Raw genomic sequence first — 58,707 nt, 5'->3', positions numbered from 1 at the left:
GAATAATCTTAACATTTTAAAATACACATGTACAAATATGACCATTTTTTAATAGTGTGTGTGTGTTATCGGAAGACGCAATATAGAAGGAGAAATGACACAATGAGATCTCGACGCGGTTGCTGTCTCCCCGGCTGTGTCGGGGTGGTTGCGCCGGAGGTCTCCCCTTCCCCCAGGCAGCGTAGGATACTGACCGCGGGCTGAGCCTTGGACAGCCGCCGCTGTGGAGGAGTGGACGAGCGGGCCGCCTGTGTGTGCGTGAGAGAGAGGGGGAAAAGTGGAGATATTGGAAAAGAGGCGTTTGTTTCCTGTGCTATATGCTTTTATTCATTTTAATCTACTTTAACATATATAATCTCAAGGGGGCTGTCCACACAGGAGTGGTTTAATACAACACAGTACGAAGCAACACGCAGTGCCCTAGTAAAATAACCTTATTTTAATAGCCAGCAGGCTCATAAAAACAAAAATGAAAAAAGGTTGCTCATAACTTAACAGAAGTTTCATAAATAGGCTTTAAAAACAACTTTCAGGTTTTTAAGCGAAGTTATGTCATCTGCTCAATTCATATTTAGTTATATATCTTGAACTCATAATTACATGCTCTGTATTTCACCTAATTAATTTGTGATGGTCGTTCAACAATTATTCAATTATATTTCACATAATCTATGGAATCTGCTGGATAGATTTCAATAGATGTATTTTTATGGTGAGCGCTTATAAACATAAATACTATAATCTTCTAAAATATTGGAAAATATATATATGCAAATGAATATGAATAATATAGTAGATAAAAGAAGATGCCTTGCAAGTCATTTTTGCTTGATATATTATTGCATATGTATTATTAGTCTATGCAGGTTCATATCAGTGATATTTTGTAATGCATAAATAGTATGATGTAGGTTTGGAGCAGTATGCATCAATAATCTGATGTCAGAGTAAGTTGGTTAGCTGTAGTGTAATATCAGGTATGCTCATATTTATGAGAGTATGTAAGTTAGTAGTATACTGTTTTTTTGTGGTCATTATTATTAATGAAAAGTCATAGAATGTGTTGTATTGGAGGAACAGTTTTTAATTGGGCCTTGCATTCATGCATTGTAGTACAAGTGCAGACATTATACAGTTACATCCCAGGTATGTGCTAAGGGGTGGGATAGGCATGGGATAAGTTAGAGTAACATGATAGAAGTGCTTTCAATACATTATTATTTATGATCCAGGGCAACTTACAGTTTACATAAGATTACATAAGTCATCAGGAGCATAGTTTAATAAGAGCAAGAGTGCTGAATCGTCCAGCAGATTAGACTGTGGTATTACAGGTACAATCTGGACAGTTGTGTCTTGAGCACACGCCAGAGGGTGGGCAGGGACTGTGCCGTCCTGCTTGGTAGGTAGGTCGTTCCACCACTTAGGGGCGAGGATAGAAAAGCAGCGTACTCTATAACTGATCTTACATGGAAATAGCCCTCAAGAGTAATTAAGCTTTTTTAATATAACTTCTTTATTATATGCAAATATGAGCCCAATAAGGAAAAGGCAGATGGATAATTGTATATAAGACCAAAACCTGTCATAGGGGAACAAGGAATGTCACAATGTTATATGGAATAGTATCAAGATCAAGAAAATGTCATAAAGGAGCATATATTACATTCCTGTATACAATTCGACCTTGTGTTCTTGTGGACCATGTTAAATCACAGACCACATTTTCTGTACCAGTCTATATTTACAAAATATATTCAATCAGGGCAACTTACTATACAACAGTTATACTTGGGATACATTTAATGAAGAAAAATAGCAATAATACAGTTATAGCAGTAATTGCCTTTGCAGTAGCATTACTGGAAGTTATAGTACCAGTATTATGTTTCATTTGCTTGATTTCTCTTATTATTGTTATTATTGTGTACAGTTTTATAACATTGTTCCATGTGTTCTATGTATTATTAATACTGTGAGGGCAAATGATGGGTAATAACAGCAGTTCAGTCAGCAGCAACAGAGGAGCAGTAATACTAATTGCAATGGTAGCAGGAGATAAGAACATAAAGTTTATATCCATTCGACCCCTCGTGCTTCATTAGGTAGCTACATTACTTCAATGATCTGAGAAGCACTACTCAGGAGTCTATTTTATTTGAACCGAAAACCACAGACACTTTTTTTACCCAGAGTGTGACGGGCGGTGTGGATCAAACTCCCCAGCGCTGTTGCTGAAGCTGCCTGTCTATTAGGGATGGTTCAGAACCTGACGGGCTCCGATTCTCAGGTCCTTAAGTTAGTGTAACTGCCAAAAAAGCACAGTGGATCGAGTGGCACTCCTCTTGTTTGTAAACTTTTTAGATTTGTGATGTTCTTTCAGAGGAGATAATTCTGTCTATGGAAAAGAAAATTAAAACATGATGAAAGTGCCAGCTTACCATTCTAAGTTGCTACAGTAAACTTTTATGCCAGGGCTGCTTCGGGGCTCGGCGTGTCTGGGGATTGTCAGGCGGAGGGTGGGGCTGCTGGAGGGGCTGTGAGGAGGGGAGGGGGAACGGCAGGGCTGGTATCCCATCAAAGAGTCATTGCAGCCCCCACTGCAGCCTTTCTCCAGCTTCAGGCCAGCGGGGGCCCACTGGGACTGCACAGCACAGCATCAAAGAAACACCCGCCCAGCCCCCCCACTCCCCACGACCATAAACAAGGGCACAAAATTTAATGAGACTCTGCAGCATAACCACACTAGCATAACCGACTAACACACACTGTCACACACCGACACACACACACACACTTCTGCAGACTGATTCAAGCATGTACACATACTGATACTCACTGACTCACAGTGATACCAACATACATGCTGACATGATCTCACAGACACAAACTGCCACACACTGATACACACGCAGACAACACGCTACTACATTGGCAAGTCCTGGAACACAGCTACTCCCGTGTCGTTTGTTATGACAGCCCTCACTGACAGACACACAAGCACTGACACACATGCACACATTCACTCACAAACTGACATACACTCACACATTAACACACACACTGACTATACATACACCTCACATTGTCACGCACACACAACACATCGACACACCTGACACAGGGTCCTATCAAAATCAGCTCCTCCAATACAACAGACTACAAAATTGTTATCCTTCTACTGCTACAGCTTCAATAGCCTCTGCTATTTGAGTTGATCATGCTATAACGGCCCTGCACTTAGGAAGGAGCCCCCTGTGACACTTAATTGGACACTTGATTGAAATTAAATTTGCTTAATTGGATGTTCATATAATTATGGGCACCTTTTAAACAGCTGGAGAAGGAGCAGTTAAAGGTTTGATTGAGTAGCTAAGAGCTCAGCTGGGACGCAGCCCAAGAGACAGAGGGAGGCTGCAGGAACGGGGCAGTAATACGGTGAACACAGACAGACAGGCAGACACACTGCCACAGACGCACAGACGTGCGACACGCTGACAGACAGAAGCAACAGCACACTACCCTGGACTGACCTGTCCTGTGCCAGAAGACTCTCTGTACCTCCTCTCCACTCCCCTTCCTCAGAGCTGCTCCTTTACCACCCTCACCCCTAAGTGTGGAACGACCTTCCCACTGAGCTCAGGACCGCACAGTCCCTGACCACCTTCTGGTGATTTCTCAAGACACATCTGTTCAAACTGTACCTGTAAAACTGTTTAGCACTCCTATTATTTTTGCACTTTATATAACAGTGCTCCTGCTTACTTATACATTGTTGACTCTGTTGTTTGACTGTGATTTGTCCTATGCCCCCTCCCTTGAGCACATTCCGAGGACTGATGTCTGCCCCTCATTGAACTCGGATATGTAAGTATTGTGACTTTGTTTTGATTGTACATCTGCACTTTTGTAATGCTTAAATTGCTTATTGTGTAACCTGTAATTCACCCTGGATAAGTATGTCTGCCAATACATTAAAAATAATAATAATAATAATAATAATAATAAAAAAGCAGTCATGCTCACGGACACATGCTGCGGTCTTGGCAACCAATTTCCCTGCTTAATGGTGCAGACAAACACATGTATTAGAGGCCTGTATATATATATATATATATATATATATATATATATATATATATATATAATATAGCAAAGAATAATATACTTACACACTGAACTGTCAGTCAGGGTGGGTCTGGAGCTCTGTGACTGGACAGTGGCCCCCTGACTAGCTCCTCTCTGACAGCTGGCACAGGCAGTACCTCAGCAGCAACACCACCAGGCGGCGCTGTTTCTCCACTGCTGGCCCTTGTCCTAGGGCCCCAGGCCATCACTGCATCAGGTCAGTCAGTGTGTGTACAGTAAGACTACCAGTGTGTCAGCCAGGCAGTGAGACTGTCAGGGGGCCACTGTGTCAGGTAGACAGTCACTGTGTCAGGGAGTAAGTGTGCCAGTCAGAGACTCAGTATGTCTGGTCAATCAGTAGGTTAGTGGCTGGTTACCGTACTATATTGTTCTGATATTGTTTTATTAAGGAAAGTGCTGGGGCCTGTGTGTGTCTCTGCCTGTGTCTCAATGTGTCTCTCTGTGCCTGCCCGAGTCTGTGTATGTCTGTATCTGTATGCTGGCAGATCCTCAGCCCTGACCCCCACAGTTACCCCACTACACACCAACCCACCCGCCCCCCACTGAAATCCCCCACGGATCAAAGTATTCCTAAAGTAGGGGAAACTACAGGAGGCCATGTGAGGACATCACAAAGTGCACAATTAGCTCCAAAATGAAGAGCAGCTGTACTTCTCTGGCACTCTGGGAGAAACGCTAATCTCTAATGAGAAATGCGGAGACTGAGGAAGGCAGATTTGACTGTAGGTGATCAGAGCCAGAGCTGGATGTTTGCAGGAACAGTGTAACAGTAACAGTATGGTGGCGGCTGTACACTGAGCAGGAGGGATCAAAGAGAATACTTAACACATGCTGCTTCTGGGCAACCGAGAGAGGGAGAGAGAGAAGGGAGAATGATGGGGATGGAGAAAAGGGAAAGTAGAGACATAAAGTAGAGTTTATTTTTTATTTTATCTCTGTTGGCCCTTTGCACTGTTTGCTTGGCACTGGACCCACTCCTGACAGTGTATTTGGCAACTGTTATGCAAAGCTGTCATGATGATGAAGCTCACTTCATCTGAATTTGATATGAAGGGGGACAGGAAAGAGGAAGAGAAATGGGAAGGGTGGTGAAGAGAAAGAGGGAGAGGGGAAGAGAGATGGAGAATGGGGAAGGGGTGAAAAGAGTGGGTGTAGGAGAGAGAGAAAGAAGAGGTAGGGAGAGGGTGATTGAGAGAAACAAAAAGAGAACGAGAGGAGTTGTTTGCGGTTTACGAGCGTGTCCAGCATACAGTCCAGTAGACACATACATGGTTATAACTGAAACATATGGGAGTTGTTTCCGATTGATTGGATTTATTTTTAAAACAAATCAATACATCAATTAATCAATATTATCAGTTTTCATTTAGTTCTGCTCTTCTTCCTGCAGAGCCTCCCAACCTCTCAATGCACAGCCCAGCTGGGTCATGTGGAATGAATGAGGGGGGGTGGAGAAGTATCTGCCGTCGAAATTGCGTAATCAATACGAACCCCAAAGTAAATTACACACAGCCAACAAGCCATAGATACAGAACTCGATACAAAACAATTTAAAGTTCAGGCATTTACAGGAAGCTTATTTACTGGAAGGGAAAACATTTCCAAACAAGGTTACACATCAGAGCGATGCTCAGAGGGGCTGTACCGAGCAGAGCGGTCAGCAGGCAGGGGGCAGGGAACTGGGAGCAGTGGTTTTGTGGGGGAGAGAGTGAGGGAGGGAGGGATTATTTTGCAACTGCAGTGCAACCATAGGTGAAAGTTTCAACTGAGAGAGGCACCAATCATCCAATTCATCCCATCATAGTTTTCTGAGTCAAAACACAATTATTATTAAAAGCCAATATCTTCAGGAAATGCGAACCCCTGGCTCAAACCCTAATTCATACAAAATCTTATTGAACTATATCACTCAACTATAATTGATATGGAATTTGTCTGATTGTGTTTAATTAAGGAGTTCCGTGGAATGTCACCAGAGTTCTGATGCCGAAGTTCTGTGGAATGCCATCAGACTTCCTTGTAATGTTTCAAAACTTTTGCAGAATGTTACCGAAGTTTGGTGTAATATCAACAGAGTTCTGTGGGGTGTCGCTAGATTTCACTGGATGGTCTGCAATGGTCCATTATAACCGTGGCTGTAACACTTTGCTGTTGTTATATGTGCTGCTCAATGGCAGTGTTCCGTTGCTCCTTGTTGCGTCATGTTAGCTTTTGATGTTCTTGTATCATCTATATATAAACAGCAGTGGGTACTGAACACCTTTCTACACCTCCACTGCTCCTGCCATGGACTGTGTAATGTTATAGCAATGCTGACCTATTACCCTGAGATAAACACACCCCTTTACACACCGACCACTGTATACCCCCCACCTAATCACTCACACACACACCTCTAACAATAGAACTGGTGCAGGGTTTAGCAATTCCACAGGTAACAGGAACATAGGGTGGTTGGATGTGTGTCTGTCTGAAAGGTGCTGGAGGTTTATCTGGATGGCAGTAACAGAAAGCTCCAATTGTCCAGGTAGCCACAAGAATTCAGAGGAGGAGCTGTTGGCCCAGACCAACCCAGATCTCCATTGCTCTCCTAATCAAGAGGACAAAAAAAAAAACTCCCACTAACATCACATGAGAAGCCCTTCAGTGAACCCCTGAGGTGCAGAGAAGGGGCAAGACCACAAACTACCTGGCACAGAAGTATAGAGCATCAAGACACAGAGGCCGACCTCACCTGGGGCCAACTAGAAAGAATAGCCAGACACAGGACACGTTGGAGCAACACAGCAAAGTACCGGTACACCAGAGGAGTCAATGTGGATTAAGAAGGCAGAGGAAGATTCTGCAGTTACATCAGCGCAGCCTCAGGGATGCTTCTCTATAATCCAATGATACAGGCGGGATGCCAAGGACTGGACCAGGGGCTCCGTTTCGTTCGGCAGTGCAATAACAGAGCGCTTTCCCAGACAGCCCTGTGTAATGCAGTCGGCTGTTAACAGGTGATTAGATTTTCGGGAGGCCTAATGATTTAAAACACAGGAGTGTAATTTCATCTGCAGTGACTCGTGTTGCGTAGCGCTCACTTAGGGGGGAAATGAAGTAATGGGGTGTGATTGATAAAGTGAGCGCATCCCAGTGAGCAAACAGGGCAGCCACACCAGAGCAGACATGCTGCTCTCACACACACACACACACACACACTAACAGTAACACTCATCCACCCTAGCTCACACACACTACACACAACCCCCAGCCTCACACTCCCCCCTGAAAGTTCATTACATTTTCTTTCCCTTTGTCCACTTTTACTTGAACTTCAACAAGAGCCTGTGAGCCCATTGCTACTGGACAGAAGTGCTTACATCAGTTGTTGCAAAGTGTTTTGGGTTTTACAAAAATATGGGTGAATGGTGTGGAGGTGTGCCACTGCTGTAACCACAGGAAAATCATCTTATAGGCCAACCAGGACTATACAGGATGTGACCTCCCTATTCACTACAAAAATCAGGCACACTTATACAGAAAAACCTGTATAATGATTAAAGATTCATACTGTATTCTAAATATATCCCAGATATGAAATCATACATACAATATACATAGTGAGCTGGAACCCAGGAGTAGTTTCATTAATTCAGTGTCTAAACTCTAAACCAATGGTATCAGACAGTGTGCTGTTTTTTGTTCCAACAGGCACTCCCAATTACTTAATCATTATTTACCCACACATGCTCACATCCACTGCCTCACAATGTGTCTGGAGAGAGCCATCTTCCACCAGTAGAGGCTCCTTAAAAAGGGTGTGCAGCTGGCCCAGGGGGATAATTGACTAATTGGCCAACCATACATGAGGCAGTGATGTGCTGCATTCTCATGCTGGCCAATCAGTCAATTAAGCTTCCCAGACCAGCTCACCTCAAGCTCAAGTTTATGTATATATATATACTGTATATGTACATATATGTATGTAAATGTATGCATTTCCCATGGGGGGCAGGCACTGTTTAATTGTACACTAAAAACTCTAGTGATAGGAAAGCCCACTGTCCATATATCCCCATTATAATACCCTCCCTGCCTGTCCCAGGCTGGATGCTGTATTGAAGGAGGATGGCTGTGTATGAAGTTCAATGCCATGTAAGCCTATACGTGCTCCCTAGGCACCACCTCTCAATATTCTCTGTGTCGCTTGGGGTCCAGGGAGGTTGGAGTCCAGGTGTGGCTCTGCGCTGGCTGATGTGGGCCTGCTGCTGACATCTGGTTGACCCAGAGATGCTATTGATTGGTGCATTTCCGCAGCGCTCTTGTTGATCCCTCGTATTGATTTCTGTTATTGAAATTGGTTGTTTCGAGCTCTGAGGACGGCCAGCGCTGCAGCCTGGCTCGTTAGTGCGCGGGAGTGATGGCCCGGGCGTGCTTTGTCACTGCACTGAGCACAGATGAATTTGCAGAAATCTAAGTCTCAGCCTTGCTTCGGCAGCTGGGCCACAGTGCCGGCGTGCTGCTGGGTGGAAGATGCAGGTGGGGCTTTCAGGGAGAAAAAAATAACTTCTGCTGACAAATCAAGTCAGGCTTTATTTGTTTTCAGCAAAGTTAGAGTCTGAATATGATGTGTATGTGTGTGTGCGTGTGTGTGTGTGTGTGTGTGTGTGGTCCCTAGGTTATAACACAATGCTACCTTGTTTCAGATGTCAAGATAGGGGAGCTTTTCAGTAACTCCTCTCTCCTTCTTTTGTCTCTCATCTCTCTCTACCCAACTATCCCTCTCTTTTCTCTGTCCCCTTTCACGCTCTCTCCTCTCTCCCCTCCCATCTCCTTCTACCACCACATCCCTTTCCTCTCTCCCTGTCTTCTCTCCTTCCTCTCTCTCCCTCTTTCATCTTCCACCTTCCAGTGCATTCCAAACAGTGCAATGTATAATTCAAATGGTGTGCGTGTCAGTGTCCATGAGGAGGATTTCTTTCTTCCCTGTCTGGTCTTCCTGTTCTCCACTCCTGTGTCTTTGTATATGGTACATTATTATTATTATTATTTTTATTTCTTGGCAGACGCCCTTATCCAGGGCGACTTACAACATAAGTGCAAAAATACAGAGAAGTACAAGGCATCAATCATTACAAAAAATGAGAGAGACTGACGCCCAAACACACAAAGACGACAGCCACATCTCTTCACAGATTCTTCACCTTTTTATTTTTCTTCCTCCTGTGCACAGAGATGCCCCCCCCTCTCCCCTACCTTGTCGGCCACGGCCCCTGATTTATTTTCTAATTTATTCGGAGGCCCGAGAGCGGTAACGATGTAATCAGGGCAGATGCAGGGGCTGCCTGTCCCCTCTCTCTCGCCTGGCAGCTGCTCCTCTCCTCCCTTATCCCTCCCCTTCTGTCCTCTCTCCGCTCTCATCCCACTCTCCAATGTCCTATCCTCTCCTCTGTCCTCACTACTCATCCCCTCACTCTCTCTGCCCTTTCTTTCCTCTCCTTTCCCCTCTCCTCTCCTCTTTTCTTTTCTTTTCTCCTATTTTTGCTCTACTCTTTCTCCAATCTCCCCTCTCCTTGCTCCTCTCCCCTCACTCCCTTCTCCCCGAGAGCAGACAGCGGATGGTGGGACGGGGGGACAGAGATGTGTGCTGGGGGTGCAGACCTCTCGGTGCGCCCGGGCTCGTCTGTCAGGAATCAGTGACAACACAATTTCTCAGGCGCGCAGGATTCCATTACCAGCCAGTGATAAAATTTCCTAATGACATCCTCCGCTATCACATCTCCGAGAGGTGACGATGGAAAGACATAAATTCCCGGTGGCCATTCCTAATTGCTAATTGCTGTAATCTCACATCACAGACACAGAATCAGGGTCTCTAAGCAATAACTGCATAGTGGGGAGGGAGGATGCAGAGAAGAGGAAGGGGAAGTAATACTGTCCTAGTAATACTACTGATAATAATCCATTCACACCTGCTGAATTATCACCTGTGTCAGACACACATGCAGCCTAGTCCTCCCTGACCTCCACTGTGCTACTGTTCCTGATTGGCTACTTCATGAATGACATCCCGCCCCCCCCACCTGCTCACACTACCTAACAGACACACACACACACACACACACAAACTACATCGACAAAGATTTACACACCCTCATAACCACACACACTCTCACGTAGAAAAAATAATTGTTCACGTCCTGCAAATACTGTTTGTAACAATTTGTAGTTTGGCTTTTTGAAAGTAGGGAACTACATTAAAAAGAATATATATTTTAAATATAAAAGTAAAACAACCCCCCCACACACATTTTCACTCTGGCCCCACACTGAGCTGGAATGCTGGGGCTCTTTGATTTGTCACATTCGGTGAAAAAAGGAAACCATTTTTTAAAAGAAGAAAACAGCTGGAACAACTCAAATCCACCTTCTTGAGCCCCTGAGAGAAACAGAACAGAGAGGATTTATACTGCTGCTGCTGTTTCCTCTGCATTACCTGAGCCTGCGGTGAGTCTGCCAGACAATAGAAAGAGAGAGGAGAGACGAGAGAAAGTGGAGAAAAGTGGGACAGAGAGGGGGAGGGAGAGGGAGAGAGGAGAGAGAGGATGCACCCCCCGCCCTCCAACAATGGCAGATACAGGTTCTGAAAGGAAAGTTACCTAAACTTTGAAAAATGCATTTCGAAAAGCAGAAAAATCTAATCAAATAAAAGTAGATTTGTGTCTTTGTCCCAGAATGCACTGTGCAGGTTCCAAAAACAACAACAACAATGACAACAAAAGCAGTCCACTCCAGTCCAATGCGAAAGTCCTGGGAAAGGATTTGGAATTAATTGGCAGTGAGTGGAGTGTGCGTGGTGGAGGGGGCTCTGCGAGAGACCCCCAAAGACAACAGCAACACCGAGACGCCACAGAGTGAAAGCCAGTATAGTTGCTGGGCAAAGTGAGACATCCTAAAAAGAAAAGAAGAACAGAACAGAAAAAAATAAAAGTAAACAAAGCAAAACTAAACTAAAACCTATGCTACCCTAACCATCTGTGAAGTAGGAGACACTGTCTGTATGACTGTCTGTCTGTTTGTCTGCTTGGTTATCATCTGTCTGTCTATTCTTTTGCTGTTTGTCTTGCTGTCTGTCTTTCAGTCCAGACATTACATTAGAGTTCCCAATGTGATTTTCTGGAGAGTAGGGGACTTAACCCTGGGGTCAGATCCAACAAGGAGGTTATAGTCTGGTCTGTATGAATCCCCAACCACCCTCTACCCCTACAGCAGCACCTCAGCATCGGTGGCAGTCCGATTCCTGGGGATGTCAACTCAGGACTCAGGAATTCTGCTCTTTTGATCTGGCCTCCCTCTCTCTCTCTCTCTCTCTCTCTGTGTGTATGTGTGATTGATTTCAGTGTGGGGATCTTTTCCTGCCTTTCGCAGTTATTTCCCTATGATTTGCTGATTATTCGGTTCATCATTTTGCCTCTCTTCGAAGTATCTAATAACAGCGCAGAGTTTCACCTGCTGCAACTCCGACATGACAGATGCTATAATTACGGCGCAACACCTCCCCCCCCCACCCCCATTGCCGCCAAAATGAGGAGTCGAGCTCTCTGAAATCTACCTGCAACATCAGACATTCTGATTGTGATTGTGTGTCCCGAGCTGAGCGATGGAGCCACAGAGAGATACGTCACCTGCCTGAGCCAAGCAGAGGAAGAACCAAAGTGGATGGGGCAGTGTCACATAGGAATCTCAGAGCACCTTTAAGAGTTGACAGTGAATGACATTTTCTTTAAAAAAATAATTTTCTATCAGAGTGAAAATGCAGCCATGTTGGTTCCCATGATGGCAGACAGGGGACTGCAGTTTCCACTATACCCAACTCTGTGGTGGCGCCCAACTGTCTCTGACTTTTCCTGAGGCAGACAAACTTTTAAGTGCATGACTTGTTCAGACACCTCCAGCAGGACAGAATTGAGAATATATTTATATTGTCACGGTCTGTTAAATTAGATGGCTAAGTATATCCTGATATAGGATAATAGAATGATATGCATTAGTAGGTGAGAGGAAGAGAAAGGGAGTGAGAGAGGAAGAGAAAGAGAGAAAGAGAGTGAAGATTTGCAGATATAGGCACTGATTTGTTGCTTAGAAACCTCGCTACATAAATAAAAATGCATTAAAAAAGAATCATGCAACACGGACACTCTCCCCTCCAAAGTCATTAACTAGCCTGCTCCTGCTCTCAGTCTCGGAACAATACAGAACTTCGCACACAAAGAGCGGCAGCCGGCACTCCACGTCTCTCAGTCCCTGGCGAAGAGAGCACTTTGTTAATGGCGGGCAGAACAGTACGCATGGGGACACTGTGCAGAAATGGGTAGGGACACATGCTCCCAGCTGGGGGACAGAACTGGGGTTTACCCTGCTGCTGTGGGTTTATTCGTCTCCCACACCCTGGCTTCCTTCTGCTTTCCAAAATGAAGATGTTGCGCTTCTCAGCCACTGGATGTTCAGTTGGGTCCAGTTGTGAAGTTCTGGGGAGCAATGCATAGATATTTGAGTCCAGTACCTGACTCTGGGCTGTGCCAGAGATCAAATCAATAGGTGTGCGACTTTATTGCTGGTGACTTGTTGGTAGAAGCACTGTGCAGCACCAAGTGTCCACAGATCTGTTCACTCAAATACCTGATTAGATTTACTGTAAGTTAAACAAGTGAAATGACAGCCTTTCATTTGCTCATAAAGCAAAGAAAAGGAGTTCCATCTTATCTCCATTATTAAAAGCAAACAGCTTAATCCGTGTCTCAGCCTCTAGCCAGCATGAGTCAAACTCCAGCCACGAGCAGCAGAGAAATTAACACGGAGAGTTCGGCTCCTCAGACTGTCAGGAGGGACTCTAACTGTACTTGATCAATGCTTGAATTTGAACCACCGTCTCAGACAGAGCAACAAACCCACTCTGCCAACAGACTGGTCTGCTGACCCGGGGGGTTTGAACACTCCACCAGGCTCAGAGAGGGATGATGTCACTATAATGAGCTCATACACTCTGAGCCCAGTTACATCTCAGCAGCCTGTAATAGTCTAACTAAGAGTTCTTCAGTCTGCACAACCATGTTACAATGTGCCGGAATAGAAAATGACCTTGATCAAAAATTGACTACTACAATTTGGCATACTGGCATAAAATCCTATAATATTACAACTTATTTCAACTCACTGGACCGATACAGCTTTACAATGATCTCAGAAAACAAATAAGAGAGGTTACAAAAAAAGCAGAGTTCTTGCTGATTTTGTTGCTGCAGGGAGGATGTGTGGAGGACACAGAGACAGCAGGAAGAGGAGAGAGAGAGAGAGAGAGAGATAATGAAGAGGCAGCTGTTTGAAATTCCCTTTGAACACAGACAAAGAGGGGCAGGAGTGAGTTAGTGAGTGTAGGGCAGCATTTTCTCATGCAGTGGAGAAGCAGCCGGACGACTTTAACAAATCATGTCCATAAACAACACACAGCCTGCGACCAACCACAGTCAAGACGACTGTGCAACAGCAGAGTGGAAAATGGCTTTGTGGTTTATTAAACGTTGAGGAGTTTTTCCCTGCCAGTCTGGGGAGTGTTACGGAAGCTGCTGGTTGGTGTCAGAGTGGGATTCCAACAATGGTCAGCCGGAGATCAAGGCACCTGCTCTTCCACTGTGCTAAAAGAGCTGGATAAGATGTATTTTATAGGGCTTCACCCGTGGAGGGCATCTCGCTAAACTACACTTGCTCCATAGTTCCCTGTTAGCTATAATGGACCAGCGCCCATATCAAAAAAATACTTTCACATGCTTTGCTTCACAGTCAGGGACTGTATTGTGTAGTTATGTCACACACACACATGCAGACATGTGTAACTGCACAGTTGCTTATGTTCATGAACAACTATTGATTGGAAGAAGTTAGGTAGTGAACTGGAGTCACAGCATTTTTCATCTCTCCGTCTCCCTGACCATGTTGCGAGTTTTAGATTTTTTGCTGCCTGTGAAAAGAGCCGTGCCATCTCCCACAGAAACAGGCACGCCAGCAGGCTTGGACCATCGCTGGGCTTGAACTCTGCACTCACCACCAGAGACATGCACAGGAAATTGACCCGCTGTGTGCTGGTTGGAGTTATGTGGGGGAATGAAGATGCAGATGGCTAGATTTCAAAAAGTATGCAGGCGCAAAAACCCCATTGACTTCCTATTGATTTACTCCTATTGATTTACTCCAGCATTTTCAACCAAGCCATGGGTGTGGGGAAGGTCTTCTCCCTGTCTTATCTGCTGGAGGAAGGCTCTGCTGGAATCTCAAGTGATATTATGGAATGGAAACAAAAGAAAGGAAAATTCCCCTTATGTATTATATAGATATACATTGTCTGTTTATTGTTAAGTTTATATTTCTAGTGTATCTTTTTGTAGACTTGCAATTACTCTCTTTGTGAAAGAAACACACACACACACACACACACATATATAATATACTGCAATATACAGAGAACAAACCCAGGTGTCCTTGTGCTGTACAAGCCAATATGTTTGCCATATATGTTCAGCATATAGGTGATATTGCTATTTAATATTGTGGACAAACATTAGAGAATGTTCGATTCTGTGGTTTTCTCAGTTTACTGTGATCCCAAATCCTGCTGTTGAAAAAATATAGCACAAGAGGGACAGTTCTGTGTCAGCGAGAGGGAAAGAGGGAAGAGAGAAGGGTGAGACAGAGAGAGAGGGACTGGCAGCGCAAGGGGAAGGAGAGGAAGACAGAGATTACACGTCCTTAAAATGAATAAAGACACAGTGCGATTTTGTGAGAAGGGCTAGAGAGTGATAAGGGAGGGGTGGTGAAAGAGGGAAATGGAGAGAGAGACAGACAGAGATTACACAGCTTACCAGAGTAATGACGCACTGTGGGATTGGTCTGGCAGTACTTCTAATTTTAGTCCTGTCAATAAAGCACCTTTGAATTGAATTAAAATCACAGAGAAAGAGATAGACAGTGTGAGAGAGGGAGAGAGAGAGGATGAGTGTGCGTGCGTGTGTGTGTGTGTGTCACATATGTGAGGGGGAGAGAGAGAGAGAGAGAGAGAGAGAGAGAGAGAGAGAGAGAGAGAGAGAGAGAGAGACAGAGAGAGAGAGAGAAAGAAAACAGCCTCACATGTAACATCAATATAAACTTTACAGCTTCAATATACCTCTATATATATCACAGCATAATCGCCGCACAAATAAAACTGCAGCATGCATGGTCTTGGTAGCCCACCTAAGGGGTACACGCCCATTGAATTCAACTCTGCCAGTCTGGATCAGTTGCTGAGGAGGCAATGTGCTGGGCTGAGGTGGAGCAGATTATGGTTTGACTCCTTGTGTGGAGTTAAAAAATATATATTTGAAATATATCCCATGCATTTTAAATAGACAGAGGGGGGGTGGGGGGTATTTATATATGCAAGATATAAGGATCATACATCATCTACCAATTATTAACAATATACATTTGTTTCATATAGGGATCCTGTACCCTTGAGCAAGACTCTTCAGACAGATTGGTCCAGTGAAAGCCCAGTTGTACCCATGCAAGTCACCACAGATTAAAGGGATGAATAAGTTAATAATTCCCTGTGCCTGTCTGATCAGGTGTGGGTTTTCCTCAGACCACCAATGGAGCACTTTTGAGCTCTGTTCTGTGGTTCTGTGTCCAGTTGCATAAAGACAAAGTTTCCACTTAGTTTTCTTGTTAATTTTCAGCACAGTGAAGTCAGTTTGTTAATTAGGGAAAAGTCACTGCATTTAAGTGCTTCAGTTTGATCCATGTGCTGATGCCACCTGACACTAATCTTGTCCTGTTCTTAAACGTGTGTGAATCAGTAAAATACAGACCCGCTGTCAGCACTTTAGAAGAGAGAAGACCACTCCCCTACAGCCTGATGTTATAGGTTAGCCTGTTGTTGTTAGCAACAGGTTGTGAGATAGAGAGAGAGAAGGGAAAAAGTGAAGGAGAGGGCGTTCAGTCACCAACATTCAGAAACGCTCTCTCTCAAGGCACAGACACAAAGCTGTAAGTGCTGCATCCAGCAGTTTCTCCCTCCACTTGCCTTTCAGCGCTTTTGTGTGGCTGTACTCAGAAACAGATGATCCAGCAGCGTGTTAAGAGCGTGCCTCAACACTCTGCCTCCTCTCATTGTCTGGAGGTGTTCCCTGTAGGAGCTGTGTCTGGATCCCAGAGAGCTGAGTCGCCGAGCCTGTAATTAGCAGGGCCCAGTTGGTACATGAACCCGTAGCATTGACGTCAATTTACTAGACTTGAGACTTAGTGCTCAAAAGCCACGCTTTTTGAGAGCAGTCATTTACTGTAGTATTGTAGTGCAGTGTGATGTTGTGTGGTGAGTTTGTCACTAATTTGGGACTGTGTGCCTCTGACTGCGTGCATAGAGAGACTCACCTCCAAGTTGGGTTAAATTAACTTATAAATCGCCCCAACCCAAACTCTCCTCCATCTGTCTCCACTCCTCCTGCTGCCCTCTCTCTCTATCTCCCACCTCCCTCTGTCTCCAGCTTTGCTTTTGTAAAGCGTGCGGTTTTCCTGCAGCACTTAATTCAATCAACCACCAACCAGACACTAAAACAGCCAATCAATCTATCAGAGTTTATTTCAGAGACAAAGAGAGAAGGCGAGAGAGATGCATTTCCCTGGCGATCCCCCTCTCTGTGCAAGGTCACAGGTGTCGGCCAGGTTCTCTGTTCGTGCCAGACGTTAACGACGATGATTTACCAAGGTAAAGGGAGCTTAACAAGGGCAGCCTTGCACAGCTGCTGTACGCCTTCAGGGCAGTAAATCACAGTATCACCCTTCACTTGGGTGGTACAGAGGTATAAAACTGGAGGGAACCACAGCAAAAGTAAAGCAAATCAGTTTAAGTGCAATATAACTGGGCTAGTTTATCACGGCGGACAGTCTTGAGAGGGGCCTCAGGGGAGGGTCTGAGTTCAGTTCTAGCACAACCCTCCCAGAAAGTGAGTTTAAAGGCATTGGGAACGGAACACGGGAGACACTTGTTCACACAGACAGTGGTGGAGGTCTGGAACAGACTCCTCTGCTTGTTGTAGAGGCCATGGTCTTATTTATGGACCCTTGAGCCCTTGCTTCCCCTTCTCACTGGAACCTGTTGAAAAGCTCACTGCCTCAACGTCACAGGGCTGAATTAGAAACATAACTGCCCAACCCACACACTTGCTCCAATGAGACACAATTAATGAAAGAAAACAAACTCAATACGTTGCACTTAACCACCAGTTTCCAGTTGCGGACAATGCTCCTTCTGCCCAGCTATTTTCACTGACACTAATCGATAATTCAACCAGTTCAATATATAATCTTTAATAAGGAATGAAAAGAATTTTGAATCTGCCTTCTATTGACAGCTGAATGCATTACATTCCTGTGACCATTACTCTTGCTGTTATTACCACAAATACTATTATTATTATTTGTAAAAACTTTATAGATCTTCCCCATTCATCTATATGAATTGATTTTAGTCGATTTAGCTTTTCTTACGTGGAAGCCAAAGTCATTTTTTAAGGCTTGTATCGCAATGTCTATATGATTGTAATGATCATTTGCTACAGTCTTATTATTACTTGTGTGACTGATGCCTCTGTCCAGGGCTACAACATGGCATACACAGACAGGGCCTATACTGAGTTACACAGTGCAGAAAAGCACAATACACTTTACAATGCGAGGAAAAGATGTAATCAGAGCTACATGATGTTAATGTATTTATAGAGACCCCATTCTATGTTGTGTGTTTGCCTTAACAGGTTTGCCTGTATTTTATTAATAAAGAATCCTTGAGGGGCTTTGCTGAGACAAGGCAGTGTACACACGAAAGACACTATTGTTATTTGTGTGTCTGTCGTTGCTGTTGCTGATGCCATAGGAACTCCATAGAAGAGGAGAGAGTGACAGTGGGAAATGAGGAGAGCCGGCGTGCCGAGCCTGTTATTCCACACTGCACTACTGTAGAAGATGGGCTGAGCTGAGGGACAGACAGAGAGAGAGAGAGAGAGAGAGAGAGAGAGAGAGAGAGAGAGAGGGAGCAGAGATGGACAAGGAGAAAAGAGTGAAGGATAGAGTGTGGACAAGCAAGAGAGGTGAAGGGAGGAGGAGAGGCTGAGAAGGGGGGAGATGGCTTAATAGGGGAAAGAGGGAGAGAGGCAGATGGAGAGGACCAGAGGTAGAGAAGGACAGAAAGAATGCTTTATGGTGTGACAACGGTAGAGGCAGAGGCAGAGAAGATGGGAGAGAGAGAAAGAGAAATAAAGACATGGAGAGCAAAGCAAAAAGGAGATAGAAAACTGAAATTCTGTTCTTACCCCACCTCCTGCTCGCTCTCCTCCTCCACTCCCCAGCAGGAGTCTGATCCCTCTCAGCTCCCATCTCTAAATGGTTTCATTAAGACTAAACTCCTTAATTTAGCTCTGTCCCTGTGGTGTGTGTGAGGCCCTCACCCCCCACCCCCCCAACTCCATTCCCCCCTCTCTCTCTCTCTCTCTCTCTCTCTCTCTCTCTCTGCTCAGCTTTAATGAGGATCAGTGTTGTTTTAAATAGGAAATTGGCAGTCCCTGGTTGGGGGGGGGACAGGCTGCAGTGATCAATACAGCCCATTACCTCCCGCTCCTAACGACGCTCCGCCAGTGTAGATTCCTGGCTCGGGCCTTTGTGCAGCCTCTGATATGCGGCCCTGTGCAGGTTATGAAATATCGAATGCTGGGACATTATGCTGGGCACCAATTACTGGATGAAAAATTGCCTCCGTTCACAACATCTCTCTGCAATTATTATTATCGCAGGAGACAACGCGGCTGTCCTTTGCCAGTAACCCCCCTCCATGTGTGTGTGTGCGTGAGTGTGTGTGTGGGTGGGGTACAGATTATTGGCTGTAGAACGGTGCTGTGTCTGTGTGTCTGTCTGTGCCTCAGCCCCCTGCTTTGTGTCTTAGTGTAGGTACTGTACCTCTGAGTTTGAGTCAATTTGCACAATAATTGAGTCGTTTTCCTCGGGTGTATCCCATAGTTGTACCACACATGTACTTAGGTGTCCTACCAGGACAGAACAGTACACACACACACACACACACACACACACACACACACACACTGCACCACACCACCCCTCTGTCTCAGATGGCAGATGGTTCACCTTTGAACCGACCACAACCTCAAACCTCAAACCGGCCTGTGTCCATCTCCCAAGGCCACGCCATGAACATCTTCCCAGTTCCTTCTCTGGCCTGAATCTGTGTCCCGCAAACTCCAAAGATCTCATCATGGATGGATAAGTGTTCAGGGATTTTTAATGAACAGCATTTAGTAATGTCAATGCATCACCGGATACCATTCCAATTACAACTGCGTATCAGTATAGGTCGCCGGCCCCCACAGCCAGGCAGTCAGGACAGCACTCAATAAATCAGCGCTGTGCCAGACTGACACCGATGCACTGCTGCTTGAAACATGACTTCTTAAAAGCCTTAAAAGCTTGGTAAATGATCCCCCCCTCAAATTACACTCGTTATGACTGCGGAGGTAAAGGAGACAGACTTTCATCCACGCTGATAGGAGCTGGACGGGTTAAGCAGGGGGCTCTCCATTTCCCATCAGTAGCCGGTCTGAAGAAGTGGACACGTGCCACCTGTCCCAGCCATTATCACTACAGTGGCTCCTGAGTGATGTGTGGGAAGCAGCCATTGCCATTGTTGGGGGAGTCTGTGATCCTGATTGTAATTAACCTGCTATACAGATTAAAACTGGAAATCCCATTCCTGTAGTTGTTGCCTGTTCTTGCCTGACTCTACATGTTATAAAGTCTCAGGTCAAAAACTTCTCCATTGGAGCTGGCATTTGGATTCTGATACACTGTGTGGAGTTCAGTCCCGGACTATAAGATCTATATAAATGTATATTGTATTGGTAATGTAAATGTTATTAGCTACATCCACACGAGAATCTGAATAAGCCACAGTCCGATTTGCAAAGCCATTAATCAGCATGCTCCACTGAAACTGATCAAAAGAATAATGCAGTAATCAACACATCAATTACTGGCTTATTATAAAACATCCCTTTCCAATGAGGGACAATTACAGCCATTCTCTCGCTGATGCCTCTTGAGGTAGTGCTTAACAACCGCAGATTGACATTGAATAATAATAGATTTCTTTTCAAAATCACCCCCCAAAACAATAAAACAAACCTCAATTAAAAACGAAACAGAAACAGTGCGTTGCCTGGCACAGAGCTGTTCGCCTGAGCTCATACCCACAGTAGATCGAGGATGTCAATAGCCTGGCAGTACCTGACTTCTGCTGATGATTAATTACTTGTTATTAAATGCGAGGTCCATTATTCTCTTTAATAAAGGCTTCGTATACAAGTGACTCTGAGTTTCAGTGTTAATTACTGTTTCCGTACCAAGCAGTACAGGTCTTGTCCACAGTGCCATTCTCTAACCAGCCGTACTGAGCTGGAGGAGGGCGGGAGGCTCTGCTGTTACAGGAGATACTTAAGACCTGTTTGTCTTCAGTTTTTTCAGTCTGTGTGTGTGTGTGTGTGTGTGTGTGTGTGTGTGTGTGTGTGCGTGTGCGTGTATGGGTGTGTGTTTATCTACCTGCCTTGAGCTGATGCAGCCTCTTAATTAAAACGTCGGAGAAAGCTATTAATTGTAATCAAGATCAATTGCTTTCGCTGTTGAGCAGGAGCGGGAGGGTCTGGTGATAATGATGCGCCAGGAAAAACAGTCGTCCGCTGCAGGAGCTGTCGAGATAACGGGGCCCTGCTTTAACCAGAGCCAGACGTGCGCTCCTGGAGACTCCAGCTTCACCTCTTGCTTGGGCTCTCAGGCCGACCCAGAGATGCTGTGCCTGGCTGCTGGATTCTATGAGACAGGGGCAGTAGATTCATCTCAGGCAGGGTCACAGACCTGGTTTCTACAGTGTGTCGCAGCATACTCACTTAGATTACATCTCTCTGAACACTGACACCGACTGGGACACTGAACACGGACACTAGCCATGACACTGGCCATACATTTCTCATGCTGAACACTGACACTGTCATTGAACACACTCACATAGTTTAATCTTTAATTCTGAACATTAATATTGAACCCTCCCACCTGCGACCTATCCCTGACACTCAGCACTGGACACTGACACTAATCTAGATCTCTCACACTGAGCACGTTCAAACCCTGCCCCCCCCCCCACCACACACACTGTCTCCACACACTTCCATATGCATCAGCCGTTTCCACCATTCTTCTACCTAATAAGGCAAGATTGAAGGTTCAGGATGTCACTTAAATCCTTAAAAGTCCTTGCAGGCAATTTTTTAAAAGGCCTCCTTCTGATTCTGCATCATTAAGAACTGTGTGCGCGTCTGCGTGTGTTTTTCTTTTGAATTTTTAGACAGTCCAGTGAATATACAACCGCAGGGCAGCGGTGCTTTATGATTCTGGCCCAGAGAGAGGATTCTAGCTCCACTTCAGCAAGGACACACTGATTCAAGGCTCCACAAAATACTGCTCTGTTCTGTAGGAGGCAGGAGCATCAGAGACACAACAGGGCCAGGCACTGGCCTTGGTCTGTCTGGCACAGAACAGCACAGCACTGTACAGAGCTCTCTGCCACGGCCCAGCAGAGCTCTGTAACACAGCACTCAATAGCACAGCTTGACCTCGAACCCTGCCCGCCTTTCAGACTCATCCCAGGCTATGAGTGTGTCTGAATCCCTGAGTCATGGGCTAGGATCACAGCTGATTCAATTGTAGGGCTTCATTAGTTAACACCACTCATGACTTTTTGGGGTTGTGTTACAGGAGGCTGTAAAGGTGAGTTACAAACCAGCACACTCACATAGTGTACATCTCTCCCTCTCTCTCACTGTCAGACCAAACACTGGCACCGACTGTGACACTGAACACTGACTAATGACACGGACCGTGACACTCAACACTGAACACTGAATGCTGAACACATGCACCTGGAGCCCACCTCTTACACTGATCACTGGCGCTGGCTCTGAGCCGACTCACCTAGAGTAATCTCTAATGTTGAACTTGCTCCGTGTTCGCTAATGAAAATTACTCTCGGATTTCGAGGTGCTGAGTGACTGATGATTCACAGAGATATAAACCCTGCTGGACTGGCCCCGCAGCCGTGCTGTGAACAGATGCTTAGACATGCTGACTGGAGGTGAGCTCCCTCAATGATGCTAGTGCGGCGCTGTCCAGGGTGCTGGAGTCCAGCCCAGCCCCAGTCCAGCATGGTGTATAGCACTGATCCTCATCTGTACTCCTCCCAAAGCAGTTACGTGTAGTTTACTGTACCATGGTAAAAACACAGTTAAGTGTAGTTTACTGTACCATGGTAAAAACACAGTTAAGTGTAGTTTACTGTACCATGGTAAAAACACAGTTAAGTGTAGTTTACTGTACCATGGTAAAAACACAGTTAAGTGTAGTTTACTGTACCATGGTAAAAACACAGTTAAGTGTAGTGTGGCGTATCATGACAGGCCCCTATGACACACTGTTGTCCTCTATTACTCTTGTGATTGTCAGAGTGACTAATACACTGACTTGCGCAGAAAAGAATCTTCAGATACTCTGAATTCCAACTATTCTTGTTCTTTTTCTTTTTCTTCTTGTCTGAAAATAACTTAGGCTACTCCTCTCACAGCTTTTGAGCTAGACATAAAAAACGTTGGAAAGTGAAGCTGTCTCATACAACAAAGTTTGCTTGATTTTGTGCACACACTAGATGTCACCCCAAATTATTGTATTTGTAAACTATTTAAAATTAATTCGGTATACTCGTAAAGCAGAAGCTAGCACACACAGAGACTGACCAACACATAGACATTGACAAACACATACACGGAGACCAGTGGTGTAGTGGTAAAATGATTGTATATGGGCCAGATACACATTACCGTTGTCCCGTTCCACACATTGGTAAGCAGGTGTTGTATTCGTATTAGAATTAAATATTCATATTTTCAGCGTAGCTAATGAAATTCTGTCTACCTAGATTGATAAACAGACGGACCTGACTGAGACAGACAGACAGATATAAATATAGATAGATAGATAAACAGACAGACAGATAGACAGACAGACAGACAGATAGATAGATACTGCAGATTTTAAAGTGGCTAAAACATGCCGCCTTGTGGTGAAAATCAGTAGTTAAAAAGAAAAAAAGATTCCTGGAGCCGGAGCTTAGGGGATAGAAAGAGTGTGTGTATGAGAGAGGCAGGGAGGCAGTGTGTGTGTCTGTGAGATTGTGATTTTTCTTTGCTATCCCGGCCTCTTTCTTGTTTAATTGGTCCTCGGGGAGACGGGGCGAGCGCTCTGTAGGCTGGCCCGCGTACAGCTGCACTCGTTTAATTGGCTGTCTCAACCGGAGGAGTCGCAGCAGAACACACCGACCAGAGAAAACAATTAAAAAAAACCTAAAGCGTTCTCTCTCTCCCTCAACCCCCTCTCCCCCTCTCCCTCCCTCTCTCCCTCTCTCTCTCTCTCTCACACACACACACACCGCTCGCAACAGTAGGGACCAGCTAAGTTGAGTTGAGCCAGCGAGTCGGACGCGCAGTTGCTCAGTGGAGGCAGAGGGGACCGACAGCGCCTCTGGAAACCTGTTTCTGAAGAGCACCAGAGCGCACCAAGCGGCCCCCAAAACACCCTCTGCACCCGGGGACAGGGGGCGACGGGACCGCACGGCGCAGGAGACCGCTCTGTTCCGCAGGGAGAGAAAGACACCCGGCTGGAGTTGCGTGGCGCTGGTGGATGTTGTTTCGCATCACTGAGAGCAGGAGCGCGACTGGAAGTGGCACCAGAAGTATCAGAAATATCAGTGGACAGACAGAGACAGAGCCGGAGAGGGAGAGGGGACAGTGGAGGAAGTTGTCCGTCGCTGGCGGCGAGAGTGCCAGTCACTCAGGCTGCCAGTCAAAGGTGGGCACCCGGCGGCTCCGACTTGGTGCATGGTTCGGCGAGCTGGATTATTCACAGCCAAAACTGATCCCTACACGTCTATATAAACGGGCGCAGAGAAGTCTTTCCTGGGAAAGGGAGCGGAGACGGTGGTCGCTCAGTGGGAACTGAATGGGATTAATTCTCCGGGAGCGATAAGGAGATTTGAAGAGAAGGATACCTGATTTGCCATGTTTTTTGGACTGCTTCTGCGGAGTTTTTCTCTGAAGTGAGGGGAGTGAGAAAACAGCGGCAGGGTCGCCCAGTCTGGGCAGCACTGGGATACTTCAGTTGAGGTGTCCCGCCGACTACCTCTGGACAAGGTAACTTTTTACTACAAACTACCTTTCGCCACATTCCCCCCCCCACCCCCCCAACACAGACATGTATAACTCTGTCCAGATTGGGAGTTATGTATGTATCTGTCTGTCTATTTATCTATCTGTTTATCTGTCGATTTGTCTATCTGTCTTTCTCTCTATTTATTGTACTGTAACGAATAATTAAATATTAAATTAGAATCAACATGAAAACAAAGTTAACTAAACAGTACGAAACTAAAACTGAGACGGGATGCTGTATGCTTATACACACACATATACACATATACACACTATATATATGTGTGTGTGTGTGTGTGTGTGTGTGTGTGTGTGTGTGTGTGTGTGCCCGCACACTAGATGTCACCCTGGCTATTTTAATAAAGGAGGACAGTCAGTGAAAGTTTCAGCAGACCCGTGGAGACGAGCTTCCCTGTAGCTGCCGGCCCAAAAGTGGCACTCAGCCGCTTAGCCCGACACCCTGGCCGGCCGGAAACTGTGCCCTGTTTCCGAAATGTGCGCTGGCGGAGAGAGGGCGCAGAGGGGCAGCGCGGCGGCTCTGTGCCGTCATCCCTGGCATTGTACACGTCCTTCGCTTTCTCCCTGTGAGTGGGTTAGTGCCGCGCAGTCACAGGCTCTGTCTATCTTTAGATACGCATCTGTCTATGTATAGTTCGCCAGTAGTATCTCCGTATCGCTACCCCCCGGGCTCGTCTATATCTATATATCAGTTCACCTTAAAATAAAATGCTATCTTAGTTTTACATTTGTTACTGACATACTATCTATACAGCATTTCGATCCAATTGTATTGACATTTTATTGAAATGTGATCTATCTTCCTGATCTATCTGTAGATCTAAACTGTTACTTTACATTAGCCTAAATACAATTGATGTAGAGCTGTGGTTAATATATAGCCTATATATATGTGTATAAAGCTCTGTAAAAAAAAAAAAAAAGACCACTGCAAAATTATCAGTTTCTCTGGTTTTACTATTTATAGGTATGTGTTGGGTGAAATGAACATTTTTGTTTTATTCTATAAACTACTGACAACATTTCTCCCAACATCCTAATAAAAATATGAATGGAATGGAATGACTGCCATACATGTAGAGATGCTGATTTAAGACAAATGTGCAGTTATTTTTTCCAGATCTGTGTGTGTGTATATATATATATATATACACACACACAGATCTGGAAAAAATAAGACAGCTGTGTGTGGAGGACAGCTGTGCCCAGGAAATACCTGAGGTGCCCGGGCAACATCGTGCACGACTCAGTCTCCCTCCCAGAGCGGCGCTTTGCACAACAATGCACGGCGAGGGATTAAAACAATACTACTCCAACTATATATATATATATATACAAAGTGCAAAGCGCTGCTCTGGGAGGGAGACTGAGTCGTGCACGATGTTGCCCGGGCACCTCAGGTATTTCCTGGGCACAGCTGTCCTCCACAAACCCTACACCTGGGACCGGCGATATTACACAGAGATGAATGGCCACCTGTCAGTCTCTGTCCCTCGGGCAAACCGGCCCAAAGCACTGCTTCAGATCTGGGCAGCACTGTATGCCGTGCGGCGGGCACACCGGCGTAATCGGCCGCTAATCCAGCGTCTCCAAGTGAATTGTTGTGTGTCGCCCCAGATTAACAATTTGCGAATAGAAACAAATGAGTGTGAATTACAATTCACGGTTTAATCATCTGCAACGAAAATAAAGGACCATTCTCCAGATCGGCATTAGCAAGCATCTCCCTGTTAAAGCACACATCGCACAGCCCACGTTGCCCAGTTCACTTCACAGTGCACTCCAGCGGAACGCCTTCACGTTGCTTGCCGAGTTAGAGCTCCCACACCCCGGCCGCTTCTGCCAGAATCGTTCCCTTCTTGGAACTACCCTGAGACTGCCTTTCTTCTTCCCCCAGGTTATGAGGCATCAGAGCTGAAGATGGAGCTTTTCTGGATTTTATTGTTTTCTGTCATCCACCCGTATGCGAGAGGACAAGGGGTTTACGGTAAGGAAGCCCTGAACTTCAATGGTCTGCTGGGCGGCGTGGGTCGGTGTGGGGGCGAGTGTGTGTTTGAGGGGGAAGCCTGGGGAAGATGCAGGGGTGGGCTTCCCCTATTTCCCCTCCGTCACTCTCCTTGAAGTCAACCAGTCAACAAAGCAAATACTTGATTATTTTGCTTATTATTGTACTTTCTGCATTCAGTAAATCGGTCCTCGCGTTGGTATTTCTAACACATTCTCCCAGTTAGTCAGAAAACTATGTTATGTCCTTATGCTTGCTTTTCTGGTGTCTGCCGGAGTGTGCCCATGCTCTCCTGTGTGTATATTGGCAGCCGACTGAATTCATGCAGTTTCATAGCAGTAGCATACCGGGTTTATGTATTTGTTGGGTTTATTTTAAACACGCACTACAGCGCTCGCCCCGCAGAGGCGCAGATGGAGACGGTGCTGTTTGAAACGCCAGTGCCGGGACGGGGCTGCTCCACTGCTGATATCCACGCGTGTCCGGGGGAGGACAGCCACCAAGTCTATCATTCCCTTTATACCCGGGTTGTAGCTTTATCTTATACTGTGCCACAATAATAGACTGCCCCCTCTGCCACCTGGAGGCGTTCATATCTTAGATCAATCACGTCGGTTATTGGAAAACTCCCGTGGTCCCACGCTGTCTGTATCTTGATCCGAAATGTGCGAAGCCTCTCTCGGTGTCTTTGATATGACCTAAAGACAGGTGGAAGATAGCCCCCCAAAAACAACAACAACAACAACAACAACAACACAAAACAGCACAGCCGAGCCCTCTGATAACTCCACTGACCTCTTATCATTATTATTATTAATGCATACCCGTTACGCTTTGTATACATAGAAACGCACTTCTGTAATTCAGTGTTATGTTGCAAATATAATATTGTATATTGATCGTATTGTACTCCTGTAAACCCTGTAAATCGCCTTTCATGATGATGATTATTATTGCGTAACGACATCTATATAGTCTTAAAAGATCATAGCATTCTCTCTCCCCCTTCGCCCCCTTCTCTCTCTTACACCATATATCTATCCATAGGCTATACGTGTGTGTGTGTGTTTTCTCTATTTTAATTGTATTTATTCATTTGTCTGGGCGATTTTATCAAGAGGTGACTTACTTTCTCGACAATTATCCAAATATCGTTAATAATAGTACCTTAACAACAAGAATACTAATAATAGGCGGCTACTACTACTACTACTACTACTACTACTACTACTAATCCAGCAGGCTGATTTGATTTTCCTTGTGAGAGTGTGAGCGATGGACAGTCGAGGCTGTGATGAAAGACTTCGTGTTTAATAATAATTTTATGTGAATGCATTTATCGATTCAGTGATTCTCGGCCCGCGTTATTACGCGCGGCTCTTGTGATCTTGGGCACATCTGTAAGGCCCAGCGACTTTAAACACTCACTCCCCGTTAGTCGGACAGGGTTGCAACGGGACTATCGCCACACGGCACATGTTTCATATACTACTACGAATTAGTGACAAAAAAATGTTAAAGTGTCGTACATTTGAATTTGATATCCACGCTGGCGCAGAACCCAGGGGTGACGAGCAGAGCAGCCTATCCGCAGACGCACAGCTCCTCTGGCCGGCCCTGCTGGTGCCCAGGGGATGTGGGTTGAAAGTGAAGTGTGCATGAACGCTGCCCACTGCGCCCCGGAGTGGCACTCAGAGAGGCCTTGGCCACGGAGAGGGCTGCGAGGGATAGGGTACAAGCTGTGCTAAAACGAGCAACAAACGTGGGAAGCGTAAATCCCATTTGCATTGCACAGCATAAGAAATTAAACCCCATTTTGTTGCAGAAGCACTCAATTAAGAGCCAGCGGCAGCCGTGATTAAGTGAAAAGTGGCAATGAAATACGCACAGAGGCAACACTGTAGAGACGGCCGCTAAATCACAGCCGCTGCAGCGCCTTTTCAACTGCTGCGTCTTTCCCAGCGCATGTCAGTTTGATTCACTGGCGGCCCGGCGCAGTGCATTAGTGTGCAGGCACACACGACAGCCCTTGTCACTAACACGAGTGGGGATTGTCTGACCCCTGACCTCAGCCAGTCAATTCTGTCAGGTGTTCACTATGGGGTTAAATAGGACTTGTCTCGCCAGAATGTGCATTTCACTCCAATGCCAAACATGTTCATTGCTATTGTTTTAGTGTCACTCCAATTAAAATCCAGCTGCTATGTGTTATACCGCAAAACAAGCCAAACAATGTCAGGAAACAACAACAAAGACAATCAGAGAAAGAACAAAGACGACACAACACGCGATATTGGTGTTTTTCTGTTCTGTTTGTGTCCTCTTAGTTGTCTTGCTGGTTTTTCTGTCTCTAATCTTCACAGTGAAGTTCAAGAGCATTTTGAGCAAAATGTTTTCTGGACTGAAAGCTTTCTACACCTCTTCCTTGATTTGAGCAGGCAGTAGTGAGTATTGCCAATGCCAGTGTGAGGCAGGGGGTTGTCTGTGGGCTGGGGTGGGAAGTGTGGGTGGAAGGGGATGTGAGGGTTAAGTTTCCGATCAAAACTTGGTCTTTATCTCATAACTCTCTGTGGGAGAGTGTCTGTCACTGTAGAAGGTGAGCTAATGGAATTAAGGTTCTCCCCTAACTACCGAGCTCTCCACAGAGGTGTGATATTGCATATCAACCCGTCTTTTCCCTCTTCTTCATTTCCCCCTCTTCCTCCTTCATATCCACTATTTCATCTTCTACTTGTCAATCTTCTGTCTCCATGTGTCTGAAGCTTTTATCTAGGGCGTTTCCACGATGCAAATGACTTGCTGTCAGTCAGCAGTGTAATAAAGACAGGAGACCAGTCTGTACTGCAGTTCACACAGCCCAGGGTGTAAAGAAATGCAGCGAGAGAAGTGTTAAACAACACAACGAGACCAGGCCGCAGCCGTCACCAGGAGCGAAACAGCGGGTTAAATCCAGACGCACAACCAGACTGTGTAGCAGTCAGCTTCCTGGAGGAGTGAGAGTGAAAGACTGTGTATATGTGAGAGTAAGAGAGTGTGTGAGAGAATGAGAGTGAGTGAGTGTGAAAGAGGGAGTGAGGCTGTTAGTGAGAAGATGAGTGTGCATGTAAGGAAGAGGAGAGAGTGACAGTCAGTGAGCAAGGGTCAGAGTGAGTAAAGCTGAGTAAAATTGAGAGGTGTCATGCAGGGACAGATTGGGTTTAGGTCTCCCCGCATCACCCTGCTGGACCCGTATGATCATTGACCATAAACGCACCATACACGTGTGATGTGTACTGGACTTGTAACCTCAGAGCATCACAGACATCACAGGGCAGTTTTCTTTTTTTTGTTCTGATATGCTGAAAGAGGACACAACTTGGTTAAATGAAACGTGTGCCTCCTGTTGCTGCCTTTCTTTCAATTTTAAATCATTGTATTTAATCCTTCCTCCCTCTGAATTTTAAAAGAATGAACGAGAGTGCGTTGTCTATCTGTTTATCTATCTGTATATTTATATACGAATCAGTGCTGGTTTATCGTGCGTCCAGTAGAGAGACAGGGGATTTAGAAATAGAGAGATGCGTGCTAAATGTATTTCCAAAGTTTCCGGCAGATAAGAGTCCGTATGCGATCCGGTATTTGCGCACAGGGATGTCCCGCGTCTGCGCAGGCCGTGGCGGCGGGGCTGTGGGCGCTGACTGGGGGCTGTGCAGGGCGCCGGGACCCGCCAGCTAATGCGCCTCAGCTGCACTACTCAATAAACTGGGAAAACGCTGCCGATGAAAGGTTATATTCCCTCCCTGCGCTGCACAAGTAAATATTATTTCACAAGCTATATCTTTTTAGTGCCGCTCTGTAGTTGTAGGAATTGAATAGCAGTGTCGGCTCTCTCTCTCTCTCTCTCTCTCTCTCTCTCTCTCTCCCTCTCCGCCCGCGCTCTGCCGCTTCCCTCTCTTCTCTCTGTTTCTCTCTATCTCCTCCCAGGCTGAGGGCTCTCACTCCCACTCCTGGTCTCCCGGCACCTGAGGTGGAGGGTGTAAGGCTGTGTAAAAGTATACACAATCCTATTAACCTCTAGGTCACTTAAAAAACCAAACCAAACAACATACCCCCCCACTCCATTATAGTTGTATTTTTATTTTTTGAAAGGAATACATCAGGCAGGACTACAAGGGCGAGAGGACACCAGCAGAGTGGGTTAACCCACTATTTATGTATGTATTTATTTATTTAACCATTGTTCTTTGCACAGCCATATAAACCAAACCACAAACAGCGGGCAGTGTGAATTAGACCCCTATGTTAATGTGTATCACAGTTTATTGACGTGGCAATTCTTTTTTCTATCAGATGCCCTTACCCAGCACAACTTACAGTTGTTAGAAGAATGAATAATGAAATTCAGGTCGCCTGGCTCAGCGAGTTACACAGCAGATCCCCTGTAATACTTTCTCTTGAACTCATTGAACTGGCCTGTCTGGGTGGGGACAGTAGTGTGTTTGTTCGGTCATGGTCTCAGAAGAGCAGGTGGAACAACTAATCACACATTGTGATTGTTTTCTTTTATGTGATGGCAGGCAGTGCATTTAGAAAAAGCTGCCTCTTATTAAATGCTGAGTCTGATTTACAGTATGAAGGTTGACGTTGACGTAATAGAAATGTTGATGTTTTCTATGTTTGCCAGAGGCTCTGTACATGCAAAGCAGATTCCCTGTGAAGGGTGATAAAGTATTGTATTGTATTGCACAGTATTGAGTTGTATTGGTGATTATTGCGACCGGGAAGCCCATGTGTAGCCTATGTGTCTAACAGAGTGCTTCTCAATTCTCTGTGCCAAGGGATCAGTCTGGATGCAGTCTGTGGGTCTGTCTCGGTGTAGTCAGAGGAAATGCAGCTTCACAGTACCTGTACAGCGTGTATCTGACTTTCTCTGCACCGTGTGGGTATGATGAAGGCAATAGTGGAGAGCGTAACATCACATTGTCCCTGAGACTCATACAGTGAGCTGGACTGATAGCATAGCGCTGCAGGAGCCCGGCTGAATAACAGTGGGCGATCTCAAACGTAAAACCCAAATTGAAAGGCAATCATGACTGACCACCTGTGTCTGTGCTGCAGTTCAGCGTTTGTGCTCGAATCATTCTGGTGAAGTTTGAACAGCAGACAGGGTCGCAGCAGAGCAGACTCCCCAGGGAGAGAACCCCCCTGAGCCTTGTCCAATAAGACTTCACTTTTGTTTAACCAGCCGCAGTGATACAGAAACCCCCTTTCGCACTCAGACAGGCAGTGAGACCCTGCTGAGCATGACTGCCACTCGATAATACACAAACACACCTGTGCAACGGATAGCAGGGTAGGATATGTGTGGAGAAGAGTGCAGAATGCACACCCCTCTCACTCCACCTGACTGCAACCAGGCATCTGCTTCCCCCGTCCCAGGGCAGAGAGCAGCCGTCCTGTGGCCTGTACCATTAAACAAGTTAAGTTAGGTGCCTGAGTTTACTTCCAGACTGTTGCACAAAGTACCTTAACGCAGTGAAGTGAATACAATATGCTAGTTGAAGGCTGCTGTGTTCAATTCCTAGGTGATTGAATACTTATAGGGTATTATGCAAGTGGCCCCTGGGTCCCAGTCACAGCCCTTTACAGGAGAACAGTGTTGTCAGATTCCTTTTCAATGCGCTCCACTGAGACTGGTGAGTGTGTGTGTGTGTGTGCGTGTGTGTGTGTGTGTGTGTGTGTGTGTGTGTGTGTGTGTGTGTGTGTGCGTGTGTGTGTGTGTGTGAGAGAGAGAGAGAGAGAGAGAGAGAGAGAGAGAGAGAGAGAGAGAGAGAGAACATTCCAGGACCGGGGGTGCAGAGTCTGTGAGAGATCTGTGCCCGGCCTCGGCATGAGATGTGGAACAGTTGGTGTGCTACATACGCGAGGGGGAGCCCAGGCTTTGGCCTGCGTGTCAGCAGGGGGGTACCCTGAGTACTGAGGATAGGGGAGCCCCGCAGGCAGCAGCAGTGCAGGGATCAGACGTGTGTTTTATTTCTCTTGACTCTCTCCACGTTTCTGTGTATCCTTGTTTCTGTATCTCCACCTCTCTCTGTGCCTGTGTCTATCCTGTCTCTGTGTCCCTGTTTTCCTGTGTCCCTTTGTTCCAGTGTCTCTGTGTCTGGTTGTGTGCTCTGTTGGTTGACAGCCTGTCAGGCTCTGAGCAGATGCTGGTCACTCCTTTCCTATCTTCCTTCACCATCTCTGCATTTGTTTCTGACTTTATTTCTTTCATCTGTCTTTTGTTGGGCGCTCTTATCTCTCTGTGTCTCTGTCCCTTTCAGTCATTATTTGATTGATTGATTTATGTTTCCCTCTATCCCTCTCTCTGACTATTCTTCTCTCTCTATCACTGTCACCCCTCTCAGTTATATGCCTCCATGTCTCTCTTTACACTGTTTTTCTGTCTCTCTCTTTCTCTCTTCCTCCACCTCTTCCTCCTCCTCCTCTGTCCCCATTTCCACTGCATCTCTCTGTCACCTTGCTCTCTTCCTCTCCTTCGGGATGTCTGTCTCTTTCTCTCTCTTCCTCTTTACTTTCTCTGTCTCTTTCCTTTCCCTCCTCTGTCTCTCCCTTCCTCCCCTCATATCTCAGAACCTTGTGTTGCTGTAAACACAACCTGTTCTGAAGGAGTGTGAATTATTAATATCTCCCCATCAATCTGCAGCAAAACTGGGGCGCGGGCGGGGGCTGGGGGGTGCTGAGATGAGTGGGAGGTGGGTGGGGAGTGTGTTGGGTGTGTGTGTGTGTTTGTGTGTATGTGTGGGGGTGATAGTCTCTGTCATATGGATGAGAAACCAATCAATCAATTCACAGATGACTCAATCAATCCATCAGTCTTTGCCTGTTGAGTGCTTTGCAAAGTGAGGTTAACATAGGGGGCAGGATACTGGAATCAAATAAAGCTTTGCCTTTATTTGATTTCACTTTGTTACAGTGGTTCAAGCACCCCGCCGAGATTATGTTGCACATAGAAAATGTTTTGTTTGTGTTTTGTTGGGTTGTTTAATAAACATTGCCCTTCTGCTTCACCAAGTAAACACAGCAGAGAGCGGGACAGATGGTCCCACCAGGAAACGGGTTCACACCCCACCCCCTTCCCAAAAAACACAAGGAACAAAAAACTAAACAAATTAACCAGCAGAAAACACATTGTAAAAGCCTTCCTTGCCTAAAGTACATAGATGGAATTTGTAGTGTTTAAATGTAAATATAATATATATATATATATATATATATATATATATTTAAAAAAAATTGTAGTGTAGCAGTTTATTGCTTTGGATCAGGTGCTGGAAGGTGTGCCGGAGATGGTGCTTTTGGCAGGTCTGACCACACCTGTACTACTGAGGATGTGCCTGCCTACAAGCTCATTGTGTTATCTGCTTAGCATTTTATGTGTTTCTTTTTTACCTTGCCTGTCTTTTCTTTACCTGCTCCAGTCCTATTCCTGGAGCTAATGCACAAATTAATTCACCAACATTGTTTCAAAGGAGCAATTCTGGATGAAACGCTACAAATTCCATCTATGTACTTTAGCACATGTTATTCAAAGGGACTTAGATAATATTCAGTTGTGGGCCGACACCTGGCAGATGAAATTCAATGTGGACAAGTGCAAGGTATTACATGCAGGTAACAAAAATGTCCACTATAATTACACAATGGGAGGAATAGATCTAGATGAAGTAACGCATGAGAAAGACCTAGGAGTCTATGTGGACTCCTCACTTTCTCCATGCAAACAATGTGGAAAAGCAATAAAAAAGGCAAACAGGATGTTAGGGTATATTGTCAAAAGTGTAGAATTTAAAACAAGGGCAGTGATGTTCAGACTGTACAATGCACTAGTTAGAGCTCATCTGGATACTGTGTACAGTTCTGGGCTCCACACTTCATGAAAGATATCGCTGCTCTAGAGGCAGTTCAGAGGAGAGCAACCAGACTTATTCCAGGTCTGAAGGGAATGTCCTACTGAGAGACTGAGGAACTGAACCTTTTCACCCTGGAACAGAGGAGACTACGTGGGGACTTGATCCAAGTCTTCAAAATCATGAAAGGCATCGACCAAATCAAACCAGAGGAGCTTTTCCAGATCAGCAGGGACACACGCACCCGGGGACACAAATGGAAATTGGGCTTCAAGGCATTCAAAACGGAAAACAGGAGACACTTCTTCACACAGAGAGTCGTCACAATCTGGAACAAACTCACCAACGATATGGTAGAAGAGACAATTTGGGAACATTTAAAAATAGACTGGATAGGATCCTTGGATCACTTAGTTATTAATGGACACCAAACGAGCACGATGGGTCGAATGGCCTCCTCTCGTTTGTAAACTTTCTTATGTTCTTAAATGTTCAAGCCGCCTACAGGAACATTCAGGAATTTACTTTTCTGAGAGATTTAAAATGCCACTTTCCCACTTTGTGATGTTTGTTTTCCCTTTTGAAAACAGACAATGCAAAAAAAAATACAAGCCATGGTTATAGGAGCTACTGAGAGGTACTGAGAAGAGCTGTGGAGGAGGCGTGGTGGGGGTGTAAATGAGTGTTGCGCAGGTCTGCACTGAAGCCTGCACAGCATGGAATTGTGTCCCTGCCTGACATCCTGGCAAAGGGGTTTGGGGAGAGCACGTGTGACTCTCTGTGGTACCAGCTGACAGAGCAAAGAAGTAACTATGGAAAAGAAACTGGATTCCTTTTGCTCACCTTATATCGAACAGTATAGGAAATGGACAAGCTTTGAGACAGATTGCCTGGAGTGCTTGTGTGCATGTGCGTGTGCGTACGTGCGTGCGTGTGCGTGTGTTGGGGCGGTGGTAAATGGCTGGAGTTGCCCCACTAGTGGAGAGCCAACACCTCTGCAGGGGGGATTGACCTAATTTACACCACCCCCTTCCCCCCCAGCACGCTCTCCCCAACCCGCACCCCCCGCCTTCTCTCTCTGTGAGTGTGAGCGATCACACCTGCCCGGCTGTTATTTACTGCCAGCCTGTTCCTCTCTCTGTGTCTCACCCATGTTTCCTAATGAATATTAATTGAGTCACAGAGTCTCCGCCATGCCCGCACATCAATTTCCATTAGTCACAGGCGAGCCCGGGCTCTTTTGAAATTGTTTTTATTTCATTTGATATATTTTTGTATCTAGTTAATCTCTTTCATTAATATTATTGTCATGTGTGTATCACGGGACGATTGCGCGGATTAACTACCGTGGGTATGGAAATTAAGATATCCCCTGTTCTCTCACTCACTGTCCATGGAATGCTGTAGTCCCTGTGAGGAGCGGATCAGGTCACACAGACATCGGTACCTGTGTGGAAGCTGCAGTACAGTCAGTGCTCCTCTGCACTCTGGTGCTGAGCGTAAAGACCGCGTTTCTAGAGATCCTTACTATAACTCCTGCTTAACTGGAGAGTGTAGACTGGCATGTGTAGCGGTGTATCAGTGTGTATGAGCATGTGAGTCAGTGTGCCTTTGATCGAGAATGTGTGCAAGTGATTGAGAGAGTATATGTGTGTTTGTGTGTGCATGTGAGTGTATAAAGTGTGTGTGTGTCACAATGTGCTCACACGCTTACAGAGAACCTCCCCAGACATTATTTATACAACCCAAAACGGAGCCATTTTTTAACAATTCTTCCTGCACAGAAGTTTAATCAAAACAGCAGAAGTAGCATGTGCTATCTTCCTGGGAAAAAAGCTCTCTTATTGAGTGACTCTGTGTGTGGGGGGGGGGGTCTGAGCTGGGGCCGGTCCCTGTGTGTGTGCGTGGAGTTGTGGCAGTAACCGTGGAGATAGCGAGGGCTGGCTTGGCACACGTCCTGCCCATGCTTCCGTCTCCTCACAGCGCGATCGCCTTGCTCCCCCGCGATCCAGATAACCACGGCAGCCTCTCTCTGCAGGGGCCAAACTCATTTAAAATGACTTTCATTTTTAATAGGGCACTTTGCATCTGATAAAGAACTACTTCATTTTATAATTAGCTTCAGCAGCGATCTCTCTCTCTCTTCTTTCCTTCTTTCTTTCTTTTTTTTCTTTTGTCGGAAGCTAAAAAAAAACGGTTTCACTTCAGCTGTATCCGGCTGTGGTTCTGCACCCCCCCCGAATCCATTTCCCCTTCTGTCCTCGGGAGTGAGGATGCAGGCTGCTCTGGTCTCTGTCGGCAGACCTCTCTCCCAGACCCAGCAGGTATCGTCCGCTCTCACATTACAAACCCAAATGTATCCTCTAGGTTTCTCTTTGTCTCCTTTATACACACATCAATCACTGAACAGGTAAGCAGGGTAGTGGGGTCCCTAGGCTGTAATAACTAGCTTTGACCAAATTCAGAGGCTTGCTTCTGGCTCTGGAGGACATGGGGGTTGAAAAGCCCAGCCTGTTCACCAGTTTTCTGAAAGTCATTTAAAAAATGTTCAGAAAAAAAAAAAAAACTAAAACCCCTACAAATCTTGGCAACAGACAACAGAAGGCATAGAAGAGAGAAGTCAAATAAAATCAATGCATGTGTCACATCGGTTTGGAATTGTCGCTGGAGTTTCTTTAGGCGTAGGAAAAAAAAATGAAAAGAAGTGGAGCGTTTTGCAGTGGAGGACAAAAATACACCTGGTGGATCTGCTTTATCAGCACGCCTCTGGGTAGTCGCACAATAGAAGAGTAGGACACTGGGTTACACTGACCCTCAGCATGCCTAGCAGAAGTGTGCCAGTGTCTGTAATGAGGAGTTGCCCGGTGGGCGTCGTGGGCAGTGCCGCTTGTCCAGAGCTGCTTTGACTGCTCTGATGAGATCCAGAGGAAATGTACACTGTAGCCTGTCAGTTTGCCCCTTCTTTTTCCCGCAAGAATTTACTTTACTTTTGTGTCAGGCTTGACTATAACACACCTCTCGGTGCTTTACCATGATTTCACTTTGGTTTCCCACAATTTACTATGCTTTTTAAATTACAATCAGCTTCTATAAGGGTGGGATTTACCCCCAGCGGACCCCACCTGTACTGAGGAGTGTTTTCATTAAAATCTGCGTGTTTGGGTTCATTTTTATGGGAGGGGGAGGGTCATTTCCTTCAGCTTGTGAAGCCTCGGATAGTTTCCATTTGCAATTACAGGTATTATAAGATGGTAGGTGGCGTTTTCCTTGTGTGCGAAGGGGCTTTAATTGTTGCACTGCGTTTGAATCGAATGTGTGTCTCTGCCGTCACGGTGCTGCGTGCTTTGTATTCTCATCTCTAACACTTCACAGGAGCGTCTTTGAGTCTCAGTGTTTAGAAAAACACAATGGCGTTCTTTGTGCTCTAATCCTCTCATGTGTCTGAGTGTTAGACAGAGTATTTAAATGTAATCTTTTTCTCCAGTTCTGCAAATCTGTGGTGTTACTGTAAAGCTCTCCCTGGAGGAAAACTTCAAACTAGCAGCGTGCTTTTGTGTGTGTGTATGTGTATTTTGGGATCGTATTTGACGGGTGTGTGTTTGTGTGTGCGCAGGTTTGTCACATCTCTGTGTCTCTGTGTGTATATGTGTGTTGTTTATCATTGGGTTTGCCTGTGTGTGTATTTAGATATTTTGTGAGTATCAAAATGCACATCACCAGTGTGTTCCAGTGTGTGTGACTATCTCTTTGTATGTGTGTGTGAGTGTGTGAACCAGTGTGTGTCTGCAGATTGTGTTTGCATCTCTCTGTGTCACCTGCCCTGAGTACTGAGACCTTTGAGGCTGCAGAGTCTTTTACAAATTATGTTAATGATGCTTAAAAGCAAACTTTGTTATAAATGTATAAACAAAGTTTAATAAGCTTTTAACTCCACATCTATCTGTAATGATGTAGTCAGAGGCATCAAGCTTGATGTAACCAGCTTCATCAGGCTTTTACAAGAGCCTCCTGTTAACCCAGTGGACTGAAGCGCTGTGCAGCAGGAGTGTGGTTTGGTGCGCTGTGGTCTGCTTGGCTCTGGATGCGTTCAAACCTGCAGACAGCTGCCAGGACCCTGGAGAGCGCCACTGAGATCAGGACAGTCCTCGCTCAGAGCTTTTTCTCTGGCTTCTCGTTCTCCTTCTCCTCCTTCTTCTCCTCTTCCATCTTCTTCACAGTTCCTGTATGCAACTCAAAGTCCAGCTGTAACAATACACAGTGGTGTACATATATATTCGATCATAGTCAGGACAAGCCACCTCTTCAGCTTTGAACACCAAACCAATACTCCTCTACGACCTGTTATATTAAACTGAAATTACTGTTCTGCCGTTTCTGTGTCTGGTTGCTGTTATAGTAGAATTAATCCTAGAGCAGACAGAGTGAAGAGGGGGCATGAGGCAAGACTGGACCGGACACACAGCGAGCCGGACACATCGATGGACTCATGCATAGAGAGAGATCTTGATTTAGTCTCCACTTACGAACGCTTGCATTTCTGTGCGTGTTCAGTAGCTTAGTGTCAGTGTGTTGGGCTGAGGAATGATCAGTAGCTCGTTTGATGCTCACTCTGTCTGTCACTATCTTGCTCTCCCCCATCTGTGTGCCCCCGTCTCCGATTCCCCCATTCTGTCACAGTAATATTCACTAGATGAACTCCCTCTGCCTGAACATTATTGCTCTACCAGTTATACATATTTATTACCTCCCTTCTGCCTTCCAAAATGCTCAGCAGACATAAATCTTGTTTTGCTCAAACGAATGCCTTTGCCCCTGCCACAGCCACAGACACAGTTATTTATTATTTTATTTATTTATGAATAAACTCTTTTAACTTTCTTTACATCAGTGGCTCAGAGAAAAGGAAGGAGAGATGAATTCCTCTGTGTGTGAGAGAGTCAGGCTCCCTGTCTCCTCTCTCCGTTGCGCTGTCTCTGTATATCACAGCCCCCGCCCCTTCTCTCTGAGCTGGTGAGCGGGCACACTGTGGCATGGGGGCTCCTGCATCTCAGGGGGGCGGTAAGTCACACATCTGCCACATGGTTTACAGTCAAGCTGGCACTCCATCTATATTATGATTCATAGGGAGCTGTCCCTGACCACCATGCAGATGCCAGAGTACAGTGGAACAGCGCGAGGGGAACGTTTGTCCTTGAGTGTCTTTCGAGGGGATCTGGTCTCGATGCAGGGTTCACTGTCCAGCCCGCCTTGTAGTTTTGCTTTGCAGATCATGTGTTTTCATGGTGAATGGTGTTATCGTGGTGTTATTATGGTGGAGGGTGGTAAGGAATAGTATTAGCATGCAGAGGCTCGTGCGATTGTTGTAAATGAACAAACTGACAAACAAAACATAACTGTGAAAGAAAGGTCAATGTGTGGTACAACATGCTGGAAGTGTGTGCGTGAGTGAGTGAATGTGTGAATGTGTGTGTTCAGTACCCTGTCAGGTAGACCCAGCGGTGTGTTATCACTACAGGTTAAGCCACAATTAACCACACTCCCCTCCAGTCTCCTTTCCACTGTTTCTCTCCCTGTGCTGCGCAGTCCCTCTCAGCAGCTCCCTGACTAAAACACCTGCGATGCATTAACTAGTAGTGCCCAACTCCCTCCCTCTCCCTCACACATACCAATTGAGGATCTCTTTATATTTTCATTAGCTAAACTCTGTACTTATTGATCCTATTATGTACACAAGCACACAGTCCTGCTGAATAATTAAAGCTAGTTAAAGGGTACTGTTTAATTATTCAGGGTCTGTTCTTGTGTAATTAATATTGTAGAAATATGTGACAGACCTGTGTAACTGGAGCCTGCGACACTGCAGCTCTCTCTCTCTCTCTCTCTCTCTCTCTCTCTCTCTATGTGTGTGACAGTGATGGATAAGTGTGCTGGAGATATCAGGTAGTGTAGAATCGCAGCTCTGGCCCGCAGCGGAGCCGTGCCAGTCTGGGTTGAGGGAGGTGCACAGAGAGAGTAGGTTCGGGCTGTGCTGTCTGCACTTTGCAAACATAGGCAGGCGCAGGTGCCGTCCGTGGCCTGGTCACGGTCAAGGCTGTAATCTCGTCTTGTCTCGTTTGTAAACACACAACACTCACTCATGCCGTCTCTCTGGGAAAGGGAGCAAAACAAGTGGGTGATGAATGTCTTCTGTTGTCATGCGGAGCGACCTGTCTGCAGGGGATCTGGCACAGTTATATAAGCGTCCATGATTCCAGTGCCATTATACACAGAGTAGCACCTGATTTTCGACTGAGTTCTTGCAAAGGGCACCAATCTACACTATCAATCTACATCGAGCTTAAAAATAAAATGAAAAAATCCATCAATCCATCTAACAATGCCTGTCTGAGTTATTCGTCATGTTGATGGACATCACACCAGACAAGATGGTAGTGCTTCAATAGGTGTCAGCCCAATACCAACAATATTAGGATATGTTTTAAAAAAAAAAGATTATAGCAAGAATAAGGAAATTGACACATAGCTGGTCCCTGCAAGTTGGCTTGTGTGCATTCACCAAAACATGTTTATAGTAGGATTTGCCTTATTCAGCCTGAGATCATTGTGAATAGACCTGTTTTATAAAGGTAAACAGCTAATCCTCTTTGGGGGAGAGCGGCTAATAAGGGCTGCTGTTTATTCCCAGTCTCCACAGCACAAGCATAGGAATTGACATTCGCCCTGCATACATTGCAGATACATATATATTGCTGGTTAGGCCTCCAACTACAAAAGCTAGGTTCTCATTCAAAGCAGAGTGGACGAGGGTAATGGGGACTGAAAGAGTTACCCATCTGCCTGCCAATAACCAGCATTAGACTACTGTGTCCCTACTTCCAGTAGCAGCACCTTGATTTCCCCATCTATGTGTAACTGCAAGGCCCAGTTCTGCTTAGTTTGTGAGGTCTGACACCTTCAGGTTTCAAGGTGGAAGGTCATGCTTTAAATACCGGGCTGTGCTGTCAGCATGTACATAATCTGGACTTTCTACTGTGTTACTGATAATAACCTGGAATCAGATTTAATATCAACCTTTTTTTCTAACCTCCTTGTTGCTTCTCCCAGCTTCCCTGACTTCCCCTCCTGTACACTTCCCCACACAGTGCAGTCTATTCACAAGCTGTGAGTAATGGTCAGAGGAATTGTGTTAACATACTGGGAACTAAATGAAAGGGGAGCAGCATTAGAGGACAGCATAGAGACAGTGAGAGAGGTAAAACCCATTCAAGTGTAGGAGAGCAAAGCAAAATCATGGTAAAGACTGTCCAGATAGTATATCATTCTCTTGCATTCTCTATCATGCAATAATCACTCACTCCTCCACTCCTCTGACAGTTCTTGTGCTACACATACCAAACTCTGGACAATGGTTCATTGTGATACCAATTACGTGATACATAATTACATTGTGATACGTAATTATTAATTTATAATCAATTGACCACAGAAACACCACAGAACCCAGTGACAACAATAGTGAAACACCCAGAATGCCATTCATTCTATTTCATTGACTTTGATAGGCAATCAGCAGTCAGGATTTATAGGCATACATATTTTCATTTCTCACCCTCTATTTGTCTTTCTCTCTGTCTCTGTATCTCTCACTCCTTGTCTCTGTCTCTCTCCACACTTGGCCGTGTGTTATGTGTTCAGTAGCTCAGTGTCAGTGTCTACTTGGGCTGCAGTGTGTTCAGTAGCTCATTGTTACACAGCTGGGCTGCAGTGGGCTTGAAAAGACACTGTCTAAATAGGAAGGAAGGAGCAGGAGTTGAGTTTATTTTCCTTTCTTTTGGCTGATTTCCCTGAGACTTTCCCACTCTGTGTTTGAACATCCCTCTCTCTCTCCCGCTCCCTCTCTCCTTTATCTCTGCCTGCTGGCGGGACAAACTCTGTGTTTATGCTCGCTTGCTCCGAGTTCTTTGTGTCTGCAATAAAACGCACCTTCAATAATTGATGCAGTTGAGTGCCCGGGAGTCCTGCTGCAGCGCTGGTGTGCTGGTGGTGCCCCTGCTGGGTTTCTGTGGTTCAGTGTGTGTGTGGAAGCTGTGAAAAGAGGGAGCAGTCTTGTTGTGCTTTTTGAACTTTGATGTAGGTCCAGAGCCTAACTCTGGGGAGCCGTGCTGCTCATTCTCCTGTTCGGCACGCTCTCCCTTACATTCTCACTGTACATCAGAAGACATTTTTCAAAACTTTTCAAGCCCACTGCAGCCCAGCTGTGTAACAATGAGCTACTGAACACACTGCAGCCCAAGTAGACACTGACACTGAGCTACTGAACACATTGCCACCCAATGTTTTGCCCCTTTGATGATGCTAGGTAAACACACACACACACACACACACACACACACACACACGCACACACACACACTGAACATGCTCCCCTCCCTGACTGCCTCTTATCTTTTTTTTGCCTCCTTCTGCTGAGAACACAAAAGGCAACTGAAAGCACAGAAGATGCCGTCATTCTGTTTGTCCCCTGTGCTATGCCGTATCTGAGTTCTCTTTTTATTTATTTGTTTTGCAAAGCTCTTTCAGAATTCTTTGGGGTGCTTGTGACAACCAGGGCCATTTTGCAAAGGGAAAGAAAAGAGAAAGTAGGGCAACACAAACACAACCTCTGAACCCCGACCTCTGAACCCTGCACAATACACCTGCACCCACACATCACATGCCCGCTGTGCCTGTCTCACTGCCACCCTGTGTGTATGACTGCCTGTGACTGTTACTCTGTGCTGCTGCCTGTCGGATGGCCTGACTGTCAATCACTGTGTCTATCTGTCTGTCCCGGTCTGAGTGTCTCTCAGGGCAGGGCTGTGCTGTTAGAGTGTCTGGCAGTGACAGAAGCAGCAGTGGCTCTGATTTCTATAGTGACTTATCGGGCCAAGATATCTCTCAGTACAGGAGAGAGAGAGAGAGAGAGAGAGAGAGAGAGAGATAGTAGGAAGCAGAGAGCAGCACTGTCACCAGGGCTCTGTCTGTCTGTCTGTCTCTCAGAGGGTGCAGTGTGCAGTCACCTTGCCCCACACATCGTCGGGGAACAGAGCAGACAAAGATATAGAGAGAGAATAAGAAAGAGAGAGGGGGGGGGCTGTCAGCATTTCTCTGTCTCCTCCTTATCACCCTCTCTATAGTTCACTGCCTTTCTGAAGCGAGTTCAAGGACTTTTACACAGCCGTTCAGTTTCCCCTCTGAGTGACAAAATAACCCTTTTATTTTATTGTATTTATTTATCTATCTTTATTCCTTAGAAATGTGCAGATGTTCACCTGCCTGGATGAGTACAGTACAGCCATGAGCAGGGCGCTGTGATTGGACTCACAATACTGCACTTTCTACCTCTACATTGTAGAGCTCATTTCACCGTTAAGAAACCAGTTGGCCCCACTGAGGTTAAAAATCTTTCACAAGGGAGACGTGGGGGTGGGGGGTGTAAGAGGAGAAACAGGTAAAGGGCTGTGCTATGTCAGTAAACCCTCAGAGACTTTAATAAACAGTATCTTCTTGTTCTTCTTTTAATTGTACTCACTCTGACTCACTCGGCAGTCAGTTCGGTAGCTGGGCTTTTTCCCAGCGGTAATACGGCAGCTAAAGAAAACAATCAGGTAACAGAAATGTTAGAGGCCATGGAAAAGTTTAAAAATAAATAAGTAGTATTTGTTCATAGTTATTAAAGGTGTTGGGTTTTAGTGGGGTTGTGAATGTGATGATGCGGGTATTGCGCTCCTCACAAATGCGGCTTTAATGATCTGCATTTGAATAATAATAATTCGAGGAAGATCTACAGCGGCATAGCGAGGGGGAAAAGGGAAAAGGTTGATTTAGCTGTACATCTGTAACAGTTTTCTATACATATACACATCCAGTTCATATCTGTTGTCATTGCTCCGTGGAGGTGCTCTGCTCGTTCTTGAAGTTGAATGCAGAGGGAGAGTGGGGATTGCAGTTCGAGGGGGAGTGTGAACGTATGGTGAAATGTTATTTAAGGTTCAGTGATTCCTTGGTTTGAATACAATGTTAATATTGCTGTGTATTTTTCCAGTGCTAACTGGTGTAAAGTAATTACATGCATTTGTTTGTGTATTGAAGTAAACGTTATGCAGTGTGTGTGTGTGTGTCAGTGCTTGTCATGGCAGCTGTGTGACGTCACCCTGTAGGACAGGCAGGCGGCGCACTAGACACACTTAAGAAGGTATAGGAAGGAACCATCACCTACATAACCAGACTAAGGTTTTATTTTCTGTGTTTAAAGTATTAATAGAGATGTGGTGATTTAGGATAAATATGTATTTGTTGAAAATTCATTGTGAGAACTTTATTTAAAGTGTTTGATTGTATGTTTATTTTGAATCCCCTCTGTTTTTGGGATGAGTGATGGTGAACCCAAAGTGGGAGGACCTGCTCGCACCAAGTTTATAAAGCTGGGTCTGTACTAAATGGGGGTAGTCTAGTTGGATGTCAGAGCTTGACATGGTGGCTGCTTTGAGCCCTGAAGTATTCTATTTCTGCCCAAATCTCGTTAAAAAGGTTTTAACCTGGGGAGTAGAACATATGCACTATGTCACTTTATATAAATGCGGATATCGATCTTTTTAAATATCTCTAATTCAGAGGAACTGCATTTTTTATGACTAGACTATTTATTATTTAGTTGTGGTTTTCTACTGCGTTCATCTTCTTGTGTGGAGTGCTGCACTGTTTGTAATAAGAAGACATTAATGAAGGATTTATTGGACTGCTTTTATTCCATCCACCTTGCTTTCAGATCTCTCTACCCTTTTTCTCACATCTGGTGGCAGCGGTGGGAACCAGTGGCTGCAGTGTGAAGTAGTTTATAGAAGTATGCCTCCTAAACATCAACGTGGAGAGAAAGCGGATGAAGACAGTGAAAATCTGACCGAGCAGGAAGATGAAGGACTTTGGGGGGGCGACAGCACAGCAGAGCTGAGAGACGTGTTACACAGCATTATGCGGCTTCAGCATGTGAGGGAAGACCAGATGGATACTGAGGTGCAACGGCAGGAGCAACGCTGGAAGATGCTTCATCACCAGTTCAGCCTGTTCCAGGAGGAAGTGAAGAGGAGCAAGGAGGACCAGCAGGACCTAGCGAGCACTAACTTATCAGCTCCTAGTCCTACCTCAGTGTCCCAGGAAAGCGTTATCCAGACAAGTTGGAAGGACACAAAAATGTTGCCTTTCAATGACGATGAGGACATTGAACATTATTTGACAACTTGGGCCTTACATTTAGTTCCTCTTTTGATGGGCAGGACACGAGCTGCCTATGTTGCCATGGACCTGAATGACACTTTGAATTATGAGTGTGTGAAAGCAGCCGTTTTAAGAAAGTATGAAATACGAGCAGAATCATACCTAGAGGTTTTGTGCAACACGAGTGCTCGAAGGAGAGACTCCTCAGGAGCTGCAGGCCTGCCTGAATGAACTTTTTGAGAAATGGATGAAGCAGCAGGAGCGGACTAAAGAGGAGATGGGGGACATCATATTTCTTGAACAGTTTCTTTGAATTCTAAGCCCAGAGATGAAGGTCTGGGTTAAAAAACGCAGTCTGAAAACATCCCAAGAAGCAGCAGAGTTTGTGGAGGCGTACATGGCAGCCTGGAAGAGCTATCGGGGATATCCTGTAGAGAAGGAACAGCTACATACTAAGCCCAATGTGCGTAAGTCAGAGATTGATTATGGGCGTGGTTTTAGTTCTGGGGGTAAAAACTTATAGTTTAAGAAACATGAACAGGTTAGTAAAAGAGAGGTGGTAGTTATGGGTGTGGTCACTATGTCACTTTACAGATGCGGACATTGATATTGATTTAAATATCTCTAATTCAGAGGAAGTGCATTTTTTATGACTAGACTATTTATTATTTAGTTCTTTTGTGGAGTGCTCCACTGTCTGTAATAAAAAAGACTCTCTTCGCACATTAATGAAGGATTTATTGGACTGCTTTCATTCCATCTACCTTGCCTTCAGATCTCTCTACCCTTTTCTCACAGTGAGGTCATGTGATGTCAGCACAGTCTTGGTCTTGTTGTCGTGTATCTCTCACACAGACAGAGAGACAAACATACTATTAGATGGGCTGTCAGTCAGAGAGACATAGAGACTGTCACACAGGTCCTTTCACATGCCCTGGGCCGCACAGGGTCCTGTCCTCATTATGCAGCCGGACTGTGATTGCCAATTTGGTTTCTCATTGCGGAACTGAGCGTCTGCCGAGTCCCGTGCGGGGGGCCAGCCCCAGTCCCCTGCTATTACTGCCAGAGCTGAAATTGCTCCCCTAATGGCACCGCGTGTGCAGCTCATATAAATCCTCGCTCCGCCGGGCGGCCCCGCAGCCAGATGCAATTTATTGCAGTAATGTATTCCGACTCCCAGCCTTATTTTCCTGGCGGTAATTGCTCGGAATTGGGCTTTGACCCGTGTATTTTATTGCTTGTTAATATGCACTACTTACAAACACACTCCAGTGTCTATTACACGGGGAGCGGCCGTGCGGACTGGAGGAGCTGGCTGACAGGAGCTCTTGTCGGAATCCATCAGGGAGTGTCTGTGTGAAGTGAAGTGGGGGGGGGGTTGTCTGTCTCGCGATCACTATCTCAGATCGCCGTCCTGCTTCCCAGTTTATTATCAGCCTAAAACACGCTAACTATATCAGTCCTGTCCTTCTTCACATCTTGCAGCCGGAGGTGTTGATTTCAGAGTGACCCAGAGTGCATATCTGGGGCCCCACGGAGGCTTTGGTGTTGGAGACCCAGCAGCCATGTCTGTGTCTGTCCTCGAGAGGGATCCCACTATGCCCTCTACATCTAATTATGGTCATGGAAAAGGAGCGGAGCAGGTTCATTTGTGTGTGGCCGGGTTGGGGTCATGGGTGGTGGGGGTGGCAGGGTTTGTGTGGGGGCTTGCAGGTCTTATACCTTTGCGGTGCTGTAACTCATTTCAGTTTGATTTGTTTCAGTTCAGACATGTCCCACCATGCCCTCTAAAAGAGTGCTAGACTTTTCAGAAGACACCCAGAATGTGAACAGTTACCATGTTTCCTTAACTCGTCCCTTAGGAAAGATTCCCACAGTATATTTTCACAGTAATTCGGCAGTTTTTCCCCATGTTTATATCAAAGCATGCTGTTTATCATGGTTGACTATATATACCACACCTCTCTGTGCTATACCATTATCTGGGTGATGGCAGTCTTGTAGGTTAACTGGTTCACTGAAATTTGCCCTTTGATAAACTTTCTTAACATATGAAAGAAGGCTCTGGTGTAATCACAAAACACACACACATTTGGATTCTTAAAACAGTCTCTTAGATTTCAAACACTCAGGTAAGATTGTCACACAATTAGCAGACCTCAGCTACCTGTCTCTAAGGTGACGAAGAAAAGTGTAAATGTTTCCGCTGCACTGCAAAACATTGAATGTGAAATAGTGCGTTCCTACAGAATGACGTAAGTCTCTCCCTGCTTGAACCTGATCTCACTGTGCTAAACCGCACTGCCCTGTGCTTTTACCATGGTACACTGCAGTTATCAGGGAGGAGTGCAGTGTTAGTGCTGCACCTCATTCTTAGTGTAAAATGCCTCAATGTAATATTGATGGAGAGTGAGCTGGGCTGGGCTGCCATGGCTCAAAGAGCGTGGCAGAGCAGTCAGTGGGTGTGAATGGGGGTCAGTTCTGCTGGCATCAGTGTGACTTGAACCCCCTGTCTCAGCACCTCAAAGAGGGCCAATCCACACAGGAGACACTAGAGTACCCCAAAAAACTAAACCCAGTACCAAAACATGAGGTTTGAACCCTGCATTTGATACAGACATTTGCTAAACAAATGAACATAACAATAATAGCAATATTATTAATAATAATAATATTAAATAACATGTGCCAGTCCCTCTGTGCTGTGTGGCTCCAGGCAGGAGATCAGAGGAACGCCTGGCTGCGCTGTGTTCAGCGTTCAGACGAGAGGCTCGGCTCCTGCTGCAGTCGCTCTCACTGTAAACACTCACACAGGGGGAGACTCCAGCGCTGCCAGAGATATTGTTTTCCTTGACCTTGTTGCAGGCAGATCCTGTTTTAATGTAATCAGTGTGGGCAGCACGGAGCAGCCCTGCTGTTTATATCAATTTAATAACTCCCGCTGAGGCGGAGTGACAGGCAGGCGAGAGGAGCACAGAGAGAGGGGGGGACCTGGAGAAAACACTGCCCCCCCCAACCCTTTCCTCTCTGTCTCTGTCACCTGAAGAGCTGCTGCTTAACTCCTGGTGTGATATAGAGCACGCTTAGAGAGGGACTAGTTTGAGGAAGAGAGAGAGGGAGGGAGAGGTAAACGTGTTGGTGCTCATAAAGTGAGCACAAGAAGAAAGGAACTTAAGAAACAACAAAAGAGTGCAGGGCTCTTAGCCCATCTAGTTCACTTTGTTGGACTGATTATAACTAACTGGTTTAATCTGGATTTCACCCAGTCGATGCTTACTATTCTGATTCAATGACATGGCTTGATACCTTGCTCCAGACACCCACCACCCTCTGTGTACAGAAGTTCCTCCTTTTATAAACTTTTATGGTCACATTTGGTCCTGGGGACCTTTCAAACTCTGCGCTGGCTGTGCTTCTCTGATCATTAAGTTGCTGTATCTAGTAATAGAGAATGAGGAGGAATATGGCCTCTTACTATGGTCTGATTATCTAACTATTCTCAGTTTGCTTGCTGGGCTGCAGCTGTGTGCGGCGTACAGCAGGATCTCTGGAGTGAGGTGCCAAGAGCTGCAATTAGCAGAACCCTCTGTTAATTAGCATGTGTGGGCTGCATAGCGCCATGGAGGAGTGGGACACTGAAGAGGAGAGAGAGAGATGGAGAGGAAGAGAAATTGAGGGAGATGAAGAGATATAGAGAGATGGGATGGAGAAAGTGAGGAAGACAGGTACAGGGACAGAGACAAAGAGAGAGAGAGAGAGACACACAAAGAAAGAGAGAGATATAGAAAGAGAGCCCTCCCTCTGTGCTCTGTGTGAGCAGCTCCAGCCCCCTGTCAAGAATGTGTCTTTCTCATCATCCCTTTCTCTCAGTGTCTCAGAGTCTAATGTCTCAGCATCCCAGTGTCCCAGAGTCCCAATATCCCACTGTGTCAGTGTCTCAGGGTCGTAGTGTCCCACTGTGTTAGTTGTGACCTGACAAGCTCTGCCAAAGCATCAACAGAAAACTCTGGCACAGAAACAGTAGAGCCTTGCACTGGGCTGTAGTAACAGAAATGGTCACAGTTAGGGACATTTTTACACATCAGAACATCAGAAAGGTCACAAACAAGAGGAGGCCACAAACCCAGATGCTCATGTTACACAATTAGAAAATGTATGGAGCAATTCCACATGAATGAATTGCAGGTATTTAGCACAGTCTGTCCGTGACCTCCATTGCCAGGCCTTTCCATCTCTCTGTCAGTGTATTCCTCACGGAGGGAGACTGTGTTGCTGTTTCTGCTTGGGTATTTGGCAGATGAACATTTTTCAAAGCATGTCTGAGAGAGAGAGAGAGAGGGAAAGAGAAAAACAGAGCAAGAAAAAAAAGTTTTTGAAGAGATTTGCCAAACTGTACGAGAGAAGTACCCTGGGATCCTTCAGAGCCAATTAGATGTTGAATTAGGTTGACTGTGAATTAGGGGACTTTTATTAGACTAGACTAAAGAACAAATCAGGATGTTTATACGCAAAAGAAAGTTGCTGTTAAAGTCAAAATGAGATGAAATGGGCTACAGGCGCTGAGCAATGCTGGAGGAGAGGGAGAGAGGGAGAGAGGGGGAGAGGGTTTCTAGTGGGAGTTGTTTTTTGTTTGTTTGTGAAGTGCTGATGTGTCTACAGTGTTATTTATGGTGGTATAGCACTGCTGTGCAAACAATCGCATGCACACACACACACACTCATGCCTGCACACACACACGCATGCATGCACACACACACGCATGTTCCCAGAGCTGGTGCAGGGCCAGCTGGTAGACTGACTCCTCCCCGCACAGCCCCATTCCAGACACTTCTCACCTTATCTCACACTTTCCTGATCCCCTGACTCTTCAGTTCTTGGTACAGTGTTTTGCCAAGGACAACAAGAAGGATTCCCAATTCGGCGGTTAGAAACTAAAAATCTGTTGTCACGCCACTTTTGAATTCTGTCACATACAAGCTGCATATATTGCAGTTAGCAGTTGTTTTTTTCCGTATGAGTGTGTCGCCGGTGATGTTTCTCACACCGACACTCCTGCTCAGAAAACAAAACCAAACTAGTGAGAGTCTCCACCTACACTGCAGGGCTGTGTCATGGATGCTCATTTTAAAATGGCAGTGCTCCGTGATGCTGCGAGCCTGAGAGTAACCCAGTGACTCTCCTCTGGGTTCAGTGCACTGTATCAATACCCGCAGGGATGCTGCTTCATTGTATTGTTTTGTTGTGACATTTCCATTCAAATTTCACATGCCTGAATCGTATTAATTATACTAAACTAATGGAGCTTAAACCACACAGAATGCAGCAACACCGCGGTGCCGACAGCGCCAAGAAAATACATTCATTTTGATAAAACACATAGGAGCGCATAGCAGAGTTACAGATGCGGTGAGCTGATATTCCACTTCATTAGGTGTACTTTGTGTATCAATTCCCCGGCACCAATTGGGAATCGTCATTTGAATGCAAATTAATTAGTAGTGCTTTACTGAGTAGTAAAAAAATAAGAAGATGGGAAAAAAAGCACCCATAGTGTCGCCTGTTCTCTTAACAGAAATGTAATCAAAAAAGCAGAGAGAGAGAGAGAGAGAGAGAGAGAGTGTCTGGTGGCAGTCAGTCCAACACTATAATTTTCTTAGACGAACGAGTCAAACCGAGCACACACAATACTTTGATTGATAAGATAATATTACTGATTCCGGTTAGCAGTGCAGCATTGCGCAGTAGTGGTCAGAGCTGCACCCAGAGCATTGTGGGATCAAAGTGGGGGTGACTTAATGCTGTGGTACCCTTGGGTGAAATCAAAACCCAACTGCATATGCCGATTGTTATGCAATTTGCTTTGTGTTGAAAGCGTTTGCCATATAAATTAATAACAGTAACTAAGAGCAGCTGTTTGTGTTCCTTCCTTCATTGTGTTTTCTACAATGCTCAGCTACCCATGGAGTAAATTGCTGAGTCTTGTGGCTATGGATTAATAATTGATACGTGATGCTTTGCTAATGTATTTGATAGACGTTTGTTAAGCTGCGTCTGTTGAAAGTTGTGTGCAGCTTTAGTAAAATGCAAGGTGATATATAGCGGAGTTACCGGCAGGCTATCAGAGCTTAAAACATATGGGTTGTGCAGCAGAATTAGAGTAAGCCTTGTGGTTAGAGTTAGGGTGCGGTGAGACTCTGGGTGAAGACTCAGGGCTAGATTTCAGATTCAACAGACGAGTAAGAACATAAGAACATAAGAAAGTTTACAAACGAGAGGAGGCCATTCAACCCATCGTGCTCGTTTGGTGTCCGTTAATTACTAAGTGATCCAAGGATCCTATCCAGTCTATTTCTGAATGTTCCCAACTTTCAGCTTCTACCACATCGCTGGAGAGTTTGTTCCAGATTGTGACGCCTCTCTGTGTGAAGAAGTGTCTCCTGTTTTCTGTCTTGAATGCCTTGAAGCCCAATTTCCATTTGTGCGTGTGTCCCTGCTGATCTGGAAAAGCTCCTCTGGTTTGATGTGGTCGATGCCTTTCATGATTTTGAAGACTTGGATCAAGTCCCCACGTAGTCTCCTCTGTTCCAGGGTGAAAAGGTTCAGTTCCTCAGTCTCTCAGTAGGACATTCCCTTCAGACCTGGAATAAGTCTGGTTGCTCTCCTCTGAACTGCCTCTAGAGCAGCGATATCTTTCTTGAAGTGTGGAGCCCAGAACTGTCCACAGTATCCAGATGAGCTCTAACTAGTGCATTGCACAGTCTGAACATCACTGCCCTTGTTTTAAATTCTACACTTTTGACAATATACCCTAACATCCTGTTTGCCTTTTTGTCTTAAAATGCAAAGCAGAGGGGACATGTCTCCCTCCCCCCCCCGTAAACTCATGACTTCTCCCCAAGTTGCAAATTATGTCGTGGGGCAGCACACCTTGATTTGAAACAACATTTTAATCTATCAGCTGTGAAAGACTTCAGTAAAGTTTTGGATTTGTCTGAGTGAGAAATAACTGTGTTAACAAAATAACTGAGAGGTCTCTCACTGGAATGGAGAGCCAGTGCAGCCCCTGCAGGAGCTGATTTGAGAGTGTTACCAATTTGAAAAAAAACAATACAAAAATAATCTGAAATATGGCACAGGGCTGACTGGCACTAAATTCCAGAGACTGGTGCACATCTGCCACGGAGTGGAGCAGGAATTGTGGGTCGCTGTGCGGCTTCTGTGTGGACCGGTTTCCACCCCAGTTCACACTCGCTTCAGATTAACAACATGTGAGACTCGTTTATGCAACACAGCGGCTGCTCTTTGAAGGAAATTCCTCCTGCCAGTGAATGTTGATGCCCAGACCATCTGTTCCCCAGGTTCACACAGGGAAATTCTCCTTCAGTTTGTGTGTCTTTTTTGTTTTTGGTATATTTTGTGTGTGGATGTATGGGTTTGTGTTATTTTATTCATTTGTTCCTCTGTGACCTGCATTTTATATACAGAAGAATATAAGATCCCAAAGGCTTGTCTATGAAGTCAGTCTGTATTCACACTCTATTATGTCTATATGTTTTAGTTTTTTTACACATTAGGTTGGATTCACATCGGATTTGATCTGGGTCAGTCTCGCCTCAATCTGGATTCTATCTGCATTTGTGTGAATTAGTTGTTGTTGACTCTAAGAGCAGTGGTCTCCTGTCACACAGCAGTCACACACACACACGCACACACGCACACACACACACGCACACACACACACACACACACGCACACACACACACACACACACACACACACACACACACACACACACACACACACACACACACACACACACACACTCACCTGTTGCCAGTGCTATTGAAGTGGCCAGGCCTCATGCATGTCATTTTATAGCGCAGTGACTGATGCGAAAGCCTTTTTCTCTTCAATGCATTTTGAAACAGGACTCAATTATTTAGAATCTTCCATTTATTCATACGGTTTGGATTAGTTAATTCCTGCCCTGCTGGAAATTAATGTTCGGTGCTGTAGCCTCTCGCCCATACATACACAGAGCAAGCTGTTTGGGTGCAGGGGTGGCAGGGGAGGGTACAGAGCAGGCAAGGCACGAGATCTTGAAACCTTCTTAAATGACTTATTTCACACTGTGATCGAAAGCAGCTTCCACAAGTCGCCCTTTATACAGCTGGGTTTTTACTGGAGTCACCTGGGTACGGAACATACAGCAGCAACATCTTAACTGGGTTGCAAACCCCCAGTGACACATCCAAACGGGAGAAAAAGTGCAAGAAAACCACTAAACAAGAACACAACTAACACCTTCCCACTACACCGCAATATTAATTCAACAATTGTCATCACTACTTGTTGGTTGAATTTGTAGACTTTCCCTGTAAATGTGTAGAACCCCCAAGAGCATATGAATAGCTTAACTAGCAAACACATCTGTCAGACCTTTTGCGCGTTTTCTGCTTGCATTGCCACGCTGGATTCACCTCCATGTAAGTGTCTGCGTACTGTGAGTTAGTGTATTATGCGTCTTGGCAATGTGCGAGTTCGAATTGTAATTGTAGCTGTACTTGGCTGCTCGTGCTGTATTCTGTCACACACTGTTAGTGTCTCGTAAACTGGGGGGCATCCCAGCACAATGGTTGTGTACAGGAGATAGAAAACCAGGAGAGAGACTTCAATTCACAGGAGGAATGTGGTTCTAACTCAACAGCAGAGATAAACACTGCTACCTGACCCATACTCTGTGGATATACTTTATACTGGACGTCCACTATACTAACTATGTTATTGCTTCTGCCAGTAATGGATTGTACCTGAGGTTGAGTGCTTTGTAGAAGGTTGTATTTTTTCATTTCAATGAACACTGCTCCCCCCCAGCCGCCTTCAACAGCACCCCTTCAACCCTCTCTCTCCCGGTGGAGATGCAGGGGACAGCAACCCTGTCTGGTTTCAAACTCTGTGTTCAGATTAATCTTGTTTTACTTTTTAATGACCGTGACTGCCGTGGTGAGGACTGGATGAGTGCGTGTGCTGTGTACGTCAGCGTGTGTGAGAGTGCATGCGTATGTGTGTGTGTGTGTGTGCACTGTGTGATCAGTGTGTGTGCGTGTGTGTGTGTATGTGTGTGTGTGCACTGTGTGATCAGTGTGTGTGCGTGTGTGTGTGTGTGTGTGTATGTGTGTGTGTGTATGTGTGTGTGTGTGCACTGTGTGATCAGTGTGTGTGTGCTCTGTGGAGGCTGTGCATCTCACGGTGCGCGACTGAAAGTTAATAGCGTGCGGTGAATAAATAAATATTCAGAGGCGGCATGCAATCGCAGGTGATCTGTTTGCATTAGCACAACTGTGAGTAACTTCTTTTCAGATTTAATATGCAGTATAAATCAAAAGAAATACCAACACAGAGCACTGTGACCTTCTGGAGCTGAGCACAGTGTTTAATACAGGAAGCTGTAGCGGGACTCTCTCTATCGATTCCTCCTCCTCCTCCTCTTCCTTTTACTTCAGCTTGTGGTTGATTGAAGGTTCAAGCATTTTTTTTAGTGCTGCTCTATAAATAGAAGGTAGGCCCCAGCGCTGGCTCACTATGGGAAACCTACTTTTGTTCCAATCTGGGCTGCGTCGAGCCCCAGATACAGAGGGCTGTCGCTGAGTGATTTATTCCCGCAGAGCAGAGGTGCGGAGAGACACACCGCCCCTGCCTCTGCTCTGTCCTCTCTCCTCCCTCTGTTCTCCCCTCTCTCCTCTCTGTGTTCCCCCGTCTCCCGCTCTCCCTCCCTCAGCCCGGCCCGCAACCTTTCCTTTCGCCGCTGTAGAAGAAGAGAGAAAAACTAAACAAAACGAGAACAGAAATGCCACAAAACAAACAATGTGTCTATAATATAGATGTCTGCACCAGCCTGCCTGCCTGGCTGCAGATCCACTGGGAAATACTGTTGCTAAATAATGCCGAGAGCTCCACAGGCTGATTCACAGGTGTGCAAGGAGACATGGAAAAAGAGAGAGAGAGGGAGATTTAAAACAATACTCGCCGGGTATCAGGTAAAATCACATCCCAAAATCTGTCTGTACATGTGTAACTGGACATAATTATGTATACCATGGTAAACTATAGTATATTATAATGCTTACCATAGTAATCTATGATAGTACCATAATATATAATAAATTCCAAAATATTTACTACAATACTAGGATGTTTTATCACAGTATGTACCACAGTAATTTTTCACCTGGGTGGTTACTGGCTCCCGACACTGTTTCCCTGGCTTGAATGACTGTGTGTAGGAGAGTTTATACTGTATCTAAGCAGTTGTGCTCCTAACACAGTGTGCAGTGCAGTGTAGCGCCGTGGCGTTGAGTCTGAGAGGTAGTCTGACTGTCACGCTGCGTGACCGTGCCGCCCCTGTCACAGAACTGCTCCCTTTTATTTATTTAGTGAGGCTATTAGTTGTTAGTGTTTTTTTTTTACGTTTGCTCGCTGAAGTGCTGTTCCAGTCCATTAGCCATGTTTCTGCGTGCCGGCGCGGCAAAAGGAAGATGGTTTAATTCATCAGAAAACAAACTTCTCCGCTTTCATTCATCTGTGCTGCGTCACTGCAGCTGCCTCGCCCCGCTCAGCACGGAGACACCACAATCCATCTCCTTCTCTGTCTGTCTCTCTTCCTCTCTTCTTATCTCCTAACGGCCTGTGTCCCTGTCTGCATCTCTCTCCTTCCCTGCTCCCTCTCTCAGTCTGTTCTCTTTTTTCTATCTCTTGTCTCATATCACTCCTCCTGTCTTTGGACTCTTTCTTCCTCTTCTGTCTCTTCTTCCATCTGTCCCCTTCCTCTCCTCTATATTTGCCTCACTCTTCTCTTCTCTTATTTCAGGTGCATATAGTTTTCCACTTAATTTTAGGATCTGATACAACACTTTTTCAACACAACGAAATAATAATAATAATAATAATAATAATAATAATAATAATAATAATGATACAAATATCACTTTTTATTATTCTTTAACAAATTATGCTGTTTATCAGTAGCAGATGTCAGTTATTATGTTAGTAAAATATTCCAAGTTATAAAACATTTATACATGGTATTTGCACCCTTAATCTTAAGTGTTAATAACCAAACACATGTTTTCAAAATGCTTTTTACATATTAAAGATTATTAAGTATAATTATTTATTTTTCAATTAATTAATTACATAATTACACAGCCAGCATACCAGTCTGCTGCTAATATTCTCCTAATTAACAGCACACTAGAACATCAAATATATAGTGCTTAGCATTCTTGAACTATGACCTCCGTGACCCTGAACCCCTGAGGTCGGTAGCCATCTTGCCTTGCTGATGTGGCATCACAGCCATCTTTATATCCTGCTGTGTCGCTGGTGGCCATCTTTAAACACCCGCACCAAGAACACAGGACTTTACTAAAGCGACAGAACTGCATTTCCAAGAGTTTGGAGTTCTGCAATGAGTGAGTCATGCTTCTGATATGACTTTTGCACTCAGGCTGACATACTGGTTAAAAGTTTAATAGTATCCCAAATTCGTGGGCAATGAAGGGTGAAAGAAAGGACACAAAGTAGGGCCTATATGGAATTCCAAAGTTGGTCACTGAGGTCACTCTTTGTGCTAAAGTCACACGGTTCTTATGGGCAGACTGTGTATTGGCTGATGTGTCTTAAATAGCCTTTCATGCCACATGGGGATCGTACAGAGAGTAATGAACCTGAAATGGTGCAATACATCGGGCTAAACTGCAGTTCTAGCGAAGTTTAGTATTACGAGAGTTGATTGTGTGAGCTGGGTGTTAACACAGAGCTGGACCTTCAGTCAGACTGCCAGTTCCTCATGAAGGGTCCTGGCATTTGTGATAAACTCACTGGAAATAAAAGGAGTTGGTGTTTCTGATTTGAATTTTTAGTTTTTCAAAGTTGCCTGTATTGCTTGATAACAGTTTGGATGTGCGTTCTATAGAGGTACCCCCCCCCCCCATGCGAGTGGATCAGAGGCTGCTGGCAGAGACGGGGCTGGGAAGCATCTGTCACAGTCTTACTGGCACTGTGTGTCCACGGGGAGGCCTGGGGACACGCTGTAATGTGCCAATAAACTCTCTAACGACGGCCTGATTTATACAGTGTGTAGAACTCCATTTATGCAGCCATTCCCTAGTTAACATCTGGTGTAATTTCTCTGCGACGTTAACTTGCCGGCTGTGGACTGCTCCCCGCGATCGAAAGTAATCACATCACGGACACGCACACGCACACGCACACGCACACGCACACACACTTTGTGATTGATGTGATTGTGTGTGTGATGTATGAGTCTGTGTTAACCTGTCTATGTGCTGCAGCTCCAGCAAATGTTCAGGTCTGGCAGTGTGTATGGCAGGCTTTTTAGCAATGCGCTCTCTGTAGCTCAGTCCTGGAACTCAATCTTGCAGTCATAGTTCTGCAACTGTCCGTCTGTCTGTCTGTCCGTCTGTCAATTTCTCATCTGCTCTATCTGTCTCAGTCTTTAAGGCAGTGTTCTCTCTCTGTCCCTCTCTGCAGCCCCAGCGAATGCTCAGATCGTTCACTCTGGGCAGGCGTGTGTGGTGAAGGACGACAACATCAGCGAGAGGATCTACACCATCCGTGAGGGAGACACCTTGGTGCTGCAGTGCCTGGTGAAGGGCCATCCCCGGCCACAGGTACACACCCCACCCGCCCACTCACCCGCACACTGACAGCCCCAACCACGGGCACACACTGAGTGGTGGGGCAGTGGGCACAGAAAGACGCAGGGAGGCACTGGTTAAAGTTAAGCGAACACTGCCACCCTAACAGGTTGTGTTGCAGAGCAGCTGTCTGCCCAATGTGTCTCTCATTAATAATTGAGATTTCCCTTCGTTAGGCTCCTGCTAATTGGAGAGGGTGTTTTGAAGCGATTGGCAAGAGAGGAAAAGACAGAGCGAGATAGAGATTTTATTTGATACAATTTTTGACTTTTGAATCCCTTTTATTCCT

At 45.5% G+C, this 58,707-nt stretch overlaps 1 long non-coding RNA gene across 1 annotated transcript; it reads left to right on the top strand.

The window, feature by feature from the left end:
* The first annotated feature begins 23,712 nt into the window (after positions 1 to 23,712).
* Positions 23,713 to 58,383, top strand: LOC136748862 (uncharacterized). Its single transcript, XR_010816637.1, has 3 exons — positions 23,713 to 24,515; positions 26,449 to 26,538; positions 58,252 to 58,383. It is a non-coding gene; the product is annotated as an uncharacterized LOC136748862 (long non-coding RNA).
* Positions 58,384 to 58,707: the final 324 nt, after the last annotated feature.

This window comes from Amia ocellicauda, chromosome 1 (assembly GCF_036373705.1).
Source record: "Amia ocellicauda isolate fAmiCal2 chromosome 1, fAmiCal2.hap1, whole genome shotgun sequence".
Classification (NCBI taxonomy): Eukaryota; Metazoa; Chordata; class Actinopteri; order Amiiformes; family Amiidae; genus Amia; species Amia ocellicauda.
This window is presented reverse-complemented; position numbering and strand designations above follow the sequence as displayed.